Raw genomic sequence first — 71,709 nt, forward strand, 5'->3', positions numbered from 1 at the left:
TGTATACATCAAATTGTCCCTCAATAAACTGGTTAGGGAATAAAAAGAGGCAGGGAATGGTGGCTCACACCTGTAATCCCAGCACTTTGGGAGACTGAGGTGGTGGATCACCTGGGGCCAAGAGTTTGAGATCAGCCTGGCCAACATGTTGAAACCCTGTCTCTACTAAAAATACAAAATTAGCCGGGCATGGTGGTGTGTTGCCTGTAATCCCAGCTAATCAGGAGGCTGAGGCAAGAGAATTGCTTGAACCTGGGAGACGGAGGTTGCAGTGAGCTGAGATCATGGTATTGCACTCCAGCCTGGGCAAAAAGAGTGAAATGCTGTCACAAAAGAAAGAGAGAGGGAGAGAGGGAAGGAGGGAAGGAGAGAGGAAGACAGGAAAAAAGGAAGGAAGGGAGGGAGGGAGGGAAAAAAAGATGAACTCTTTGAATCCTTCTCCTCTCTAGGTTGCCTGTTTGCTGTTTGATGCTGTCTTTATCGTGGGCAAACCATATCACCTCATTCCATCCTTAAAGAAACTCCAGGAGGTGGCTATGTATCATCACCATTACACAGATGGGAAAACTGAGACTCTGTTGACCACAGAGATTGAGTTCAAGGCTGGGAATCATTTACTGTGTCTGCCTCATTATGGCCTTGAACTGACGAGGTAAAGGATTTGGGTGACGTTTACTCTGAGCTGATGAGCTTCTGGATCTCTTTGTGGTAACTACATCCCACCCCATCTAACTTAGGGCAGACACAATGCCTTTCCATCTCTGCAGATCGGATCAGAACATGTCTACACCGGCACATTTCCTGCCTCCCTCTTGACACCCTGAACAGGGGCTGAGCTTGAACGCAGGCCCTGGGATCGAGAATAGAATGCATGGAAGGCTACTACCTCTGGGTTCACAGGCAGGTGCAGGAGACAGATTCTCCAACACACAAGTTCAGCACAGCATGGGAAGTGCTATGATCGAGGGGACATGGCCACGAGTTGGGAGAGGTGGAGAGAAGCTTCCTGAGGAATTGATGTGCAAGCCGGATCCTGAGAAACAGAGGTTCACTGGCCAGATGGCCAGGCGCGGTGGCTCATGCTTGTAATCCCAGCACTTTGGATCACTTGTGGTGGCCTGATCACTTGAGATCAGGAGTTCGAGACCAGCCTGGCTAACATGGTGAAACCCTATCTCTACTAAGAGTACAAAAATTAGCTAGGCATGGTAGTGTGTGCCTGTAATCTCAACTACTTGGGTGGCTGAGGCAGGAAGATCGCTTGAACCCAGGAGATGGAGGTTGCAGTGAGCTGAGATCGTGCCACCGCACTCCAGCCTGAGTGACAGAGCGAGACTCCATCTTAAAAAAAAAAAAAAAGAGGGAGAAAGGGGATACCAGGAAGATGAAACAAAACAGGGCATCATCCTGGGCATTGTTTATGTGCTGGCCCCAAAGCTATTTGCCTTGGATCTTCTCATTTGGCAGTTATCCAGTCCTATAAAGCAAGCACCAGTTTATCCTCATTTGAAGCAACTTGGCAAGGGATGGGTAGCTCTTGGGTAAAGACTGGCAATTGGACCCGGGTCTGACCGGCTCGAGAGTGAGTGGCCTGACTTTTGTCTTGCACACTTCCACTGAGCAGTGATTCTCAACTGAGGGTGATTTGGCCCCCAAGGGACATGTGGCAATGTCTGGGTGTGTGTGTGTGTGTTTTTTTTTTCTTGGTTGTTCCAATGTGAGGAGGGGGCAGGGCATGGTGGCTCATGCCCGTAATCTCAGCACTTTGGGAGGCTGAGATGGGTGGATTACCTGAGGTCAGGAGTTCAAGACCAGCCTGGCCAACACGGCAAAACCCCATCTCTACTAAAAATACAAAAAATTAGCTGGGCATGGTGGTGCGTGCCTGTAATCCCAGCTACTCGGGAGGCTGAGGCAGGAGAATTGCCTGAACCCAGGAGGCAGAGGTTACGGTGAGCTGAGATCGGGCCATTGCCTATCTCCAGCCTGGGTAACAAGAGTGAAACTCCGTCTCAAAAAATAATAATAATAAAATAAAATAAATTCATGGGCATGATGGCACATGCCTGTAGTCCCAGTTACTTGGGAGACTGAGGCAGAAGGATTGCTTGAAACTGGGAGGGGGAGGTTGCAGTGAGCTGGGATAGAGCCATTGCACTCCAGCCTGGGCGACAGAGTGAGATTCCATCCCACCCCCCAAAATGGTGTGGGGAGAGGGATGCTACTGGCATTTACTGGGTGGAAACCAGAGATGCTGCAATGCACAGAGCACCCTCACCACTGCAAAGAAAGAGCCGGCACCAAATGTCAGCAGTGCGGAGGCTGAGAAGCTACGGTGGAGGGGATCCACTGAATGCTCTAGGCTGGGCACCTCGTGGGACCCCAGGAAGGGCGATACAGGAAATGAGCTATGGAGATAGGGCCATGCGAGGTCAAAGTGGGCCTTGGGCTGTAGCTTGGGGCCAGCCTGAAGACTTGAAGTGTTTTAAGTAGGGCAGATCTGTACCTTGGGACCATCGCTGTGGCGCTGTAGGAGAGGACGTCTCCGAGGAGGTCAGCACCACCCCTCAAGGGTCCAGGTGAGATTCTCGGGTGGACGCTGAGGGGAAAGAGCAGAGGGGAGGGAGAAGCAGCTCCCCTGAGCAGCCAATGGGTCGGAGTGGTGTGTCTCACTATGAAGGATGGTACATTAAATCCTCTAAATGAGAGTAGCGACCTGATTAGAGATGGAACTGACAGGCTCCCCTTGGGATGTGCACAGATTAGCACGGTTATTCAAGCAGCCTCAGTGAGCTACACAGGAAGCCAGGCAGCCTGAGGGACACCTGGCCTATGGGTGCCGATGTTCCTCGAGCCTCCCCTTAGTCTCCACGGAGTCCCCCACCCCTCACCCCCATCCCGTAGGCCCCCATTCATGTGTCCTGCTCTTCCCTGAATCCCTTCCACTTGGTCAATATCCTCCTGCTGAGGGAGGCTGAGTATGGGGCTGGGGAAGCTGACTCAGACCCAGCCCTTCCGCAGATGAAGGCTCCTCTCTGGTTCTATGCCCCAGCACTGAGCTGGGCTTTTCTCCCCTGCTGGCTGTGCGGGAGGGGTGCTTGCAGGAAGGGTTCTCTCAGGAACCAACTTCTGTGACAGCGTGTAGAATTTATTTGTGCTAGAGATCCAGATGAAGTTGTTGAGGCTGAGCTGAATCTTTTTGCCTAATTCTGAAGACAGGAGGCTCTGGAAATGGACCCCTGAGGATTCTCCAACCCATGTTAGCCCACCGGTGGACTCATTCCAGAAAGCTAAAGTGGGTGGGGTGCGGTGGCTCATGCCTGTAATCCTAGCACTTCAGGAGGCTGAGGCAGGAGGATCTCTTGAGGCTGGGAGTTCAAGACCAGCCTTGGCAACAGAGCAAGACCCTGTCTTTACCAAAATAATAATAGTAATAAGAAATAGCTGAGCATGGTGGTGTGTGTCTGTAGTGCCATCTAGTCAGGAGACTGAGGCAGGAGGATCACTTGAGTCCAGGACTTCAAGTTTACATGGAGCCATGATTGTGCCACCGCACCCTAGCCTGGGCCACAGAGCAAGACTCTGCCTCGGTTTAAAATAAAAACCTCTGAGCCGTCGGATGTGCTGTAAATACAGATGCCGCTTCATTCACTTACCCAATTCTCACCTCCTGCTGTGTGGCCTCATTCCTGACAGGCCACGGACCAATGCCAGTCCACGGCTGCAGCCTGGGGTCCCCGCTATAGATTTCTCAATTCTGGACTCTCACGCGAATGCATCATACCGTATGTGATCTTTCCTGACCAGTTTCTTTCATTTAACTAGTGCTTTTGAGGTTCATTCGCGTTGTAGCAAGTGTTAGTACTTCCTTCGTTTATCGCCAGATAATATTCCATGGTAAGGATATATCACATTCTGTCTATGCATTCATCTATTACCGGACATTTGGGCTTGCCCAGCTTTGGGCTTACCAGGAATGATGCTGCCACGAGCATTCGGGCACAAGTCTTCACGTGGACATATACTTTCATTTCTCTTGGACTATTGGCTGTTGTCATTGCTTTCTTTTATTCCTGGTCACATGTTATTTATTTTGGAATTTCAAATAACATTAGAACATAAAATGGTTAATGGTTACACACAGAGAAGGCACGAGTTTAACTGAGACTTAAGAAATACGGCTCAAGGCCGGGCGCGGTGGCTCAAGCCTGTAATCCCAGCACTTTGGGAGGCCAAGGCAGGTGGATCATGAGGTCAAGAGATCGAGACCATCCTGGTCAACATGGTGGAACCCCGTCTCTACTAAAAATACAAAAAATTAGCTGGTCATGGTGGCGTGTGCCTGTAATCCCAGCTACTCAGGAGGCTGAGGCAGGAGAATTGCCTGAACCCAGGAGGTGGAGGTTTCGGTGAGCCGAGATCACGCCATTGCACTCCAGCCTGGGTAACAAAAGTGAAACTCCGTCTCAAAAAAAAAAAAAAAAAAAAGAAATACGGCTCTTCACTTCATCTACTTGATTATAAAAAGAAAAAAAAAATAAATTCTGCCCTATGTGATAAAGTGTCTTGATAAAGTGGACAGGAACGCTCCCAAATGGCAATGATTGAGTCTGACATTTCTTTTGGATCTATAGCAATTGCTCAGCGAGTGCTGGCTGAGTGACCTGAATGCCTAAATCAATTCAGATTCTACAAACGTTTACTGAGCAGAGTCTTGGGTATGTTTATCCTGCAAGGCATAGAAGATTGTATGGTGCAAATATTCATCCCCATTTTACAGACGGGGAAACTGAGTGAGGAGCGAAGGCCACAAGGAGTACTAGAAAATTGAACCATGAGGAGTCATCAGTGCTAGAGGTGTAGCAATAGCAATGCATTTATTTTTTTTTTTTTAAGACTCAGTCTCACTCTTGTCCACCAGGCAGGAGTGCAATGGTGTGATCTCGGCTCACTGCAACCCTCACCTCCTGGCTTCAAGCAATTCTCCTGCCTCAGCCTCCCAAGTAGCTGGAATTACAGGCACCTGCCACCACGCCCGACAAATTTTTGTATTTTTAGTAGAGACAGGGTTTCACCACATTAGCCAGGGTGGTCTTGAATTCCTGACCTCAGTTGATCTGCCCACCTCAGCCTCCCAAAGTGCTGGGATTATAGGGTTGAGCCACTTTGCCCAGCCAAGCAATGCACTTTTTATTCCGTTGGCTTCCCCATGGGAATTGGAAGCTGAGGGGCTCTGCTTTAAGCGGGAAGATCTGGGTTGTCCCAGCAGATACGTGATCTGGTATTACTCATTTTACAAAAGGTTCTTTATTGCACAAAAGAACTGAACACCACGGTCCTTGCCGGGTTCCCGGGAGGGTGGTGCTTTTCAGTGCTGCGGGCGGCAGAGAGCATCACTTCACACGCCAGCTGGGCTTCTGGCGGAGCCGTAAGTCAAAGTTTTGTAAATTAGATCATATTTTAGGGAACAGATAAAAGAATAAGGCTCTGAATCTTCGAGAAGAATATGTCTGTGGCGATAATCAGAACCAGATTTATGATTCCTGTAAAGACAAAAATCGGAGATAAATGTCAACAACGCCAGGAGTCCCGTGATAATTAATTAAGAGCCTATTTGTGTAATAGGCACTATCCCAGCTTTCGGGATTTTTCTTCCCCTTAAATCTTGCACAAGCAGAAACAACGACAATGAAAATTGTGTTTGAGATCGGTGTTACTGATCGCCAGCTTCAGAGTTGGGGAAACTGAGGCTGGGGGATAAGTAACTTGCCCAAGGTCACAAGAACTAAGAGGTAGAGTTCAAATTCCAGTCAGACCCATACTTGTTTTTTCTGTTTTTTGTTTTTGTTTTGTTTTTTGTTTTTGGAAGCACGGCTTATTTCCAGGAGACAGTGCGTGGTCATGTCAACTCGGAGGTCAAACCGCTTGGCCGGAGCCCCAGCTTCATCCCTTACTCTCTGTGCATCTGTTTCCTGGGCTCTAAAACGAGCTGCAAAAGCCCTCCCCTAAAACGTGGCTGTGAAGTTCAATTTATTTAAAGCGCCTGGCACACAGCAAATGCTTAATAAACGCTAGCAATCACCATGCTGAACTGCTCCTTTAATGAAAGGATCCTTTCATTTAGTAAGTTAAACAAATTGAACCTGACAGCCGTATTTTAAGGTGGGGCTTTTGCAGCTCATCTTACAGCATTTATCAAGCACCTTCAGTTCACAGCGTAGCCCAAAGTGCCAACAGCGTTCTACACTCACATTATAGTCGGATCGTCCCTATCAAGTAGCCACTTACTCACTGTGGGACTTGAACACCTGCTTAACCTCTCTGAGCCGCAGTTTTGGTAAAAAGAGACAATAGCACTCACTCCCAAAAGGGTCATAGTGATGATTCAGTGAGCTACACAATGTAAAGTGACTTAAATTAGGAATCTCTCAATGGCAGTCCTTACTGTTACTATCATTACTATCATTATTTGAGATGGGAATCTCACTGTGTCATCCAGGCTGGAGTGCAGTTGTGCAATGATGGCTCACTGCAACCTTAGATTCCTGGGCTCAAACCATCCTCCCACCTCGGCCTCCCAGGTAGCTGGGACTATAGGCATGCACCATCAAACCCAGCTAATTTTTTATTTTTTTCTAGAGATAGGGTCTTGCTAGATTGCACAGGCTGGTCTTGAACTCCGGGACTCTAGTGATCCTCCCACTTTGGCCTCCCAAAGCTGAGATTACAGGGCTGAGCCATGGTGTCCAGCCAGCCCTTGTTACAATTATCTGCTACGAACTTTATACATGCCCTTTCCAGTGAATCTCACCACAGTTCCAGGTTTTAGCTTTAAGAGGAGGAGGCTTAGGTCAGAGAGGTCAATAACTCCCCAGGTGCCACTAGCGGTTAGGGGTGGAGCTGGGCTTTGTGCTCAGGCCCATCAGGCATTGAACATGCCCTGAAGTTATCTATAGAACAGCCATTCCTCTCCACCCCTACCCCCTGATTTTATTTGGGTGTATGCTGTCTCATGTGCAGAGAATGAGACTTATCCCTACTCCCAGAGGAATATATGTGAATGTGGGTGTTCTGGGAACAAGATTCCAAGAGGACAATAGATGTGCAAGAAATGTACTGAGGAGATGCCTGTGAAGGAGAAGAGGGAGAAGGCAGGAGTGGTCAGGGAAGATCTTCAGGGTGTGATGTGGGTCTGACACCTGGGAAAGGAGAGGGGGAGGGAAGGAGGACTGGGTTGGAAGAGGATCAGGCTGCAGCCCAGCTCTGAGAAAGTCTCAGCCAGGCTGATGGGGAGTTAGAGTCCCACACTAGGCAGAAGTGCCCAGCTCTAGGCACAGTGGCTCACACCTGTAATCCCAGTACTTTTGGGAGGCCAAGGACAGATCAAGGCACTTGAGGCCAGGAGTTAGCAACAAGCCTGGCCAACATGGTGAAACCCTGTCTCTACTGAAAATCCAAAAATTAGCCAGGCATGTTGGCTCATGCCTGTAGTCCCAGCTACTAGGGAGTCTGAGACAGGAGAATCGCTTGAACCCGGCTGGAGGCAGAGGTTGCATTGAGCTGAGATCGCACCACTGCACTCTAGCTTGAGGGACAGAGTGAGACTCTGATTCAAAAAGGAAAGAAAAAGAAGTGTCAGCTCTAGAACCCCCACTATGCAGTTCCTGTTTGGGAGCAGCCTGGGGAGAGCAGAGTCTCTGCATGAAGCAGATTCAATGGTGCAGCACCCGTAGGCTGTCTGGTAGCTACCCTCCTGACAGTGGGTTCTCTTGAAGGGAGATCTGAGTGGTGCAGCTCCATGGCCACCACCGGTCCATGTCATTAGGCCAAGCCAATCAAAGCAATTCCACTCCCCTTGGTAGCGCCCGGTTTGGGCAGAAGTAGATGATGAACCTGGACCAACGAGACATACAGGAAGTCTACTGAGGGGCTCGTGGGAAAGGTGTTTTTCTTCTACCTCTCACCTCTCAATGCAGCTGTATGAGGATGTAGTGTTCGGAGTTGTGGCAGCCACCAGAGACCATGAAGTGACAAGCATGAAGGCAAAAGCCAGAGTAGCCTTGGTGACATCAGTGTGTCCCTGAATTAACCACCGTGGAATATCCTCCCTCAAGAAACTTGTCACGTGAGATAACAGGTCTCTTATTGCTTATGTTACCCATTGCTATATAATGAATTACCCCCAAACTTAACAGCTTCCTAGCAACAAACATGTATATCTTACACAGTTTCCAAGAACCAGAAATCCAAGAGCAGCTTAGCTAGAAGTTGCTGGCTCAAGGTCTTTCATGAGGTTGCAGTCAAGATGCTGAGCAGGGCGGCAGGTATCTGAAGGCTTGACTGGGGCTGGCGGATCCTTTCCCAAGACGGTGAAGTCATGTGGCTGTTGGCTGGAGGCCTCAGTTCTTCACCATGTGGGCCTCTCCATAGGGCAGCTTGAATATCCTCACAACATAGCAGCTGGCTTTCTCCAGAATGAAAGTGATCCAAAAGAAAGAGAAAGGAAGAGGCCACATGCTCTATATGACTTAGTTTCTAAAATCACACACTGTCTCTTCTGTCTTATTCTGTTTGTTAGAAACAAGTCACAAAGCTCAAGAAAAGAGAAATTCAGCTCCACCATTTACAGGGAAGCATATTGGCCCAGCATGGTGGCTCACACCTGTAATCCCAGCACTTTAAGAGGTCACAGGGGGAGGATCACTTGGGCCTAGGAGTTTGAGACAAGTCTGGACAAACAGCGAGACCCTGTTTCTACAAAAAATACAAAAAATTAGCCAGGTGTGGTGGCAGGTGCCCATAGTTCCAGCTACGCACCTGTAGTTCTCAGTCTCACACTGAGGTAGGAGGATCACTTGAGCCCAAAAGTTCTAGACCAGTCTGGGCAACATAGTGAGACCCCGTCCCTACAAATACATGAAAAAAATTAATGGGGTGGTGTGCACCTGTAATCCCAGCTACTCAGGAGGCTGAGGTGGGAGGATCCCTTAAGCCTAGGAGTTCAAGGCAGCAGTGAGCTATGATTGCACTACTGCACTCCCAGCCTGGGCAACAGAGTGCGACTCTCTCAAAAAATAAAATAAAATAAAACAAAGGGAGCTGTATCAATGAAGTTTTGGATTTAAAACCACCATAGCTACTTTCAGCTATGCCCTCTCCATTTACAGAGATCCCCAAAGCCCATATTCTTTACATCACACACCACTGCCAGGATGGGCAGGGGAAATTGTGTGCTCAGGAGATTACAACAGACCCAATAATCCTCAGAAGACTTTCAACTGAGAAACCCTCCCGTTCCACAAGATTCTTGCAGAATAAGTACATATGCCTGTATAAACATGCCCTACCTAAAAAGAAACTTAGATGCAACCATTCATTAGGAAATACAAAAAATACACAACATGGGATAAAGAAGAATTTTTTTTTTTTTTTTGAGACAGAGTCTTGCTTTGTCGCCAGGCACCAGACTGGAGTGCAGTGGTGCGATCTTGGCTCGCTGCAACCTCCGCCTCCCAGGTTCAAGCAATTTTCCTACCTCTGCCTCCCAAGTAGCTGGGACTACAGGTGTGCGCCACCATGCCCAGCTAATTTTTGTATTTTTTTAGTAGATACGGGGTTTAACCATGTCGGCCAGGATGGTCTCGATCTTTTGACCTTGTGATCCGCCCGCCTCGGCCTTCAAAAGTGCTGGGATTACGGGCATGAGCCATCGTGCCTGGCCAAAATAAAGAATAATTTTAAAACTCCCTGGACCTAGCACTTGCTTAAGAAATAAAATAATGCCCATGTAATGGAAGTTCTAGATCTTCATATACCCCGATCATATTGTTCTTCTCACCCCCAGTGGGAACCATGACCCATATTTGGGTGTTTTTCATTCCCACAACTTTTTTTTTTTTTTTTTTTGAGACAGAGTCTCACTCTGTCACCCAGGCTGGAGGGCAGTGGTGTGATCCTGGCTTACTGCAACCACTGCCTCCTGTGTTCAAGCGATTCTCTTGCCTCAGCCTCCTGAGTAGCTGGGATTACAGGCCTGCCACCATGCCCAGTTAATTTTTTGTATTTTTTTTTAGTAGACATAGAGTTTCACCATGTTGGACAGACTGGTCTCAAACTCCTGACCTCAAGTGAGTCATCTCCCTTGGCCTGCCAAAATGATGGGCTTACAGGCATGAGCCACCGCACCTGGCCTGACTACTTCCTTTATTCTTTAACTGCATGGTATAGACCTGTGTATTATCTGGTATCATTTTGCATGTTTCTAAGCTTTGTGGAAATGGGGTCATACTGAATGCATCCTTCTGCTACTTGATTTTTTTTCTCTACACTGTGTATGTAAGCTTCAACCATGCAAGGAGATGGAAAAATAGGAATCTTGTACATTGTTGATAGGAAGGTAAAATGGTGCATCTGCTTCAGAAAACAGTCTGGCAGTTTCTTGACAAGTAACACAGAATTGCTGCAGGACCCATCCACTCCTAGGTATATACCTGAGAGAAATAAAACGTATGTCCACACAGCAGCCCACACATGAATGTTCCTAGCAATGTTGTTTATATTTTTTCTTTTCTTTAAATATCCTGCTGGATGCCAGAGTGTTATTTATAATAGTTAAAAAGTGGAAGCAATTCAAATGTCCATCAGTTGATAAGTGGATAAACAAAATGTGGCATATCCACACAGTGGAATATTATTTGGCTGGGAAAGGAAACAAAGTATTGCTACATCCTACAACATGAATGAGCCTTGGAATTGTGCTAAGTGAAAAAAGCCAGACACAAATGACCACATAGTATACAATTCCATTTATGTGAAATATCCAGAATAAGGCAAATCCATAGAGACAGAAAGTAGATTAGGGGTTGCCTGGGGCTGGGAGTAGGGAGGACTGGAGAGTGGCTGCTCAGTGAGCACAAGGTTTATTTTGGGGATGGTGATAATATTCTGGAATAGATTATGGCAATGGTTGCACAACTTTGTGAATATACTAAAAACCACTGCATTGTACACTTTCAGAAGAGTCGATTTTATGACATATACATTCTATCTCAATAACCACAGTTATTAAAGATTCAACCACAGTATTTGTCTGTTCTCACACTGCTAATACAGACATACCCAAGACTGGGTAATTTATAAAGAAAAAGAAGTTTAAGGGACTCACAGTTCCACGTGGCTGGGGAGGCCTCACTTTGCAAAAGGTGAAGGAAGAACAAAGGCACGTCTTACATGGCAGCAGGCAAGAGAACACGTGTAGGGGAACTCCCCTTTATAAAACTGTCAGATCCTATGAGGCTTAGTCACAACACAAGAACAGCACAGGAAAGACCCACCTCCATGATTCAATTACCTCCCACCAGGTCCATTCTATGACATGTGGGGATTATGGGAGCTACAATTCAAGGTGAAATTTGGTTGTGGCCACAGCCAAACCATATCAACTGTGTTAACACAGGCCTTATCATTCATTTTCACTACTGTATAGTAATCCCATAGCATGACCATTGTACATCAATCCATTCTCCCACTAATGGGCACTGGTGTTGTTTCTCACCTTGCTGCTATTCCAAGCAGTGCTGCTGTGAACATTCCCCTCATATCTCTTTGTGCACGCAGGAGGGTTTCTTGAAGATACGCAGGAAGAAGGGTGGTTGCTGGGTCTTAGCGTTTATGCATCTTCAACTTCATACTCCCACTCTCTAAAACTCCTTCCTTAGTCTAGGGAGAGAAGGAAAGGAAGTGAGCTCTGCCTCCACCCTTGGCCCCTTGCAAACCTCCCGAGGTCTCAGAAAATAGGGCAATTGAAATGGAAAACAAATAGCACAAATCAAATGGTGGGCTGTTTCCCCTGCCGCTGCCGTTCGGAGACCCGCTAGATGGGCAGCGGGGCCTCCCCCACCAGAAAATATTAACAGCATTTAATGAATATTCACAAGGATTCATTAAACATTTCCCTGTGTGGCTGAACAAAACAGTGTTCAAACCCCCAAGCCATTAACAAAAAAGGAAGAAGAAATATTACAGGGATGATATGCACAAGTAAAAATGCTACAAGCAAGAAATCACTTTTGTTTTTTTATTTTTTCAACTCAACTTCTTCACCTCCCTCATCTCACTGATGTTTAGAAGGGGCCCAGTGTCCTGAGTCTTTGTGAAGACTTACAATAGGATAGTCCTCATTACCATTACTATGGGTACCTTTTTCTACTTCATCTACACAGGAAGTTGTTCTCATCACAGCAATAATATTTATCTGTTTGTTTTTGAGAAACAGTCTCACTCTGTCACCCAGGCTGGAGTGCAGTGGCATGATCTCGGCTCACTGCAACCTCTGGCTGCCGGGTTCAGGCGATTTTCCTGCTTTAACTTTCTGAGTAGCTGGGACTACAGGCACGTGCCACCATACCGGTTAATTTTTTGTACTTTTAGTAGAGATAGGGTTTCGCCATGATGGCCAGGTGGGTCTCAAACTCCTGACCTCTTCACCCATCTCAGCCTCCCAAAGGGCTGGAATTACAAGTGTGAGCCACCATGCCCAGCCAATAATATTTAAATGAGACGTTAAAGTTGAAATGAGCTTCTTGGCTGGGAGTGGTGGCTCATATCTGTAATCCCAGCCCTGGGAGGTCAAGGTGGGCGGATCACTTGAGGTCAGGAGTTCAAGACCAGACTGGCCAACATGTGAAGAACCCATCTGACAAAAAATACAAAAATTAGCCAGGTGTGGTGGTGCATGCCTGTAGTCCCAGCTACTCTGGAGGCTGAGGCAGGAGAATCACTTGAACTCAAGAGGCGGAAGTTGCAGTGAACCAAAATCGCGCCACTGTACTCCAGCCTGAACGACAGAGTGAGACTCTTGTCTCAAAAAAAAATTTTTTTTAATAAAAAATAAATAAATTACATATGTGGCTTGCCTTATATTTAGGTGAATGGCACTCTATTCCATACTAAATGCTATGGATCCATAGTTCCTGCTTTCATGGGGCTTGCCGTCAAAAGAAGACAGCTATTAAGTAGGGAATCCGAAGATTCAATTGAAAAATGATGTTACAAGGCAGAGATCGGGGAGCTGTGAGTTTCACAGGGGACCTGGCCCTGATTGGCCTGTCTCCGAAGCAAGCTGGTGATTTGAGAGGGGAGGGAGTTACAAAGCCCAGCCTGGGAGCATCTGGCGGGAAGTGGGTGGCAGGGTCTCTGCACTGGGGAACATGGTGCCAGCTCTCGGGGTTGAGACTAGAGGAAGCGGATGCCCCAGGAATGCTGTCACTTTGATGTTTGATGTGCAGGCAGGGAGGCAGCGAGGCAGGGCTGGGCTGCCCTCAGCTGTCAGGTTGGCACTTGCTGCTCTGCCTACACAGTAGCTAGGCTCGGGAGGCCTCCAGGGATCTCTGGGCGTGGCCTTCTGTGGCTGTGCTGGAAATCACCTGGGCTCCCACAAAAGCTAAGCACCAAGTGGGAGGTGGGCCCTGGCTCTCACCTGGGGCCAACCTTGAGTTCCGGACCTCTGGGTTCCTGCCCAAGCACAGGCTGGAAGGTGCCTTTGACAACCATGCTAGGGCTGGGCCATGACAACTGGGACTGTCTGGGTCCCTGCTGCGGGCTGCTGTGATGCTCATGGTAGCCTCGAGTGATTTGACGTGGCCTCATAGCCACAGTTCTCCTTCCTTCCCCAAATCTTCCTTTAGTATGGTGACCCATATGCCTACTGTTCTTAAAACACACCAAGCTCGTAGCGGCCTCAGGATCTTTGCACTTGCCGTATCATCTCCCTAGAACACCTCCCTTCGGATATTGACAGAGTTGGCATCTTCTTGCCATGTGAGTCTCAGCTCGAGTCACCTCCACCCCTGACCACTTTCCTCAAGTTCTCCCCATGCCTTGAGTTTTCTAGTGACTCCCTGTCTCATTTCCCTGTGGATTTTTGTTCAGGTCATACTCTTCACTAAGTTTGTTTAAATAAACAAACATAAGGCTGGACTCAGTAGCTCACGCCTGTAATCCCAGCACTTTGGGAGACTGGGGCAGGCAGATCACTTGAGGCCAGGAGTTCGAGACTAGCCTGGCCAACATGATGAAACCCCGTCTCTACTAAAAATACAATAATTAGCCAGCCGTGGTGGCACATGCCTGTAGTCCCAGCTACTCCAGAGGCTGAGAAAGAAGAATCTCTTGAGCCTGGGCGACAGAGGTTGTAGTGCACTCCAGCCTAGGCAACAGAGCAAGACTCTGTCTCAAAAATAAATAAATATAGAGACGGGATTGCACCATGTTGCCCAGGCTGATCTCCAACTTTTGGCCTCAAGTGAACCTCCCTTCTTGGCCTCCTACAGTTCTGGGATTACAGGCATCAACCACCTGTAATCCCAGCACTGTGGGGTAATGAAATTATCTTGTTCATTCATTGTCTTATTTTGCTGTCTTTCTCCCCCACCAGAAAATAACCTCCCCCAAAACTGGGATTTGCCCAGTTTCTGGCTCCTGGCAGGTGCTCAAAAAAATAATTATTGAGCGAGTTCATTCATCTTCCGAAAACGCAGGTCTGCAAACAATTATGGAACCCTCAGGGGAATGTGGACAATTGTCTGTGATGAAATTCAAAGTTAAAAAAACAGTAGAAAAATGATAGCCTCTGATATGGTACATATAAAATATATATGAGCTGGGACAAAGAAGGAAATGGAAAATAGTGTGTTTGCTGGGAAGCATAGGAGTATGGGTGACTGCTATTTTTCAAACTTTTATTTAATATGGTTATGTTGTTTTTTAATAACAGTTTTATTGAGATATAATCCATCCGCTATAAATGTCTCCCCCTTTTAAAGCATACGATCCAGTGGTTTTTAATATATTCTCAATGTTGTGCATAGATCTAATTCCAGAACATTCTGTCACCTCCCCCAAAAAACTGTATACCCATTAGTGGAAATTCCCACTCCCCTACCTTCCTGTCCAGCACATCCGACCACTAATTACTTTCGGTCTCCGCGCCTTGCCTACTCTGGGCATTTCATGTGAATGAAATCACACAATATACGGTTTACCATGACTGGCTTCTTTCACTTACCCAAATGTTTCCAGGGATCATCCAGGCTGTAGTATGTCTCATACTTCATTTTTTTTTATGGCTGAATAACATTCCATTGTAGCATATCCAGTGTGGATATACCACATGTTATGTCTCTATTCATCTGTTGATGAACACTGAGTTATTTCAGTTATATTATTTTTACCATAACCCCGCCCCCCCCCAAAAAAAAAGTGAACTGGAAACTTCTCCCTCATTGCTGTACAAATACATTCTGGTCATTTCTCTGGCTCCCAAATCCTGGAGTCTTCCCAGTGCTTACAAGATACCATTCAGCCTTCTTTGCTTATATTGTTGGTCCCTGGCTATCTTTCCAGCAAATTCTTCAGTTGTTTTCTCTGAGCTCCTGTGTGCTCTGGTGACAGGCTAGCCACACCTCCTCAGCCACGTGCCCTTGCCAATGCCATATTCTTTTCTGCTTCCTGGAAAAAGTCATCTGCACACTGCAAAATTCAGGTCAGAGACCAGGTGTGGTGGCTCACACCTGTAATCCCAGCACTTTGGGAGGCTGAGGCTGGCAGATCACTTGAGGCCAGGAGTTCGAGATCAGCCTAGTCAACATGGTGAAACCTCGACTCTACTATAAATAAAACGTATTAGCTGGGCATGGTGGCACACGCCTGTAGTCCCAGCTGCTTGGGAGGCTGAGGCAGAAGAATTGCTTGAATCCAGGAGGCAGAGGTTGCAGTGAGCCAAGATTGCACCACTACATTCCACCTGGGTGACAGAGGGAGACTCTGTCTCAAAACAAAAAACAAAACAAAACAAAATTCAGCTCAGATGTTCCTTTCTTTGTGAAGACTTCCCTCCTTCTGGTCCTCTGTTGATCGCTCTCTTGGCTCCTAAAGGACGAATTATTGTGTTGATTCCCCTGCCTGTTTGCTGCTTCAGCCTGTGATAGGAGTACCCTTAGAGTGTCATTCATCTTTGTCTCCTTGGAAGGTAACGTAGTCCCTAGCACTGAGCAGGTACTCACGAAGTCAAATGATTGCATGTGTGAATGGAGCTGCTGCTTTGATAGATCCAGTAGGAACCCGACAGTACCACCTTTTGGCAAAAAAAAAATGACACTAAAATGTCAAGGTTAAAGCGTGGACTTCAGAGTCGGATAACATAGTTTGACTCCCAACTCTGCTGCTTGCCAGCTTGGGTGGCTGCTTGGAAATCATTCCCTCTTTAAAATGGACACAATGTCTCCCACCTGCTGGAGTCGTTGGAGGATTAAATGCAGGTACTCTTAGCATGGAGTATTAGGTTGGTGCAAAAGTAATTCCGGTTTTTGCCATTTAAAAGTAATAATTGGGCCAAAGGTAGTGTCTCACACCTGTAATCCCAACACTTTGGGAGACCGAGGTGGGTGGATCACGAGGCAGGAGTTCAAGACCAGCCTGGACAACATGGTGAGACCCCCATCTCTACTAAAAATACAAAAAAATTAGCTGGGCTTGGTAGTGCGTGTCCCCAGCTACTCAGGAGGCTGGGGCAGATAATTGCTTGAACCTGGAAAGCAGAGGGTGCAGTGAGCTGAGATCATGCCACTGCACTCCAGCCTGGGTGACAGAGCAAGACTCCATCTCAGAGGGGGAAAAAAAAAGAAAGTAATAATTGGGCCAGGCATGGTGGCTGATGCCTGTAATCCCAGCACTTTGGGAGGCCAAGGTGGGTGGATCACTTGAGGTCAGAAGTTTGAGACCAGCCTGGCCAACATGGTGAAACCCTATCTCTACTAAAAATGCAAACATTAGCCAGGCTTGCTATTGGGTGCCTGTCCTCCCAGCCATTTAGGAGACTGAGGCAGGAGGATTGCTTGAACCCAGGAAGCAGAGGTTGCAGTGAGCTGAGATTGCACCACTGCACTCCAGCCTAGGTGACAGAATGAGACCATGTCTCAAAAAAACAAAGTAATAACTGTTCAGTAAATGATTGTTCTTTTAAAAAATTATGGTGTATGCCAGGCAAGGTGGCACACAGCTATTGTCCCAGCTACTCAGGAGGCTGAGGCAGAAGGATAGCTTGAGCTCAAGACTTTGAGTCCAGCCTGGGGCGATAGAGCGAGACTGTCTCTTAAAAAATTAAAGGTATAAAACAGATGACATAAAATGTACATTTTAAGTATATAGTTCAAGTTGTTTTCCATACATTCAAATTGTGTCCATAAGTGTTTTTTATGAATACTGCTATTATTATGTCAGAGTCTAATTTTTTTCAAGATGGGGTCTCACTTTTTCATCCAGGCTGGAGTGCAATAGCATGATCATAGCTCACTGCATCCTCAAACTCCTGGGATCAAGTAATCCTCCTGTCTTGGCCTCCCAAGTAGCCAGGACTATAGGTGTGCATCACCATGCCCAGCTAATTTTATTTTTTGTAGTTTTTTGTAGAGATGGGGTCTTGCTATCTTGTCCAGGCTGGTCTTGAACTTCTTGCTTCAAATCGTCCTCCTACCTCAGCCTCCCAAAGTGCTGGGGTTACGGGCTCAAGCCACCATACCCAGCTAATTTAATTTTTTGTATTTTTTTTTTTTAGAGATGGGGTCTTGCTATATTGCCCAGGCTGGTCTTGAGCTCCTTGCTTTAGACCATCCTCTCACCTCACCCTCCCAAATTGCTGTGATTACAGGTGTGAGTCCCCACGTCTGGCCTGTGTCAGATGTCTTGATGGCGTGGATTTTGCTGGAGACAGGACATGCTATTGTGAACCAGTCATGGACTTGCCTAGGTCTCTGCTTTCTCTAGATCATTTCACCCTCTCAAGGATCTTGAGAGGTTTTCTCATTTCCATTTCTACTGGAGGCTCTGAGAGCTCTAACGATGTGCCCAAGGGCACCTGGCAACAAGTGGCAGAGCTGAGACCAGCCCCCAGACCAGTGGATCTGTCCACTACGTATCAACAGCCACTTGCTGAATTGTGATGACAGAAAGGACATAGCTAAAATGGGAAAAGAGGCAGCCCCATCCAAGGACAGGTGAATGACCCAGTGGCTCTGGCATCCTCAGCCCACACAGCAGCACAGGGCAGGGGCTGAAAGAGCCTTGTCGAGCTGCTGATGTCTTTATGTGGCCAGGACTGACTCCATGGTAGCAGGCCCAGCACGCATCACCCCTGCGACAGAGGATAAAGATCTCACTCAGCATACGAGATGCACTCAAGGAACTAAATGCAGACAATTGAAAAGCGCTGCACACCAGCACCAAAGCCGAAAGCCCGCAGAGTCGGCTGATTTAAGGTCTTCTGTATGGATGTGCTGATTCTGGAGAATCTTAGCTATTTGGGCTTTTTAATAGCATCTCTGGGCCTCCTTGTGAGGAACTGAAGTGCTGGAACTTCAGGAAGACCTGTCTCGTCAAGTCCGTGAGATTAGAGCGTCAAGACAGGATGAGTGTCTGATTTCCGCCAATCAAGTTTCATTTTGAAGATCTAATTATGATGGATTATGATGACTTTCTAATTCCTCACTGCCCCCCTGGGAAACTTTTTATTTTTTGAGATGGAGTCACTCACTGTGTCCCCCAGGCTGGAGTACGGTGGCATGATCTTGACTCACTGCAACCTCTGCAGTTCAAGCGATTGTTCTGGCTCAGCCTCCCCAGTCTCTGGGATTACCGGCATGCGCTACGACGCCTGGCTAATTTTTATAGTTTTGGTAGAGATAGGGTTTTGTCGTGTTGAGCTCCTGACCTTAAATGATCCACCTGCCTCGGCAACCCAAAATGCTGGGATTACAGGTGTGAGCCACTGCGCCTCCTGGGAAACTCTGAAAGGGGCCTCTCTTCCCTATTTCCTTGTCCACAGGAACAAATATTTGCCCTTGCAATTAGATCTCATCTACTGCCATCATTGCTATATTTTAGCAATTCATGAGAGCCTGACAAATGCCAGCTAACCAGCTAACTGCAGTACAACGGACCCCTTGAGTATGTGAGTGAATGTGACAAGTGGCTGGTGACATGCTCAAGTCACTCATTTGTGTCGCCAAGTTTAGCCATTTGACTGTGTGCTTCTAAGTTAAAGAGTGTCACCTCAGGTGATTCCAGGTCAAAGCGCCTTTGGAAGCAACCATGAAATTGGCTGATAAATGTAATAGTCATGGTCTACACAGGGCGTGGGATGCTGGAGACCTAAAGAGACCTGACCCACTGCCCTCCAGGTGCTTAGCCTTTGACCACACCAGGCTAGCAACATTCCAGTCTCTCATAAAAAGCATTTCAACAGGAAAGAGACTGGGCAAATAAATTGTGGTAGATGCATGGAACGCAGTGGCCTTCAGGCATTGAAAAGAAAGAATTACATTTCCTATGCTATTTCCCACCTGCACACTTCTCTTTTTTTTTTTTGAGATGGAGTCTCACTCTGGTGCCCAGGCTGCAGTGCAGTGGCGGGATCTCAGCTCGCTGCAGCCTCTGTCTGCCTCCTAGACTCAAGCGATTCTCCTGCCTCAGCCTCCTGAGTAGCTGGGGTTACAGGTATGCGCCACCATGCCCGGTTAATTTTTATGTTTTTAGTAGAGATGGGGTGTCACCATGTTGACCAGGCTGGTCTCGAACGCCTGACCTCAAGTGATCTGCCTGCCTCGACCTCCCAAAGTGCTGGGATTACAGGCATGAGCCACCATGCCCGACCCCATCTGTATGCTTTTGCATATGCTGTTCCCTCCATCTGAACACTTTTCCATCTGTCCCCATCCCCAAGAACAAGCATTTGTCATACAGTAGATGTTTAATAGATGAGCCAGCTCTCACAGCTTTTTCCTCCTTAAAGGTTCACAAAACGGGCCAGTTATCCTATGCCCCAGGGATGAGTTTGTGGTTTACAGAGTTAGTGGGGAGTAGGAAGGGAGATTGATCTGGGCATATTAGAAAGAAAAGGTCCACAGCATATAGTTAAGTGAAAAAGTAGGTTACAAGCAGTGTGTATCTTATGACCCACTTTTTGGTAAAAAGAAAATCCCATATTTACATGTTTGTTTGTGCATAAAATGTCTGGCAGGGTCCATGCCGCATTAACGCTGATTACCTCTGGGGAGGGTGGAGTCGAAGCGTGAAGAGAGAAACTTTTTGCTTTCTATTTTCTACTTTCTAAAGTGCTTTTTTCTTATTTTTAACAAGGGGTGTTGTATTAATTTTATAATTAAAAATCTAATAAAGATTTTTAAATGTGCTTGGGGGAATAGAATAACTATGCTTCCAAAATATTTGCAGTTGGGCTTTGTTGCAGATGTATCAAGCTGCGCTGTTACTTATCATGTTGGGTGTGTGTATTTTATTTTATTCTTTTATTATTTTAAGAGATGAGGGCTTGCTCTGTTGCCCAGGCTGGAATGCAGAGGAGGGATCCTAGCTCATTGCAGCCTTGAACTCCTGGGCTCAAGTGATCCTCCCGCCTCGGCCTGCTGATTAGCTGGGACTATAGGCATGCACCACCACGCCCGGCCATTTTAATCATACCTGGCCATTTTAACCTTGCCCAGCTGTTTTTTTTTTTTTAAATTTAGTGGCAGGGTCTGTGGTTTATTCTTTTGACCAGACGATGGGCTCCACAAGGGCAGGAACCGGGTCTAATGACATCACCAACAACACTAACCCCAACACTAACTCCACCATTGGCTGAGTGCTAAACATGCTGCATGCATCTCTGAGTATAATTTCACTAGCCTGTAAGTCTTCAGATACCCAGGAGGCTCTGGACAGCCATAAGGACACAATGTGAATTTTTTTTTTTTTTTTTTGAGGCAGAGTCTCGCTCTGTCTTCCAGGCTGGAGTGCAGTCGCATGATCTCGGCTCACTGCAACCTCCGCCTCTCAGGTTCAAGCAATTCCCTGCGTCAGCTTCCCGAGTAGCTGGGATGACAGGCACCCACTATCACATCCAGATAATTTTTGTATTTTTACTAGAGACATGGTTTCACCATCTTGGCCAGGCTTGTCTTGAACTCCTGACCTCATGATCCACCCACCTTGGCCTCCCAAAGTGCTGGGATTACAGGCATGAGCCACCATGCCCGGCAATATAAAAACTTTTCATTGAAAAATGCAACTAGCAATGCTCTGGAGAAACACAATTGCAACTCCCTCATTCAACCATGAAAGCTTTTCTCCACGAACAGGACCTTGACTTGTCCCACCTAAGGGAAGAAGACAATAGGATTGATGCAGAGGACAGGTTCCACCTCCCGTCCCATCCGGAACTCTGAAGGGCTGAGTTCAGAACACACTTGGTCATGTTTCCCAAAGTGTGTTCCATGGAACCACATGCCTGCCTGCACAGTGTTCTACGAGAGGGTTCCATGAATAATTATATTTGGAAAATGCTTTTTACTACTGATCCTCCTGGAGATTCACATCCCTGTGAACACACTAAATGCTCTGAAAATTCCTGCTGTAAGGAAGCAGCTTTAATTAACTTGGTCAATTGATCCCTGTCTTCCCCAGTTCATTTGCTCATAGAGCCTATGATCTCATAAACAATTCTGAACACGCTCCTGAAATATGCACTGGAAATGCTGCCCTAGAATGTTCTCAGCCAGCTGCCACCAAGAAATAGCTGATCCCATGTAGAGACAGATCAGGCTTGAAATGGTCAGTACTGGTATTCCAGGTTTCCTTCACACTGGTGTATCCCAAAGATGACAAACATTGGTTTGTAGCCTGGATGGAAGCAACACGTCCTGACTCCCAATTGCTGAGAGATCACGCTAATTCTTGGTGCTTCCTGAAAGAGATGATGGGATCACTGTTTAGTGCCATGTGCAAAGTGCCAAGAAAATAACGTGGGATATGGGGTCAGACATACCTGAGTTTGGGTACCAGTTCTATCATGGAGTCACTGTCTGACCTTGGGTAAGTCACTGTGCCTCTCTGAGCCTTAAAAATGGGGATTAAAGGCTGGGCTTGGTGGCTTAGGCCTATAATCCCAGCACTTTGAGGCCAAGGTGGGTGGATCACTTGAGGCCAAGAGTTCGAGACCAGCCCAGCCAACATGGTGAAACCTCATCTCTACTAAAAATACAAAAAATTAGCTGGGCGTGGAGGTGCAGCCTGTAGTCCCAGCTACTTGGGAGGCTGAGGCAGGTGAATCGCTTGAACCCAGGAGGCAGAGGTTGCAGTGAACTGAGACGGCACCACTGCACTCCAGCCTGGGCAACAGAGCACAACTCTGTTTCAAAAAATTTAAAAAAGGGGAGGATTAAAATGCATCCCTTGAAGAATTGTTTGATGAGTGGACATATTATATAGGGATGCTCGAAAGTTGCTACAGTATCCTTCCAAGTTATTCACTCCTACTGAGGTAGGAGGTGGAACTCGACTCCAGAGGTGGGGCTCAGAGACGGGACCAGATTGAGGACTAGCTAAAGCAGGGCCAGGCAAAAGCAGCTTTCTATCAGACGCGCCCGCCAGTGTGCCACGTCAATTTATCATTGCTATGGCAACACCTGCGAGTTACCGCCCCTTTTCATGGCAACGCCCCAATGATTACTACCCCTTCTCAAGAAGTTTCTGCATGAACCACCCCTTAATCTGCATGCGATTAAAAGTATGTATAAATACGACTGCAAAATGGCCCTGAGTTGCTGCTCTCTGTCTGTGGGGTACCCCTGCTCTGTAGGAGCGGTCACGGCGCTGTAACACAGCCTCATCAATAAAGCTGTTTTTCTTCTCCCTCTGGCTTGCCCTTGAATTCTTTCCTGGGCAAAGCCAAGAACTCAGGGGGCTAAGCTGCACTTTGGGGCTCGCCTGCCCGGCATCACTACTGCTGCTCTGCTCACTGTGGAAAGGTGGAGATCTCTCTTTGCTTCTCTCAGTTTCTATTCTCCCAAAGACTAGGAGTGCTCTTTGGCACAGGAAGTACGTGGTCTGTGGAGTTATAAGACTTCCAAGGACACTACAGGAAAAGGGGGCAGATATAAAATAAAATTCTTCTGATATCGCAAAAATCTGAATTGTAAAACATTGGGGAAAAATGCCATCACAAAACTTTTTGAATTGTTAACAATAAAACCAAGGCACCATCAGTCTATGAGAATCTTGTAAGTGCTCTTAAAAGTAGATAAGAAGAAGAAAAACAAAAATACAAAAAAACAGACGCCGGGCGTGGTGGCTCATGCCTGTAACCCTAGCACTTTGGGAGGCAGAGGCGAGAGGATGGCTTGAGACCAGAAGCTCGAGACCAGCCTGGGCAACATAGCGAAACCTCGTCTCTAATAAAAATAAATTAAAAATAGGACCAGGCATGGAGGCTCATTCCTATAACCCCAATGCTTTAGGAAGCTGAAGTTGGCAGATCTTTTGAGGTCACGAGTTCAAGACTAGCTTGGCTAACATGGTGAAACCCCCCATCTCTGCTAAAAATACAAAACTAGCTGGACGTGGTGGCATGTGCCTGTAGTCCCAGCTACTCGGGAAGCTGAAACAGGAGAATCGCTTGAACGCGGGAGGCGGAGGTTGCTGTAAGCCAAGATCATGCTACTGCACTCCAACCTGGGCAACAGAGTGAGACACCGTCTCAAAAAATAATAATAAAGAAAATAGGCTGGGTGTGGTGGCTCATGCCTGTAATCCTAGCACTTTGAGAGGCTGAGGCGGATGGATCACGGGGTCAGGAGTTCGAGACCAGCCTGGCCAAGATGGTGAAAACCCCGTCTCTACTAAAAATATAAAAATTAGCTAGGTGCAGTGGTGGGCGCCTGTAATCCCAGCTACTCGGGAGGCTGAGGCCGAAGAATCAATTGAACCCAGGAGGTGGAGGTCGCAGTGAGCTGAGATCGGGCCACTGCACTCTAGCCTGGGCGACAGAGCAAGACTCCATCTCAATAAATAAATAAATAACAAAAAATAATTTACAAAAAGACGTTCACGTGTCAGTGGCATAAACAGTTACAAGTATTACTGAGTCCTCCAGCCTTGGGTTGCAACGTAAGCACCACGGTGTGCTTGCTGAGTGACCTTTGAGAAACAACTAAACGTCTCTGTCCTTGAAGTTCGTCAGGTGTGAGATCGAAAGAGGAGTACCAAACTTCACAGGAGTCATGCTGTAAATCCCTGCAACCTGCCAGCTCAGGACCTGGCCCAGAGTCGGCACCCAATATTGGTGTTATCAATCCCATTATTACGCACTGGGTGTTCACTTCCTTTTGCCAATACTCTTTCCCCTCTCCTGTCCCCCTCTTGCCCCAGGCCACCTCCCCACGCTTTTTTTTTCTTTGCCATCAATAGGGAAAATCAAAACAAAACAAACCAAGCCAACGCCAAGCTCTGATTGCTCTCCGCGGCTCCAGCGTTTTCAAGGAGCGGGGTCAAGGTCAAAGGCCCCCTCCCCGGCTGCCCGGGACGGGGCTGTAGTGGGATGCTGGTTCCCAGACTGTGCCGGGGTTCTCCAGGGAGAAACGCAGGGGCGGGGCCGGGCACGGGCGGGGAGTCGCCGCTGGAGGGGTCCCCGCGCGCCCAGGCCTCCCGCAGGCGGGAAGCGGAGTCCCGGGGGCGGCTGCGCTGCTCGGCCCCAGCGGGCCCGCCGCGCCGCCGCGGCTCTGGCTGCCTGCTGCATGCCAATTAGGCCCTAATTTGATTTCTGTTCTATCTATGCGAACCCCATTAAAACCCAATTCCGCTTATTACCAACAGCTTTCTTGCAACGCGACGCCTCTCCCTCCCAGAACTGCTACTCAGGAGCGCTGAGAAGCGGGGCTCCGCAGGCTGGCGGGGACATCTTCCCGGTCCCCGCTGCCCCAGGACGCGCTGGGTCCCCGCCGACTCCTGCCCCGGGGCTCCCCGGGTCCGGACTGGGGCCCAAGGCCTGGGGCAGGCTCCAAGTCACCAGGCAGTTTCTTAGGAAGCAATGGAATCGTAGGAAACTGGAATGGAGGGTCGTTGGAAACTCAGAGGTCCCCAGGTCCCTCCTCTCCACCCCCTGAGGGAATTCCAGAGCCGCCTGGGCGATCATCAGTCCCGCATCCGCGCATGGGCTGTTCCCAGAGCGGGGAAGCTCCCTCCCTCCTTCCAGGAAGCTTGGCTGGGTTAGAGTGTCCGCCCTTCTGCTGTGTGGTTGTAAGTAAAACGCTCCACTTCTCTAAGCAGCCGTGTCCTCCTCTGTAAAACAGGACCTTTAGGGAAGATAACCTTGCCTCCTAGGGCTGTTGGCAGCATAAGACGCAAGGAAGCCCTGGAAGAGTGGCACAGGGTGAGTACCTGGTGAAAAGGTAGCTATGGGGCCTGATTCCTGACTCATCTCTGTAGTCTGAACAGTTTGGGAGGCTGAGGTGGGAGGATCGCTTGAGATCAGGAGTTCAAGACTCTATCTCTACCAAAAAATCAACCAGATGGGGTGGGGCGCACTTGTAGTCAGAGCTACTCGTGAGGCTGAGGCAGGATTACTTGAGCCTAGGAGTTAGAGGCTGCTGTGAGCTATGATTGAGTGCCAGAGCCAAGACTCTGTCTCCAAAAAACATAATAATAATGTTAAATGAAATAGCTGTGAGAAGTAATCCTGCAGAATCCAGACTAGAGTAAGATCAGAGAGATACTTGCCAAAGTGCAAATGTAAGGACAGATGAAAAATCTCCATAATCAAGATAAATAATGGCTGAGGCGGGTGGATCACGAGGTTAAGAGATCAAGACCATCCTGGTCAACAAGGTGAAACCCCGTCTCTACTAAAAATACAAAACTTAGCTGGGCATGGTAGCACATGCCTGTAGTCCCAGCTACTTGGGAGGCTGAGGCAGAAGAATTGCTTGAACCCAGGAGGCGGAGGTTGTGGTGAGCCGAGATCATGCCGTTGCACTCCAGTCTGGGTAACAACAGCGAAACTCCATCTCAAAAAAAAAAAAAGATAAATAATGGCAGGAAGCGACAGCTCACGCCTGTAATCCCAGCACTTTGGGACGCCGAGGCAGGAGTTTGAGACAGCCTGGGAAACATAGTGAGACCTCATCTCTACCAAAAAAAAAAAAAAAAAAGATAAATAATATTTTAATACAGTATTATTGTTAAGAACTGAAAATTACTGCCAACAAAATCAATGATGAACAAACTATGAAAAAATGAGACAGGGCTGAGATTAGAATGAGGCAGGCCAGGTGAAGCCTTTTGTATACAAGGTGAGATCCTGTCTTTCTTTAAAATGTTCATGTCTTGTTCATTTCGGATATTTTGCATTAACTTTTGACTTTTCAAATGTTGCATTAAATACTGCGTATCTTGATCACTGGGTTTTTGGTGCCCCTTTAACTTTATAGCAGCTTCACCCTGGTCCCTGCCCCGGGTTGCAGTCCTAAGAGAAACCTTCCAGAGCCTCAGTTTCTAATCTGCCAAATGGGGCTAAGCAAGGCTCCTTATGGGGATGTTTTGAGAATTAATAAGCAGGCAGCATAATTAACAGTGTCTGCTCAAGAATCAGGGCAAGTTCAAGCCCCATCTCTGCCACTTACTAGTGGGAGGAGTCACAACCTCTCTGTGCCTCGGTTTCCTCAGCCGGATGATGGGAGCACTGACTATGTTTAGTTCTCAGAGGTTACTGGGAACTTAATACAATGACACACGCAAAGCCCCTAGCATGTGCATGACACATAGAAAGACATCAATTCACGTTGCCGCCATTTTTATTTGCACCGATATCCTTAAACTTGACCATCCTTGGCATAGCACAGGCCCTCAATAACTAACATCATTTCTGCAAGGGGACTGGCACATAGTAGGTGCTCGGTTGACTGTAAGTGCTGCAAGAGCAGAGACTACTTCTTTTTCTTTTCTTTCTTTTTTCTTTTTTTTTAAGACAGAGTCTCTCTCTGTCGCTCGGGCTAGAATGCAGTGGCATGATCTAGGCTCACTGCAACCTCCACCTCCCGGGTTCAAGTGATTCTCGTGCCTCAGCCTGCTGAGTAGCGGGAATTACAGGCGCACACCACGACGCCCAGCTAGTTTTTGTATTTTTACTAGAGATGGGGTTCCACCACGTTGGCCAGGCTGGAGAGAATCCACTTCTGATCTGTTCCCCATCAAATGCCCTTAATAACCTGCACATAATAGCTTTGCAAAAATATTCAGAATGAATCAATGCGATTGTTAAATGATGCAACACAGGGCACTCTATCTTCAGCTTCAAGAATGATTAGGAAACCTTATTCTTTCAAGGACCCACCATCCTTCACCACCCTGTGTAATAAAAACAATGTCAATGACCCAGGGGTGCCTCCTCTTACCCCCTGTGGAAAGGGCTTGCTCTCTGGACCTCACTTCTGTAGCTTTGATTCTCAGAAAACCCATGGAATGACTCCGAAAGCTTTCATGTTTGGCCCCTTGGCCTTGCAGAGAAAGCTAAAGCAGGACGATAGAAACTCACTTCTACAGCACCTGCAGCCAATTTCCTGACATGCCCAAGGGCCCGAAGCCCTCCCTACAAAAATGCCCTTCATCCCAGTGAGAATTACAGACATGGCTTTGGGAAGTTTGCTAAGGCTGTCCCAGTGTTAGGCTTGGGCTGGCCACTTCATTAATGTACTTACCCGCCTGGCCCCTGCTGAAAGTTGACGGGTCACCTCTGGCTCGTCTGGAACTGGCCTTACGTGAACCTCAGGATCTGGCCATCCCTGCTTCCTTGCCTCCAGCCCCCACACCCTTGACTTTCAGCAGGGCATGCATACTCTGGGGTTCTCAGACTGTTGTTCTCAGGCTGTTGGCCTTTCTTTGAGATTTGGCAATTTGCAGAAGTGGTCCTGACCATTATGTGTGCTGGTCTGGATCCCCTGGATTTCTCCCTGGACCCTTTTCGGGCCGTCTGCAGGGACCAGTGATGTTTTTGAGGCTATGTTTAAGGCAGGAAGGAGTGATGTGGGTAGACGGGTCAACCCTCACTCACCTTTCTGTGCCTAAGGATTGCAATTTCAGTTAAGGTTATATAGCTGAAAGACACAGGTTCAAAGCCAGCTCCTCACACTCTTAGCTCTGAGGTCCAATCAGAGACGATCCTCAAAATATGTGCGTATTAGTCAGTTCTCATGCTGCTGATAAAGACATACCTGGGACTGGGCAATTTACAAAAGAAAGAGGTTTAATGGACTTGCAATTCCACATGGCTGGGGAGGCCTCATCATTCTGCCACAGCAGAAGGTGAAAGACACGTCTCACGTGGGTGGCGGCAGACAAGAGAAGATAATTTGTGCAGGGAAAATACTCTTTCTAAAACCATTAGATCAGCCAGGCACAGTGGCTCACGCCTGTAATCCCAGCACTTTGGGAAGCCAAGGCAGGTGGATCACGAGGTTGGGAGTTCAAGACCAGCCTGACCAACATGGAGAAACCCTGTCTCTATTAAAAATACAAAATTAGCCAGGTGTGGTGGTGCATGCCTGTAATCCCACCTACTCGGGAGGCTGAGGCAGTGGAATTGCTTGAACCCGGGAGGCAGAGGTTATGGTAAGCCGAGATTGTGCCATTACACTCCAGCCTGGGCAACAAGAGTGAAACTCCATTAAAAAAAAAAAAAAATCAGATCTCATGAGACTTCCTCACTATCACGAGAACAGCATGGAAAAGACCCACCCCCATGATTCAATTACCTCCCACCGGGTCTCTTCCACAACACGTGAGAATTGTGGGAGCTACAATTCAAGATGAGATCTGGGTGGGGACACAACCAAACCATATCAATGTGTCACTCAGTACAACAAGGCCATTTGACCAGTCAGAACGGTTCTTGGCTGCAGCACAGAAGCAGAATCCTGGGGGGCCCCTCCCTGCTGTACCAGGGCACCATTACCCTTTCAGTTGCTGAATGGTGCAGAGGTCCCTGGGGTCTTAGGAAGGGTGGCAGGATGGCACTGTTCAGGGAGGCAGCTATTTACCAAGTGCCACAGACAGATGGATTCTACCATTGGAACTGTGTCACTGGGTCAGTGCATCCTGGAGAACGTCAGCACTACCTCTAACCACCAGAGCTGACATTATTCCTCCCCAACCGGATCCTGAGCCTCGCAGGGTGGGGGCTGTGTAGTACCCCCTTCAGAGCCAAGCATGGGGCCCCCCAAAGAGCACACACACTGTATGTGTTTGTTGAAGACAGAGGGGTCCAGGAGTTTTTGTACTTGAATGAAAAAACCTGGGCTGATGACACTCAGTGTTGATGCTTGGAGCAAGTTGACGTCTGCCTCAGTCTAATTATCCTGCTGACTTGCCGGCTGCCTTTTTTTAAAAACAGCTGGAAGTTTGGGGTTTCAGGACTCTGCTGTATTTGTTTCAGTGTCTTCTGCAAGGAACTTGCCTGTATCATTCTGACAACATGAGAGAGTCTGCTCCAGTGGATTTTAACATGCACCACCTGGGTCATCTTGCAACCAACATTTTTCTTCATTCAAAAAATGACCCCAGGCCAGGCACGGTGGCTCACACCTGTAATCCCAGCACTTTGGGAGGCCAAGGAGGGTGGATCACTTGAGGTCAGGAGTTCTAGACCAGTCTGGCCAATGTGGTGAAACCCGGTCTCTACTAAAAATACAGAAGCTAGCCAGGCATCGTGGTGTGTGCCTGTAATCCCAGCTACTTGGGAGGCTGAGGCAGGAGAATCACTTGAACCTGGGAGGCGGAGGTTACAGTGAGTCAAGATTGCACCACTGCACTCCAGCCTGGGCAATGAAGTGAGACTCCACTGCAAAAAAGGAGAGAAAAAAAATGATCCCTTTACAGGGTGTATTCATTTTCCTTGGGCTGCCATGACAAATGAACACAAAGGAGGTGGCTTAAAACAACAGCCATTCATTCTATCATAGTTCTGGAGGCCAGAAGGGCAAAGTCAAGGTGTGAACTGGGTCATGCTCCCATGAAGGCTCTTGGTGAAGATCCTTCCTTGCCTCTTCCAGCTGCTGGTGCCCCCAAGATGTTCCTTGGCTTGTGGCTCCTTCGCTCCAATCTCTGACTGCATCTTCACGTAGGCGTGTCAAATCTCTCTTTTTCTCATAGACACTTGTCATTGGATTTAGGGATCCAGGATGATTTATATGGTTTGGCTCTGTGTCCCCACAAAAATCTCATCTTAAATTATAATCCCCTTAATTCCCACGTGTTGAGGGAGGGACTTGGTGGGAGGTGATTGGGTCATAGGGGTGGTTTCCCCATGCTCTTCTCGTGATAGTGAGTGATTTCTCATGAGATCTGATGGTTATACAAGTGTTTGACAGTTCCTCCTTCATGTACTCTCTCGCACCTGCCGCCATGTAAGACGTGCTGATTCCCCTTCCACCATGATTGTAAGTTTCCTGAGGCCTCCCCAGCCATGCAGAACTGTGAGTCAATTAAACCTCTTTTGGTTACCCAGTCTTGGGCAGTTCTTTATAGCAGCGTCACAATAGACTAATACAACGATCTCACCTCAGGATCCTTAATTATATTTCAAATACCCTATTTCCAAAAGAGGTCACATTCACAGGTGCTAGGTGTTAAGATGTGCACATAAATTGGTTGGGGGGTGGGCGGGGCATTTTGCCTGTCTTGTTCATCTGAATCCCATGCATAAGCACAGTGCTAGGCATATAAGAGGCACTCAATGAGTATTTGTTGCATGGATGAAGAATCTATAGACAGGGCTCTAATGGGGAGATTGGTTATCATTAGCACCCTGGTCTATGCCTGAGCCATCCACTTTTCAGTCCTAGCACACTGTGTTTAAATCCCAGCAAGGCTCAAGGATTGGGCACTAGAGGAGGCAGCGTGCTGACACAAGGAAGAATTCCAGATTTGGGTTCAGAAGACTTGCATACTACGTTTGGTTCTTGGCTGAATTGCTGAAACTGTCCAGTAGCAAAACATGAAACAGGGGTGTTAACTACTCCTCATAGGATTGCCATTCAAGTTAAATGATATAGCACCCTAGATGGCCCCAGATCCACACTAGCTACTCAGAAAATGCTGATTATGTTGCAATTATGTCATGATTTCATTTGACTCAGTTTATATTTACTTAGTTGTGTTTTTCTTTTTTCTTTTGAGACAGAGTCTCACTCTGTCACCCAGGCTGGGGGGCTGTGGCGCAATCTCAGCTCACTGCAACCTCTGCCTCCTGGGTTCAAGTGATTCCCCTGCCTCAGCCTCCCGAGTAGCTGGGATTACAAGCACCCACCACCACGCCTGGTTTGTTTTTTTTATTTTTTAGTAGAGACGGGGTTTTATCATCTTGGCCAGGCGGGTCTTGAACTGACGTCGTGATCCACCCACCTCAGCCTCCCAAAGTGCTGGGATTACAGGCATGAGCCATGTGCCCAGCCTGTTCTAAGTTTTCTATCTAGTACCTAGCTGATCATTGACGGATGTGATTCCAAAAGCTTGTGTAGGCTTTCCTGTGCATCACAAGGAAATGTACAGCATCCTATAAAAGTGGCTTGTAGAACAGGTTAAATAAATCATGGTATGTCTATATGCTGGAATATTATGCAGCCCAGATCAAAGGAAAGCTCCCTCTACACTCACCTGAAATGATCTCCAAAAGATATTAACAAACGGAAAGAACAAAGAGGCATAACAGCATGTAGAGGACACTACCATTTGTTAAACAAAAGGGGATATGCTTTTACATCACATGCTTTTATAGCATTAGATTCTTCTGGAAGCCTATCCAAGAGGCTAGGAATGGTGGTTTCTTCTAGTAAAGGGACTCAGGGAGCCTAGAGCCAGAGAGTGAAGGAGATGTATGGTCTTTTTAATTTAATTTTTTTTCACTGTACACTTTCTTGCAATGCTTGAATTTTTTCACATATATATGCATTACCTATTCAAATAAATATACACTGAATAGACATATATTAAAAAATTTTTTTGGCCAGGTGTGGTGGTTCACACGTGTAATCCAGCACTTTGGGAGGCTGAGGTGGGTGGATCACCTGAGGTCAGGAGTTCAAGCTCAGCCTGGTCAACACAGCAAAACTCCGTCTCTACTAAAAATACAAAAAAATAACTAAGCATGGGGGCAGGTGCCTGTAATCCCAGTTACTAGGGAGGCTGAGGCAGGAGAATCTCTTGAGCCCAGGAGGTCGAGGTTGCAGTAAGCCGAGATCACACCATTGCACTCCACTCTGGGCAACAAGAGCAAAAACTCCATCTCAAAAAAAAATTTTTTTTCATGGTCGTGGTTGCACATGTTCATGTATTTAACACCAAATTGTATACTTAAAATGGTAAAAGTGGCCTGGCATAGTGGTACACACCTATAGTCCCAGCTACTCGGGAGGCTGATTGCTTGAGCCCAGGAGTTCTGAGCTGTAGTGCCCTATGCCAACTGAGTGTACACGGTAAGTTCAGCATCCACGTGGTGACCACTTGGGGGTGGGGGACCACCAGGTTGCCTAAGGAGGGGGAAACTGACCGAAGCTGGAAACAAAGCAGGTCAGAACTCCCATGCTCATTAGTAGTTGGGATCTTGCCCCATGCAACCACTGCACTCCAGCCCGGTTAATGTAGCGAGACACTATCTCTTTAAGAAAAAAAAAAGGTGAGTTAAAGCGGTGAATTTTGTTAAGTAGGTTTACTAAATTAAACATGCAAAAACATTTTATGTGTACCTACTGTGTGCCAGGCACTGTGCTAGGCTCTGGGTATATAACAATAAGCAAAGACAGACACAGTCCCTGCTCCCATGACGCTTACGGTTTAGTGGGACAAACAGGAAAGAAATTGGCTTCCTAACACATCACATGATGAAAAGCCGAGGTTAGTGTGCTAACGGAAAGAGCATACAACAACAGATGGCACCTGTGCTGGGGTCCAGGCATGCTTACCTGAGGGAGTGATGCTTGAGCTTCACAGAAAGGATATGCAATTTACCTGCAAAAGGGCGGGAGATAGACTGGTGCCGTCAGAGGCAAGGGGCAGAGTCTAAAGAGAGAAAACTGGAGGAGTTGGTGGGGTTAGGTGGGCCAGGTATTGCAGGTGTGGGTGTGCTGGTAAATGTTTAACAACCAGTTCCCCAGGAAAAAGTAAAAAGGCTCAGATTAGTGTTTGCCAATTTCTGTAGTGTAAATACTCCCACTGTGGCCGATTCCAAATCACCGATGTGACGTCAAGCAGCTTGCAAAACTTCTGATACTTTGATAATCCACACTGACAAATGGATACATGTGGGCTCCAGCATACAGCTGCACCTGGCCACAGAGGAGAGTTGGGTCTTCCTGCTGAGAGCGAGGGGCAGCTACTAGTGAGTTTGGAGGGGATGAGGGAAGAGAAAGTCGTGTATGCCCTAAATGTCACGCTGGCTGCAGTTTAGAGAGCAGCTTGGAGGCAGTTAGGGTGGGGCAAAGGGAACACCTGGCTATGGTGCTCAGCTTGATCAAGGTGAGAGATCAAGGCTTAGGTCAAGGTAGTGACATGGAGATGAGAGAGGAGGATGGATTTGAGAGACCTAGGTGATAAAAAGCACCTGTAGGCAGGGCAAGGTGGGTCATGCCTGTAATCCTAGCACTATGGGAGGCCAAGGCAGGTGGATCACCTGAGGTCAGAAGTTCAAGACCAGCCTCCACTGGTGAAATCCCGTCTCCACTAAATACGAAATTCATTAGCCAGTTGTGATGGCACACACCTGTAATCCCAGCTACTCAGGAGGCTGAGTCAGGAGAATTGCTTGAACCTGGAGGCAGAGGTTCAGTGAGCCAAGATTGCACCATTGCACTCCAGCCTGGGTGCAGAGCGAGACTCCATCTCAAAAAGTAAAAAAATATAAATAAATACAAACAATAAATAAATAAATAAAAAGCACCTGTGTCGTGCAGGGATATTGGATATGGTTGAGAGTGAATTATGGGAGGGGCTGGTATCAAGAATGATAGCTTTTCTGTTCAGGAAGTAACTGCAGTTGACAAGCTATGACCACTGTCACTTCCCAGCAGTGCTCAGCAGTTTGGGAAAGGAACAGCTGGCTCTAGGAGGAGCTGGGTGGTGCCGAACAAGCTCACTTACTACACCCTGCATTAAATATGCAGAATGCACACAGGCACCCAGCAACCCACGTGGGGTCTTCATTTCTGCCTCCAGGGGAGTTGCCATGAAAATGTACAGCCTTGTGTTTTAAATTCCCTGGTCTGACGATGTCAGCATCCAGAACAACTGAAGGGATATTTGCATCTCCAGCCCCTCCCTCTCAAGTTCCTATGCAAATGCAGTCTGGTGTGGTAGGAAAAGTGTCAATTCCATGGCAGGAGACCCAGCAATGTCTTTTAGCCACCATGTAGCCTTCAAATCTCAGTTTCTTCATCTGAAAAATGGGAATGGTAATAATATATTATTATTAAGAATATTACCTGTGGGCCAGGCGTGGTGGCTCAGGTTTATAATCCCAGCACGTTGGGAGGCCAAGGTGGGTGGATCATTAGAGGCCACGAGTTCAAAACCAGCCTGGCCAACATGGTGAAACCCCGTCTCTACCAAAAATAAAAAAATTAGCTGGATGTGGTGGCACAGGCCTGTAATCCCAGCTACTTGGGAGGCTGAGGCATGAGAATGGCTTGAACCTGGGAGGCAGAGGCTGCATGAGCCAAGATCACACCACTGCGCTCTAGCCTTGGTGACAGAGCAAGATTCTGTCTCAGTAATAATAATAATAATAATAATATTACCTGTGGCTATAGACTGAGTGTTTGTGTCTCCCTAAAATTCATATGTTGAAGGCCTAATGTGATGGTATTCAGAGATGAGACCTTCTGCAGGTAATTAATCAGGTCATGAGGACAGAGCCCCCATGATAGGATTAGAGTCATTATGAGAACAAAAAGAGACTGTGGCTCACGCCTGTAATCCCATCACTTTGGGAAGCCAAAGCTGGTGGATCACTTGAGGATAGGAGTTCGAGACCAGCCCACCCAATGTGGTGAAACCTTGTCTGTACTAAAAATACAAAAATTAGCCAGGCATGGTGGTGGGCACCTACAATCCCAGCTACTCAGGAGGCAGAAAGTCACAAGTGAGAATTCCTTGAGCCTGGGAGCTGGAGGTTGCAGTGAGCCGAGATCATGCCATTGCATTCCAGCCTGGGTAACAGAAAGAGACCCTGACCCTGGCCTCAAAAAAAAAAAAGAACTCTCTCTCTCTCTCTCTCTCCAGAGTGAGGATACAACTCTGGAACTACAGCTGGAAGATGCCAGACATTCAGCAGGGAGTTCCTTCATCAGCAGCTGGCTAACTAGGGAATTGGAAGTCACAAAGTGCTCGTTTCTGATAGCTCCATGAAAATCCGCTCTGGGTCAGAAATCAATCTTTGGAGTTCTGAACATGCAGCTTTTCTCATGGGCCCTTTGGAGAACAATCAGTTACTCAGCCCTCAGGGCCTTTCTTGCTGGATGGCAGGCAGGCACTGAGGGCAAACCAACGTCTCTATAACACACGGAAGATCAGTACCATGTCTCCCTTCTCCAGAAAACGTGCGTCCACGCAGCTCTCATATGGAAGGTCCCCGGGAGCATGGGAGCCAGCTGGTCACATGAAGGAAACACAGAGTTGTACCTCCAGGCATCTAATTTGGAGCTGAGACCACTTTTGGCAGAGGACACCAGATCTTTATCCCAGTCTCGTTCTGTGGGACAGTTTGTGAGTTGCAGCATCGGCTGGTTCATGAGAGGCACCACTTCACATGCAATGTCCCCTTTTGCCTCTCCTCCCGTGCTACCGAAAACAGCTGGTTCAGTGGCCACTGCCATCTCCCCTTGTCCCTGAGCTTTGGAGATGGCTGTGTTTCCTCACTTCTCCTGCATATGCCAGGAGGGGCGGTGACGTGATGCACGGTGGACAGAGAGCCCGGATGCCCGGTTCTGCTACCAGCACAGCGTGGGAATCTGCACACCTCACATCATGTCAGTTTCCAAATGCTGCTGTAACCAATTTCTACAAAGTGGTAGCTTAAAAAAACAGACATGCATTCGCTCATATTTCTGGAGGCCAGAAGCCTGAAATCAATGTGAGGGTCCTAGGGGCAGATCCTTACTTGCCACTCCCAGTCCAGTGGTCCTAGGTGTCCTTGGCTTGTGGGCTCATCACTGCAGTCTCTGCATCTGTCTTCACGTTGCTTTCTCTGCATGTCTGATTTGCAAGGATATGAGTGATTGCATTATGGCCTACTTAGGGGGATCCCCTCATCTCAAGATAATTAATTTAATCATGTCTGCAAAGACCCTTGATCCAGATAATATTCACAGGTTCTTTTTTTATGAGAGCACACCAGCTCTGTCACCCGGGCTGGAGTGCAATGGTGCGATCTTGGCTCTATGCAGCTTCCACATCCCGAGTTCAAGCTGTTCTCTTGCCTCAGCCTCCCAAGTAGCTGGGATTACAGGTGCCTGCCACCATGCCTGGCTAATTTTTGTATTTTTTTTTTTTTTTTTTAAGTAAAGAGGGGTTTCACTATATTGGCCAGGCAGGTCTTGAACTCCTGACCTCAAGAGATCCACCCACCCTGGCCCCCTAAAATATTGGGATTACAGGCGTGAGCCACCATGCCCGGCCAACATTCATAGGTTCTAGGGATTTGATTGGGATGTCTTTGGGGTGGGGAGTGGATATTTTTCAGCCTTTCACACCCACTTCCCTTCTTCTGGCCTCTTCCAGAAAATGATGTGGCCCCTCTGAGCCCTGAGTTCCCCTTCAGCTTGGAAATTCTGCAGGTGATCCTCAGACAGCAGGCTGCACCGAGCCTGCATTCCAAGTTCATGACAGTGTTATGTCAATAGAGTATCTGCTATTTTTCAAAGCACTTTGCCATCTTTTATTTTGCTTTGTGCTCCTGATCACCTTTTGAGGCACACAGTGCAGTGAATAGTGAACCCATTTAACTGATGAAACAAACAAGACCCAGAAACTCCTAACTCACTTTCTCCTTGAGTTAGTCAGCTCATGGGAACCAGGGGCAGGCCAGGTGGTTCACCTGAGCACGCTTTTTTTTTCTCTGTCTCTCTCATCATACAGCCTGTTACCACCATGGGCTTTGCTCTGGAAAGCTAGGAAGGTGAGCAAGTCAAAGCTTGTTATGTAGATCCAAGCCCACCCTGAACCCTTGACTCATACCCCCTGGAGAGCGTTGCCCGGACTTTATCTGAACTCCCCGTGGTCCCAGGAGGCAGGTAAGATCCCAGGCTCTGGCTGCACACTGTTAGAGACCTTTTCTTCCCCGTGGGTAGCTTCCCAAGCAAGGGGGTTTTCCCAAACCTCAAGAGCTGCGGGGCTATTAGACATCAGCAGAATTAGAAAGATCTGCCTGGCCTCCAGGCCAAAGCAAGTTTCCAATTATTTCAGGACTGGAAATAGGGCAGGGGAGGTCTTTATTCCCGGTGCCACCTGCCTGTGACTTGCATATCTAGATGAAGGATTTCCCGTCCTAGCTAGGCCTCAGTTTCCCCAAAATAACATGGATTGGGTGGGGGGGGAGGATGGGTAGAATTTCCCCCTGCCCCCAGCCATTTTTAATCCAATTCAGAAATGAGGATGAAGAGATAATTACAGCCAAGTGTTTGGAGTTCTTGAGAAGAAAGATAAAACATCCACACAAAGTATTATTAACTTTATGACTTATGAAGAGGTGGGGGAACCACCTCTTCGGCTAGGTGAGGTGAGTGTACTGCGTTACAATCTCTGGAGGGTGTGGTGGGCATATGAGCAGGAAATGACCATTCTTTATTTATTGCTTTTAAGTGCCTGTAATGTGCTGGGTGCTATTCTGGATGTGTGTGTAACACAGACACATAAACCACCCAGGGTCGACCTTTCCTTGGGTGGGAGGAAGTTAAAAGCACTTGCATCTTCTTCTCCCTGAACACAGAAACATCTTCCTCCTTGGCCTATAACCGGCAACTGCCAGCAACCGCCAGCATTAGCCACGGCTCCTAGGGGTTACCTGCAGAAGCTTCTTAACTGGTTCAAGGCGCCTTATTACCTGGAAGGAGTAAGGCAATCGCCGGCTCACAGATTGTACACACCGATTTAGCTCATTCCATCCACTCTTGGCCATTGGTGCAGCAGGAAGGGCCTTGGGGTCCTCTAGTTTGGACTAGGGAGGACTTGGCCCTGGGCTGATGGATTGCCGCTCCGCAGGTTTATGGGAGCCAGGCGTCAGCATGGTGTGATGTGGAGAGGGAAGAGTCAGTGCCAATGCGGGCAGCCCCCTGGCACCAAGCAAAGCGGCTCACAGACTTCAGAGAGGAAACAAGACATCTACATGCAAATGTTGAACCAGATTTCAGAGCAAGAGAGCAACTTCAGGAGCCAAAGCTGTTCCAAATACCAGGTGTCTAATACCTTTTCAGCCTGGGTGGATCGTGGATCTCTTTGAGAAACTGAGGAGAGAGTCTTGGATTCTCTCCTCTGTCTCTCTCTCTCCCCCGCACCTGCCCCTTTCTCTTGCATCTCCTTCTCCGTGCAGACAAAAACAGTTTTGCTCTGTCGCACAGGCTGGAGGCCAGCGGTGTCATGTTGGCTTACAGCAGCCTTGAACGCCTAGGCTTAAGTGATTCTCCAGCCTCAGCCTCCCAAAGTGCTAGAATTACATGCGTGAGCCACCACACCTGGCCTGGATCCTCTGTTTTGAAAAAAAAAAATGCACTTGCATAGCAAACACATACTCCCCACATTTTTAAAATGCAATGTCAGGGTGTCTACTGATCCCTGAAGCCCATCTGAGGGCGGCAGTTAGGTATCCTTTGGAAGTGCTCAACGACCCTGGGAGGTGGGTGTGGCAGGGTCTCCTTTCACATGCCATAAAACAGAGACTGAGAGGGAGCACGTGACTTACTCAGGTCATGTATTATGGGCATCAGAGGCAGGCCAGGACCCCCGACTGCACAGCTCTAGGAAGCACCATTTCATCCAAGTCTATGTGGCATGCCAAGGAGTGTCATTGACAGAGCACACGTGAGACCACTGCCACCACCCTGGAGCTAGGCAGGGCAGCCACCCTAGTGGACCTGTGCCAGGGTCTTCTGATAACCATTTACATGCACATACACAAAAAGACCAACTGGTGACAGCGGTAAGGAGTCCTGGGGAGATCAGAGAGGGACGAAATCGCTGAAGACTTGGATTCCTGAGCTTCCAAGAATGGAAGAATTTCTAAATTTCTAAATTTCAAGAATTTCTAAATCGTTTATTCATTCCACAAGTTCATAGGTGCAGCACCTCCTATGTGAATTTCAGTTCCCCTTCCCCCCGGCTTAGAGTAAAATCCACACTCTTTTTTTGTTTGTTTGTTTTTTGAGAGGAAGTCTCACTCTGTCACCCAGGCTGGAGTGCAGTGGCAGCACCTTGGCTCACTACAACCTCTGCCTCCCGGGTTCAAGCGATTCTCCTGCCTCAGTCTCCCCAGTAGTTGGGATTACAGGTGCCCAGCTAATATTTAAATTTATACTGATTTAAACCAGAGGTTTCACCATGATGGCCAGGCTGGTCTCTAACTCCTGACCTCTGGTGATCTGCCTGCCTTGGCCTCCCAAAGTACTGGGCTTACAGGCATGAGCCACCGCACCCAGCCAAAATCCACACTCTTTACAGCAATCTCCATGGCTCAGCAGGGATCATGCCTTCCTGTCTCTCCTCCCTCTTGCCACTGCCTTTCTTGTTCATTACACTCGAGCAACCCTGACCTTCTGTCAGTTCCTAGTGCTTGCCAAGCTTTCCCCACCCCAGGGCCTTTGCACTTGCTGTTCCTCCTGCCTTGGAAGATTCTAGCTCTGGCTGTTCCCAGGCCTGGCTCCGTCTCATCCTTCAGCTCTCATCTTGAATATCACTTTCTCAGAGAGATCTTCTCTGACTTTATCTAAGAATATCCCTGCACTACTCTCTAGCCATCTGTTTCTTCTTAGCACGAATAACAATCTGTAACTGTTTTATGTCTTCATTTGCTTATGTATTTATTATCTATCTCTCCCTTGATCATAGAAAACACGGTGAAGGTGGCAGCTGTGGTGTCCTGTTCACCATTCTGTCCCCAGCCCCTAGCACATATTAAGGGTTCAATAGTTGCAGAATGATGACTGAAAGGGATGCTTGGAAGCAGAAGTATTCCTCGGCCGCCACTTTATCTTACTTAGTGCAGTAACGCAATCAACATTTGGCTCCTGCTGTGATGCTACCCCAAGCTTGGGCTGGTGAAAGCATGACTCTCCAAGATGAGCCATCCAAGAAACCACATGGAAAAGATAAAGGTCCCAGAACTTCAGCCTGGGGAAGCAAGAACAAATGTGGCATTCCTCACTTAAGAAAGAAGAGGCTGTGACGCTTAAAAAAAAAAAAACCTTGTCAACTGGATCCATCATCAAAGAGAACTGCCGCATGGACAGTTTTATGACGTAGTCTGAAGCACAGGAAATGGGCGGCACAGGAGCATCAGGGGACTTTTAGAAGTTGTATCGCTTTCTTAAGAAAACGCTGCTGGCTTCTGAAACTGCAGTTTAATTAAATTCTGTTGGCTGGATACCTTCAAAGGCTGTTCCAGGTCTTCACCAGCCCTCACAGACGCAGGCATCTTCCGAGCAAATGTGTGAGCGAGAGAGCGGTGAAGCAATCTCTGGCAAGATAAGGCAGGCATTCTCCAATCCCAGATCATCCCACCCTGGCATGCGGCAGGGCAGGTGGCCAAGGACCTGGGCGTCCAGACCTTCCTCCACCCACCCCGCCCGGTCTCCATGTGTGACAATGGAGGGCAGACAGTACTGTCTTCACAGAGGTGGTGCAGGGATCAGGGTCATCAGACAAGCCTGCAAAGGCACACACAGACCCACTTTGGTCAATTTCTCAGTCGTGAACTCCGAAGCAGGTTCTCCCAGGGTGACTCACCAACACCCCGGGGATGGAGTCTGCAGGTTTCTAGCTGGTCCCCCAGGGAAGGAAGGTTTCAGGGCCACATGAGCATTCTGGAAACTTGAGCTCTCCCAAACCAGTCTGCAACACAGAAGACCCTAGAAAGAATACCAAATGGGTCAGAGCTGCAGTCCAGACACCATGGGGCATTTTGATTATCTTGGTAAGATATAAACTCAAACGTAGACCCTGTCAGATGAAATGTCTCAGAAAAGGCCATTTTCTGTTCAATCTAACTTTTAATTTAAAAAATAGAAATAACAGAGCAGGCATGGGTCTTCACACCTGTAATCCCAGCACTTTGGGAGGCTGAGATGGGTGGATCACCTGAAGTCAGGAGTTTGAGACCACCCTGGCCAACATGGTGAAACCCCATCTCTACTAAAAATACAAAAAATTAGCCAGGCGTGGTGGCACACACCTGTATTCCCAGCTACTCGGGAGGCTGAGGCAGAAGAATTGCCTGAACCCAGGAGGTGGAGGTTGCCGTGAGCGGAGATCGCGCCATTGCACTCCAGCCTGGGCAACAGAGTGAGACTCTGTCTCAAAAATAAAAACAAAAATAAATAATAACAAGCAAATATCTCAACCCCATTTCCCCACTTCCCAAAGAAGCATGAAAATACCTCTGGTTTCCGAGAAAACAAAACCAAAGCCAAGTCCACCATCAGACTGAGCTGACCTTGACCTTGGCTGTGCACCTATGCAGAGCCCAGGACTATGCTAGGCGCATTCACGCCCTTGATCTCATTGATTTTGTTGACAATATTGAGAAACAGATTTTGTTAAGCCCATCTTCCAGATGAGGAAATCAAGCCACACCAGGGTAACTGTCACTCTCTCAAGATCACGTAGCTTGTAAGTGGTCAGAAGTATAAACTGCGATGAGATAAATTGAGATGCATTTGGCATTATTTTTTGGCAACATACTGCTATTGATCATTGGCAGTTTGGGTACCATGGATATAAGACTTTTTTTAAAAACGCAATCCTTGTCTTGAAAGAGCTCACTCTTCCTTTGACTTTTTTGGTTTGTTTGTTTTGTTTTTGTTGAGACAGAGTTTTGCTCTGTCCCCCAGGCTGGAGTGCAGTGGCATGATCCCAGCTCACTGCAGCCTCCACCTCCCAGGCTCAAACAATCCTCCCACCTCAGCTTCCCGAGTAGCTGGGACTACAGGCACGCACCTCCATGACTGCCTAATGTTTGTACTTTTTGTAGAGATGGAATCTTGCCACATTGCCCAGGCTGGTTTCAAACCTGGGCTCAAGCAATCCACTTGCCTCAACCTCCCACAGTGCTGGGATTATGGGTGTGATCTACCGCCCCCGACTGCTTTACATTTAAGATTGCATTTTACATATTGATGAATACATTTGTCTTTTTTCCTAATTTTGCTGCAAACTCTTCAAGAGTAGAGGCCTCACCTCAGAGTTTCCCAGGTACAGGCCATGAATCCCTTGGGCAGTTTGATGGAAATTTTTAGAACCGTGCCTGCCTTCCTTCCTTCCTTCCTTCCTTCCTTCCTTCCTTCCTTCCTTCCTTCCTTCCTTCCTGCCTTCCCTCCCTCTCTCCCTCCCTCCCTCCCTCCTTCCTTCTTTCTTTTCTTTTCTTTTTGTCTTGCTCTGTCTCCCAGGCTGGAGTGCAGTGGCACAATTTCAGCTCACTACAACCTCCACCTCCCAGGTTCAAGCGATTCTCCTGCCTCAGCCTCCCGGGTAGCTGGGATTACAGGTGTGTACCACCATGCCTAGCTAATTTTTGTATTTTTAGTAGAGACGGGGTTTCACCATATTGGCCAGGCTGTTCTTGAACTCCTAACCTCAAGTGATCCACCTGCCTCAGCCTGCCAAATTGTTAGGATTACAGACGTGAGCCACTGCATTCGGCCCATGCTTTCCAGAGTATCAAATGAAGCACAGATTTGCCAAGGAAATCACTTAGATTGTAATACTGATATTGAAATATTAAAAACCAAGCTTGTGAAATAGCAACAGGTAAGCTTATTTATTGTCCTCTAAGTAGCAAGATCTAACTGCTGGTCTATCTACTACTGTAACTTCCAAGGAGCGAGGAACATCAACAATATTTTCATACACCTGCAGCAACTGTTGATGACACAAATGCGTCTGTGATTTGCATGGGTGCCAGTTACAGGTACTGCTGATACCACAGCAATTTGTCACTTACATTCCTAATAGAAGAAAATGCTGCCATTTGGTTAGAAGTTGGTGCAAATAAAGACGTCATTTTTCCCTGGGCTAACTTTATGGACCCCTGAATTCTATCTGTGCACTCTCAAAGGGTCCGAGGACTTCATGTTAGGGCTCCTATTTGTCAAGTGGCATTTCCCTACAGTGTGCTCTTTCTGCCAGTGCCACGGGCTGCTGAACGTCTCAGTAACCGGGCGGGGAAGGATGCGCCTTGGGTCTTAACTTTTTCCATGATTGAGTGAATGACTGCTCAATTTTTCCATGTCATCGGGGAGGTTACAGGTACATGTTACATGTCAGATCCCTGGTGGCATTTGGGGATCAAGCCGTAAATGAAGGCTGGAAGGCAGAGTGGTCAAGGGCATATCCACAGAGCGTGCCTAGAATAGATGTACTCTGTGTGTATGAGTGTGTGTGTGCGTGCGCGCTCCATGTGTGTGCTCTGTTGCGTGTCTACAAAGCAGATGTCTACACACCTGCCCTTAGGTGACCTCACCAGAGTCCATGAACTGGCGCTGCTGGGATCAGCTAAGACGGAAATGGATGACATTTGACCTGTCTCAAAATACTGCCTTACTGGGTGCCCGTGCTCCCCCATGGGCATCCAATCTATCTTTCAACATCTAGCTCACCATCTTACAGGAAGCCTCACTCGACCACCCTCTGAACTCCTGGATCAAGGCTGGAAAATAGGTCTTAGCTCAGGTTCCTTGTTTTGTGTCTGCCTCACTCCAGCCTCTGCTTCCATCTTTACACAGCTGTCTTCCCTTTGCGTCTGTGTCCTCACATGACCTTATCGTGTGTGTGTGTGTGTGTGTGTGTGTGCGCGCGCGCGCGCGTGCGGGAGTATTCAAATCTTCCTCTCCAGCCTGGCGTGGTGGCTCATGACTGTAATCCCAGCACTTTGGGAGGCCCATGCAGGTGGATCTCCTGAGGTCAGGAGTTCAAGATCAGCCTGGCCAACATGGTGAAAACCCATCTCTACTAAAAAATATAAAATGTTAGCCGGGCTTGGTGGCATGTATCTGTAATCTCAGCTACTCGGGTGGCTAAGGCAGGAGAATCACTTGAACCAGGGAGGCGGAGGTTGCAGGCTGTGATCTCAGTACAGCTGAGATCACACCACTGTACTCCTGTCTGGTTCTCATTCAGAAGCCCCTGGCTCTTTAGCTGTGTGTCCTTGGGCAGGTTAGGAACGGGTCAGGCCTCAGCTCTGTCGCCTGTGCAATGGGGTTGAAGGCCCTGCTCCTGAGTTTGCTGTGAGGACTCAGCGACATAAGAGATGGAACATGCAGATACAACGTTGGCACATGATGAGCACTCAATGTAAAGCAACTATTTGACACCACCCCTTACTTCATTGTTTTATCTAGTACCTCTCTCTAAAGCTCACGGAGTGCAACAGACAGCATTTGAGTTAGACCTTTCCAGATCCCTGCTGCTTTGTTCTGACTTGGAATCAGCTCACAGCTGGCAGCGTCCCCTCATGAGAACTCTCAGGAAGTTTCTCTCTTCCCCCCCCACCCCAGGGCCCAGCCCAAGTGATGCCCCAGGGATCTGGGGGAGGGCACCGTTAGCCAGTAGTGTGGCGGGTTTTTCTCTTTTCTTTCTTCCTTCTCTTTCGTTCTTTTCGTCTCTTTCCTTCCCTTCCTTCCTCCCCGTCTTCCTCCCTCCCTCCTTCCCTCTCTCTTTTCTCTTTCTTTTCTTTTTCTTTCTTTCTCTTCCTTCCTCCCCCTTCCTCCCTTCCTCTTTCCCTCCCTCCCTCCCCCTTCCTTCCCTCCTTCCTTTTTTCTCTTTCTTTCTTCCTTGTTTCTTTCTTTCTTTCCTTCTTTCTCTCTCTCTTTCCTTCCTTCCTCCCCTTCCTCCCTCCTTCCCTTCCTTCTCTCCTTCTTTCCTTTTTCTTTCTTTCCACCCGTCTCTCTCTCCTTTCTCCCTTTCTTTTCCTTCCTTCCCTCCCTCCCTTTATCTTTCTTTTTCTTTCCTTCTGTCCTCTCCCCACCTCCCTTCTTTCCTTCCTTCCTTTCTTCCTTCTTTCCTTCCTTCTTTTTCTTTTCTTCCTTCCTTTCACCTTCTGTTTTTAATTGTCCGCCTAAGCCAAGTTGCCGGGTGAATCATTAAGGGAGCGAATTCCAAGTGCATGAGTGTCTCTCTGTGTTTCCCAGGACGCGTTTGGGCCAAGACAAACCCCTGTGATGCCAACAGCAGTTGCTTGAACAGTGGAGCTCAGAGCTGGCTTCCCATCGTGGCTTGCAGGGGCTCTGTTTGAACTTTCTCCTCTCTCTTTCCACCCAGTGATTAAAGGAGCCACATGTAACTTTCTCCTTAGTCCTCTTTCTCCTTCCTTCCTTCCCACTGCACACCCTGGGAAAGGCTCTGTGAAGTCCCATAGTGTTTCTTTAGGAGACCGGGCGGCCTCTTGATTTATGTTCACTTGGCAACACAAACTTGAAATGGCCTGAGAACACTTAATAACTGGAAAGGGGAGATGGAGAGGAGGCCTCTGGGTGTCTGATTCCATGTAGCTCATGCCTGGCCCTTCCCCCATAGACCAGAGCCACGAACCTTGGAGCCCGTGGGCAAAAGGAAAAGCAAGTGAGGTGGCTGGAGTTGGAAAAAGTCCAAAATTGTTCAGAGAAACCAGCATCATCTGTCCTTTCTGGGAGCCTGACAACTTTTTATTTTTTTCTCCTTCTCTGCCTTTTCTCTAGGGAATCGCCTATCCATTTTGCATTTAATGCATAACCCATGGAGAAAAAGCAGAGGTTTTAATCCCCAATCTGGCCCATGCTAGGGTCTCAATAAATGTTAGATGAATTAAATACACTTTTATAAAAGAAGTTGGGGCTGGGCGTGGTGGCTTATGCCTGTAATCCCAGCACTTTGGAAGGCCAAGGCGGCAGATCACTTGAGGTCAGGAGTTCAAGACCAGCCTGGGCAACATGGTGAAACCCCTGTCTCTAGTAAAAATATTAAAATTAGCCGGGTGTGGTGGTGCACACCTGTAATCCCAGCTACCTGGGAGGCTGAGGTGGGAGGATAGTTTGAACCCAGGAGGCAGAGGTTACAGTGAGCCAAGATCACACCACTGCACGCCAACATGGGTAATAGAGCAAGACTCTGTCTAAATAAATAAAATAAATAAATAAGTTGGAAGTTAACTCTTTGTTTGGTTCTGTGAAGTGTCTTGCCCGGGACTGCAGAACCTGGGTTCATATCTCTCTGAAAGCATGGCTTACATCGCATATAAACAATGTGTCTGTTTCTCAAATTACACCTTGAGCTATTTGAGGGCAGGAACTAGTTTTCCCTCCTTGCCGCTTTCTTTCCACAAATATTTATTGGGCACCTACTGTGTGCCATCATTATCTCCCTTCCACTCCACCTTAACTCTTAGCACGTCTGTCTTTGAATGTTCAGTGTTCAGTGTTACAGGAATAAATCGATGAATGGAAAAATCGAGTTTTGGGTGAGACTCCAGGAAGTGGACCAGGGTCTGAGGTTCTCCTGAAAGGCTTAGATGTGGTTAACAGCTTAGAATTGGGGCCAGGTGCAGAGACTCAGGACTGTAATCCCAGTGCTTGGGGAGGTTCAGACAGGAGGATTGTTTGCAGCCAGGAGTTTCAGACAAACCTGGGCAACAGAGTGAGACTCCGTCTCTACAAAATTATAAAAATAAAATAAAATAAATTAGCCAGGCACGTTTATTTGTATCTGTAGTCCTCGCTACTTGGGAGGCTGAGGTGGGAGGACGCCACAGCCCAGGAATTCAAGGCTGCAGTGAGCTGTGATTGTGCCACTGCACTCCAGCCTGGGTGACAAAGCAAGATCCTGTCTCTGAAAAAAAAAAAAAAAAAAAAAAAAAAATTCTTAGAATTGGGGTGCAAGGCAGCAGAGAGACAAGCTGGTCTGGGGTAGGAATAAAGACCGATGGTGATCAGTATCAACTTGGCTGCCATCTTGCCTTATCACTGGAACGATGTAACTCTTTGAACTGCTTGTTCTATCCCTAAAACAAGAGCAACCTCAAGATTTCTTGCAGATTTAGAGTACTAGGATTCTCCAGAAACATTTACTCCCCAAACCAATAAAGTCAGATCCTTCCATGAAAGAACTATGACACCACTGGATTTACGCCCCTCTCACTCTCTTCCTGGACTGTCTCTTCTTGGTCTACCTTGGAACTGGATGTGTCTTTTCTTGTTCAAGAATCTATAGTGGCTCCCAATTGCCTGTCATATCTAATGTGCCTTCCTCTCCTTGGCTTTCAAAAAATACAGTCTATGCACAGCCCATAAATTTCCCTCACATGGTTCCAGCACGCAGCAGTGGAAATCCTCCAGTCCAGCGTGGCTGTTTCCTCTCTGCCCCGACTTCCCTTCAGATCTTTACATGTGGTTCCCTCATGGAGTGCCCCTTCCTGTTCCTTTTATGCTATCTAAATCTTCCTGATGTCACAAAGCTGCCAGTTGGAGTCAAATTTAAGTTGGTTTTGAATAGAACATCCAAAAACAAGGACTTACTCCAGAAAAAAAAATTTAGTCATATTTCCAGACTCAAAGACAATCTCTGTGACCCTCTTGGTTAATTTCCTTCCAGTCTTTTTTCTTTGGAGATCTGAGCAGGTTTTTAAAAGTTGAACTACACAACTTACATAGCCATCACCTTTTGTCGGTTGAACATGGAGGTTGCTTTTAATCTTTCACCATAATCTACTTGTCCTGACGAATATCCTGAAACTAAATCTTGTTATATGTCTTTAATTATTTCCTTGGGCTAAATTCCTAACAGGTGAATCATCAGGATTAAAGGCTTTTCAATGCTGGGGGTGTAGGGTTGGAGGAAGAGGAACCACATTGCGATCTAAGTCCTCCTGTGAGTCCATGGGGTACACTGAGTGAGAAAGTGACGACCTCCGTCTTTTACTTTGGGAACTGGCTGGTGGAGTGGGTGTCCTAGCACCCTTGCATCCCTGCTTATCACTTTTCTGCCCAACATCAGGTTTCTAAGACTTCTAGAAGGTTCTTCAAAGGCAATAGGTAATGGAAAATAAACAGCCAGCATAGATTTAGTCCATGGCAACATTTGTGATGCAGGGGCTGAGGATTCTGGAGCTGGGTCTCTGCTGAGTGTGTCCCCTCCATTACCCCCACCCTCAAACTTCCCCCACCCTGCACTCCTGGGTTGATGGACTGTGGCACTTGGACAGACATGTGTGATTGACTGTGGTATAAAGAAAATATGTATGACATAATGTTTTTTAGCTTTTTCCAGAGATATTTATATCACACAAATGACATGTTGGTTTCTTTTTTTTTTCCTTCTCAGCCACTAAGAATGAATAAATCAATTGCTTTAATCAGGCTAATGGAGAGTGCATGGGCTAAAAAGATAGGTGGCGGGGCTTCTCATTGGAGCCTGTGGCTTCCTTAGCAGGGAGGCCCTGTCAAAGTCACATCATAGCTCCGGGCCTCTGTTTCCCTGTCTTTGGGATGGGCACCTGACCGCTCATGACTTTGCAGGATAAAGATGGTCAGAAGCATTTGGAGTTCACTCCTTGGAATAAAAGTAGCTGCATGAAGTTTTAATCCTCTATCTTCAGCCCTTTGGAGCCATGTGTAGGTGCAGGGCTGTAAACACAGAAAACTCACCACTATGTTCTAGTTTATAAGGTTTTTGCCTCACACAGTCCCACAAACCTGACCTTAAGAACGACTCAAAATGTAGGGGAAATGCAGTTTGTTGTGGTTGTAGTTATTACATAAAAATTAATGGCTTGGCAAACACAGGGATCATCCTGTCATGCTGAGGTCATGTTTACACCAAGCAAATATATTTCAAGGTTCCTGGTGTTTCAGCAGCATTGCAAGGCAGCATCAACACAATTCCCATGAAAGACGAGCCAGGTTCACCCTGGCTCTGGAGGGAGACACTAGTGAGTATTAATTCTGCAACTAGAATGCCGTCCGTTTCCAAATTCCTTAAGGCTAAAGCGATTTTTTTTTTTTTTAAACGGAGTTTTTGCTCCCAGGCTGGAGTGCAGTGCAGTGGCGTGATCTCGGCTCACTGCCTCCTGGGTTCAAGTGATCCTCCTGCCTCAGCCTCCTGAGTAGCTGGGATTACAGGTGCCTGCCACCATACCTGGCTAATTTTTGTATTTTGAGTAGAGATGAGGTTTCACCATGTTGGCCAGGCTGGTCTTGAACTCTTGACTTCAGGTGATCCACCCACCCACCTCAGCCTTCCAAAGTGCTAGGATTACAGGCGTGAGCTACTGCACCTGGCCCAAAGCAGGTTTTTTAGTTCCTAACTTATTGAGGCCTGCTAGTGCCACTGATCAGTGAAAAAAAGGAAAAGGACAATTCATAAGGTCATGGGATCCACACTTGGATCTCATTCATTGCTTATGCATTAATTCACCAAATATTTATTGAAGTGGGCCAGGGCCTGAGAGTCTCCTGAAGACTTACACGTCGTTAACATCTTAGAACTGGGACCGGGTGTAGTGGCTCAGGCCTGTAACCCCAGTGCTTTGGAGGTTGAGGTAGGAGGATTGCTTGAGGTTAGAAGTACCAGACCAGTTTGGGCAACATAGTGAGACTCTATCTCTACAAAAAATAAAAATAAATTAGCTGGGTATGGTTGTGTGTTCCTGTAGTTCCAGCTACTTGGGAGGCTCAGGCAGGAGGATGCCATTGGCCCTTGAGGTCAAGGCTGCAGTAGCTATAATTGTGCCACTGCTCTTCCTAAAGTCTCTACCAGGGACTGTGCTAAGTGCTGGGGACACAGTGGGTGGCAGAGGCAGGATGGTCCCTTCCTAGGGGAAGGCTGTAGTCAGGTCAAGAAGGTGGACATTAATCAGTAATTGCAAAAGGAAATTTAAAATTACAACCAAATTGGGAGCTGTGAAAGGAAGGCCGCGGGACAGACCATTGTCAGAGGGGGATCTGATATAGCCTTGAAGTACAAGTGGGCAGAACCCAGCAGGAGGATGGGAAGGAGGAAGGCACTACATATGCCAAGGTCCGTGATAGGACAGGGGCAATTTGGGGACATGAAAGTCCAGCATAGTAAGAAGGAAGGGGAGAGAAATACAAGATAGAGCTACCCTATGGCCACATCACCCTGAACACACCCCATCTAGTCTAAAAGGTGGAGGTAGGTGCACCCACTGGGATGGCAAACTTTTTTTTTTTGAGACAGGGAAGTCTCATTTTATTGCCAGGCTGGAGTGCAATGGCACGATCTCGGCTCACTGCAACCTCCACCTCCCGGGTTCAAGCAATTCTCCTGTATCAGCCTCCCCAGTAGCTGGGATCACAGGTATGTGCCACCACACCTAGCTAATTTTTTGTATTTTAGTAGAGATGGGGTTTCATCGTGTTGCCCAGGCTGGTCTTGAACTCCTGAGCCCCGGCAATCTGCCCGCCTCAGCCTCCCAAAGTGCTAGGATTACAGACATGAGCCACTGTGCCAGGCCACATTTTTCTTTTTTTGATGGAGTGTTGCTTTGTCACCCAGGCTGGAGTGCAGTGATGTGATCTCAGCTCACTGCAACCTCCGCCTCCCGGTTGAAACAATTCTCCTGCCTCAGCCTCCCAAGTAGCTGGGATTACAAGTGTGTGCCACCATGCCCGGCTAATTTTTGTATTTTTAGTAGAGACGGGGTTTCGCCATGTTGGCCAGGCTAGTCTTCAACTCCTGACATCAGGTGATCCACCTGTTTCTGCCTCCCAAAGTGTTGGGATTACAGGCATGAGCCACTGTGCCAGGTGCAAACATTGTTTTAAACGGAAAATAACAAGTGTTGGTTGGCAAGGATGTGCAAAATTGGAGCCCTCGTGCTGCTGGTGGGAATGTAAAATGGGACAGTCACTGCAGAAAACAATGTGGAGGTTTCTTGACAAGCTAAACACAGAGTTACCACATGACCTAGCAGTTCTGCTCCCAAGTATGCACCCTAAACAATTGAAAACAAAGGTTCAGGCCGGCCTCAGTGGCTCATGCCTGTAATCCCAGCACTTTGGGCCAAGGCAGGGAAATCAATCGAGGTGAGGAGTTTGAGACCAGCCCGGCCAGCATGGCGAAACCCTGTCTCTACAAAAAATACAAAAATTCGCCAGGTATGATGATGCACTCCTGTAATCCCAGCAACTAGGGAGGCTGAGGCAGGAGAATTGCTTGAACACGGGAGGCGGAGGTTGCAGTGAGCAGAGATCGTACCACTGAATTTCAGCCTGGTGAACAGAGGGAGATTCTGTTTCCAAAAAAAATAAATAAATAAATGAAAACAAATGTTCAAATGAAAACTTACCCACAAATGTTCATAGAGTTCATAGAGCACTGTTCGCAATAGCCAAAAGGTGGGAACAACCCAGATGACCACCAGCCAGTGGATGGATCAACAAAATGCGGTCCATTCAGGCAATGGAACAGCACTGAGCCATAAAAAGAAAAGAAGCACTGACTGGCGCTACAGCATGGCTGAGCCTTGAACACAGGATGCTGAGTGGGAGAAGCCAGACACAAAAGTCACACATTGTAGGATTCCACTTACATGAAATATCTAGAATAGGCGATCTATGGAGACAAAGAGCAGATTGGCGGTTGTCAGGGGCCATGCAGAAGGCAGAATGGGAAGCGACTGCTCATGGGTACTGAGTTTCTGTTTGGGGTGATGGGAAACTTCTGGACCTGGCCAAGCACAGTGGCTCATGCCTGTAATCCGAGAACTCTTGAGAGGCCAAGGTGGGTGGATCACCTGAGGTCAGGAGTTCAAGACCAGCCTGGGCAACATGGTGAAACACTGTCTCTACTAAAATTAGCCAGGCATGATGGCAGACACCTGTAATCCCACCAGGAGGCTGAGGCAGGAAAATCACTTGAACCTGGGAGACGGAGGTGGCAGTGAGCTGAGATTGTGTCACTGCGGCCTGGATGACAGAGCCAGACTCTATCTCAATAAAAGAAAGAAAAAAAAAAGATGGCAGTGGCTTACACCTGTAAATCTCAGCAATTGGGGAAGCTGAGCCAAGAGGATGGCTTGAGGCCAGGAGTTCAAGACTAGTCTGGGCAATATAATGAGATTTGATTTCTACAAAAATAAAAATTAGCTGGGTATGGGGGCAAGCACCTGTGGGCCCAGCTACTCAAGAGACTAAGGCAGAAGGATTGCTTGTGTCCGGGAATTCGAGCCTGCAGTGAGCTATGATCACACCATTCACTCCAGTCTGGGTGACAGAAGGAAACCATGTCTTTAAAAAAAAAAGTGCTAGAGAGAGAGTTGATGCAGGATATGGATGGACTGTCATCGGTGATTATGGCTGCTGGTGGGAAGTAGATGGGAGTGAGAACAACATTAAGAGGAAGGCCAGTGATGAGGTGAGGACGGTGGTTCAGGAGGGAGATGCAGGCGGCCTGAATCGGGGGGCACACCGTGGGAGTGGAGAGAAGTGGGGAGATGTGAGCCACGTGTGTCAGGCAAAACCAAGAGGGCTTAGTGAGGGTCTGGATGCACAATCATTCAGTATAGACTCAACCCTGCCCCTCCTACTCAGTACCTGTGTGCACTTATGGATGGGAGGGGAGTGTTGGAGGGAAAAAGTACAGGTTCTCGTGGGGATGCTGAAGAACATGTCAGAAGACCCCTGACTTCAAATTGACTTTTTGTTGCCAGATCTCGAGAGAGTAACTTCGTTTCTTTGTGCCTCAGTTTCTTCCCCTGTAAAATCAAGACCCCGACATGCACTTCATAGGTCGCTGTGTGATGAGGACAACAGCACCCGCCCTAGCTACCTCCCAGGATTCTTGGGAGACCCAAAAGAGCTGTTAATCCTTCAAGGACAACACAGATCACGTTGCTAGGCTGATGTCATTGCTTTTAGAAAGCAGGTCCCTTGAACAGATTCTCCCAAAGCAGTGACTTTAGGAGCATCTCGAAGGCGACAGATTCCAGTTGTTAAGGCTAAGATGAAATAGCAGAAGATGCTGGGAAGCCGCGTGCGAGGAGTAGCAAAGTAGCCCCTAAGGCTCTTTCTTCTGTGCTCGCCCCGCCCCCTCCCGAGTGGGTCCCGCCCCGGCTAGGCCCCACCCCGGCCCCGCCCCCGATGTTGGCGCAGGCCACGCCCCCTCAGCGTCCAGCCTTCTGGGTCCGAGGCTCCCACCTGCGCTCAGCGCTTGGTATCGGGGAGGGAATGGGAGGATGCTTGCGGGGTAGGGAGGCGGGGGTTGGAAATTGGCAGAGTGAGAACTGGGGAAAGTAGTCTGAGACGCAGCCCTGCCTGTCCCCCTTCTTCATTCACCCTCTTGTTGAGGGCCTTGGCTTTTGCATAATGTAAGTACTTATTTAATGCGTGTGCTGGCTCGAGAGCTCTGCATTTGTCTTTCTGCCCTTCATATGCCAGTGTACCTCCGCCTTGTGTCTGTCTAGGTGGGAGCTCCTGGAGAGGAGGGTGCTTCCCAGCAGCTCCTGTTCGACCCCCAGCCCCGGGCCAAGGGCACAGAGAGAGAGTGAGACAGAGAGGCTGGGGCTGGAGTGGGGGTGGGGAGGTGGGAGCTGGGGCGGGGCGGGGGGAGCGCGGGGGAGGAATGAGAGCACCATATGACAGGCTTGTGGAACCACATCTGATGCCAACTTGGATGCTGTCCTTTTTCTCCAATAAAGGAACTTTTCACTTGTTTTTCAGACACCCTTTAAAAAAAATGTATTTAAAGAGGCTGGTTCCTATCCATCCGACTGGAGGCATCTCAGTACAAGAGCAAAGCTAAGTCCTGCACATACACCTCCCCTCCTCCTCCTCTTCCTTCCCCTCCCCCCCTCCTCCTCCTCCCCAGCCCCCCAGGTTTTCCCGAATGTATCTACTCCGGTTACAACTAGACGCGGCCCCTCCCCCACCTGCCTTCCCCCTTCCTCCCCTCGATCGTGGAGGGAGTGTTCTCTGTGCCTTCCCAGGTCCCCGTGGGGGACCTTCTATGTTGGAGTGGGGGGAGGGGGGGAGGGTCATATAACGAAGGCCAGAAAGAACAAATTAGATAATCAAAAGAATTATAGTAATTGCTTTCACTTTCCCCAGCCAGCTCAGCGGATTCCCTCCCCCTCCCCTCCCCTGGTTTTTCTGTCTGTCGGGAATACTCGGTCTTTCCGACCCCCTCCCCTCCCCCAGGTTCCTCCTCTCCTCTCTCCTTGCTCGCGCGTTCCCTCTCTTCCTCCGTTTTCTGGTGTGCTGGAACGTTCAGCGGAATATGATGAATGATCACCTGTCACAGCTTGTTTATTATAATGCAGGCAATCAATTACACATCCCCAACGCTGGCCGGCCCGCAGGAAATTTATATGCTCAGCACAAACCAATGTGAAAATGGAATCTCATTTGCCAAATGTCTTTCTCCCCGTACAGCACTATGATTACAGTCTGTGTTTGTTTCAACTGTCGTGTACAACTGACAGTGCCATCATTTACTGCCTGGCTCAGGTCACGTTACTCTAAGGCTTTATTTATTGTGTTACGAAGGCCAGCACAGGAAAAGGACAAGGGTGTCTGTCAGGGATGCCACCGTGTTAAAAAGTGGGTGTGTAAGGGCTGCATTCCCGGGCAGCCGCTGCCACCTCAGCCCCTGGGCCCTACCTCCGAAGCCTCTCCTAGCATCCAGCTACCCAGACTCCAAGTCCCCAGTAGGGAGCCAGCTCTAGGTACCTGGAGCTCCACAGGTCCTGGAATCAGAGTGCATCAGAGCTCAAATGCTGGTTCTGCTACTGCCTAATTGTATGCAGCAGGGACTCAATCTCTTCATCTGGGAAATGGGAGTTTTAATAGCCCTTGGTAGGAATATTGGGATCTCTGGGATGTCAGAAGTGTTGATGAATGCTAGTTCCCTGGACTTCGGAAATTGGTCTCGTTGGAAGAGATGTGAATTGGAATTCGCACCCTATATTAAAATCTCCCCAAATCTTCACCTCTGGGACACGGCTGTCTGAAGACTGTTTTGTTTCCCTTCCTGGTGGAATTTTGCACTTTTATGTCCTCTGTACCAGCAGGTAATGTGACTTTGAAAAAATAAAATGGCCACCTTGCTCCGCTGTTCTCTTTGTGAAAGAAAAAAAAAAAAGGCATGGCAATCTTGGCCTTTTTTAGCTGTGTGACCTCAGGCCGGTGAGTCCCTCCTTTCCAAGCTTCGGATTCCTCCCCTGAGAAGTAAAGGAAGTAACTCCTAAACTGCCTCCCAGGCTTACCGTCAGGGGCCAAGGTGTCCACAGATAATATATTTTTTAAAATGCCAAGTAAACCGTGAAGTGAGGCTGTCACTGCTGAGTGGCATCCTTTTTCAGGAGTTCTGGTTGGTCCCCAGAATTCTGCTACACAAATGTTGACCCAAATTTGTACCCCCACAACACTTTGTGTCAATGGGAGCTCAGGAACTGAGGGGCAGACAGATGCTTTTATGTGAATTAGGTTGTCTTTTATCGTACTGTAGATTTCTATTTTTTTGAGATGGAGTCTTGCTCTGTTGCAAGACTGGGAGTCCAGTGGTGTGATCTTGGCTCACTGCAACCTCCACCTCCCGGGTTCAAGCGATTCTCCTGCCTCAGCCTCCTGAGTAGCTGGGATTACAGGCATGCACCACCACGCTTGTCTAATTTTTGAATTTTTGGTAGAGACAGGGTTTCATCATGTTGGCCAGGCTGGTCTCAAACTCCTGACCTCAAGCGATCCACCCACCTCAGCCTCCCACAGTGCTGGGATTACGAGTATGAGTCACCGTACCTGGCCTGGATTGTATATTTCTTTATTATTTGACACATGTATTTGTTTAATGGCCCTCTGCTCAGTCAGTATGGAAGCTCCAAAAGGGAAGATACCAGATTGATTTTGGTCACCGCCTCCCCAGACCTAGACTTCCTTGGCACATCATAAGTGCTCAGAAAATATTTGTGGATTTAATGGATGAATGAATGAATGACTACATGGCCAAACTCTGTAGTAGGGCAGACTCTGTTGTACAATGGGTGGGCCCTAGTGAATGGATATTTAAAAGACATCTTACTATTCCTCATCCCCACAGGGTCAGGCTGTGCCATATGCAACCAGCCTTGCCTGGGGTCATTCGTTCTACACGTACTCAGATTGTGTGAAGCGGTGATAGGCCACCCGCGTACCTGCCTGGCGACTCCTATTCACCCCAGATCAACATCCCCGGAATAAACTCCCAGTCGCTCTGGCATCCCATGGTGGCTTGTAATCTCTGCTTCTCTCTAGACCATCGGCTCTTAGGCACAGGCAGCTGTGCCCTTTTCATATTTGGGTCCCCAAAACGTGCAGGGCAATGCCTATTTCAAAACAAGTGTTTTCAATCAGTCAATCAATTCTCAGCTGACATGGATCATCTTTTCTCATCACTGATGTATGGACTGTAACTTAGAATTCCATTAAAGCACCTGGAATCAAGAAAAAAGTGATTCAAGTTTATATATATTTTGTGAGGCAGAGTCTCATTCTGTCACCCAGCTGGAGTGCAGTTGTGTGATCTCAACTCACTGCAACCTCTGCCTCTAGGGTTCAAGTGATTCTCACTCATGCCTCAGCCTCCCCAAGTAGCTGGGACTACAGGCTTGCACCACCACACCCAGGCTAATTTTTGTATTTTTAGTAGGGACGGAGTTTTACCGTGTTGGCTAGGCTGGTCTTGAACTCCTGGCCTCAAGTGATCCGCCTGCCTCAGCCTCCCAAACTGCTGGGTTTACAAGCATTTGATCACTGCACCCGACCAAGTTCATATTCTAAAAGCGAAACATTAATGCTGCATTGTGTATTTTTTGGTCAAGTGCTTCAGACGTGTGGAAGGGATTTCTTTGTATAAATGGAATTATTCGTCACTGTGACGATAATAATAACTAGGGTGACAGCACAGAGCTGTGCCTCCCCAGCAAGCAGGGCTGGGTATTCCCTCTGCTGACTTGCTTCACTAGTTGACTAACAGACCTTATTCCCGGGCCGAGCTGATGATATCCTGCCAACGCTGACTTCCCAACATGGAGGGGACGCAAGAGCGAGCGCCATGGGATCCTGGGGGAAAAGCAGCCTGTGTTTGTGGCTGCGTTGACAGTTGAGGCTCCGAGAGGGACTGGCAAACAATGGGAAATGAAACATTTGAGTGGTTGCAAAAAATTCCGTGGGAAATCCCCCCTGGTGGTATTTATGTGCGACGGCTGTGTCAAGGAGAGCTCAGGGCTTTCGATTTCTAGGGTTCCCGAGCAGACCACAGTGGCATTCCAAGAAGGCAATCCCCGGGATCAGCTCTCTTGGCCACAAAAGGCCAGTTCGTTTGTCCAGGGAAAACTGGCCCCATGCATGAAGTTGGCCATGGCCATGAGCTGCAAGGGCTTGTTTGGGGCATGACTCACATTTATAGGGTCGGGGCCTCTGAACCTTCTTCTCCTAAGACAGATCTATCTCAATTGTCCCTCTAGTTTTCCCTGGCCTCAAGAACCTGGGGGCTTATAGGGGCTGAGGGGCTTCCCTCGGGCTCAGCCCCCATCTGCAGAACTGTGGGAACCTCAGCTGCCATCAGACCCCTCCCCATTTTCTGGTCAGCATGTGGCCTCCTCCTGTTTTCTCCATTCCCATTGGTAATGGACATTGATGTAACTTTTATTCCCCCTCCACTCTCATTTAGAAACGAAAGTGAACTGATATTAACCAATCCTTGTTTTGCCTTCTTTAAAACTAACAAATATGCAAAATACTTACACTATTGATAATATCTTATTGCTGCTATGATGTACGTGTTTATATGTACAGATCTGCTTAAAGGTAAGGTTTATATAGATTTTTAGAGAGACTCAGTAAATGAGAAAATGGAAACTGAAAGAGGTGAAATAAACTGCCCATGTGTATTAGTCACGAGGTTTCAGTTGGAAAGCGACAAAATCCTGACTTAGATGAACTTAAACCAGATGGAAATGTATGTTGGATTATTTCAGAAGAAAAGACTGGATAAGCTTCAGGCATGGCTGGATCCAGGCCCTCGATTAAGTCTTTAGGAATTTCCCTCTCTCTAGCTTTTTGGCTTTGCTTTTCCCTGTACTGGTTTCATGTTTAGATTGGCTCACTCTACCTGTTTTATATCTTTCCAGAGTCAAATCCAGGCTTTTTCCTGGTTGCCTCCATAAGAATCCCAGGGTTAGGTTTAGTGTGCTGTGATAGATTCAGCTGCCCATTGCTGGACCAGTGACTCTGGCAACAGGGATGGACTAATCTAAGTACCCAGGTTCCAATCACTGCTGAAGCCCAGCCAGACCACCTGGACAGAGAGTAAGAGTGAGTGGTTCCCCCAAAGAGAACAGGGATGCTCTTACTGGAAGGAGGAATTGACAGGAAGACCTGATGTCCTAAGCTCCAGGTCACACTGTCACTAACGGGCAGGCAGACCTGTATAGCAGCTCTCCTCTGCATCTTCACCCTGCTGGAGACTACCACCAGGACCACCTCCCTCCTTCATGCTCTCTCCTGCCCTGGGTCTCCAGCTTCATCCCTGTTACAGGAATTTAGTCAAGTCGGTAGTTTTGGAAATGTGCTGGAGGGAGGAATCCAGTGGAGGAGAGCAGGTGGCTGAATGACCTGTGGCTGTGGGATTCCCCACCTCTATTTCAACCACCCAGCAGTTCTTGTATCTCCTTGTAGATTCAGTTTCCTTGTACACGTTTATTTAAACAAAGGACACCCCAGATTTTTTTAACTTGCAATCAGCAGTTTTTCTGGAATCTATGTCCACTTACCCTAAATGAAGGAACAATAGTACAGAAAGAGGCAGGAAATGGACAAGGCGTCAAATGAGTGCCAAGTGCATTTGAGAAACCACACCTCCTGATGTCCATCTCTTGCCCTTTGCAGTCACAACCCTACAAATAGGGTCAAGATCGGTGGCTTCTGATTTATTGGCCGAGGATGCAGACCTTAACATGCAAGAGGAGCAGCTTCCCAGAGAAGAGAAGGAAGAGGATACCTTTGTGCAGTTTTTTTTTTTTCTAGTTTCTGGGTTCCCTGCCCCCAGGGCAGGCAGCCTATGGGACTCCCTGTAGGTAGGATCCTGCCAGAATGGAGAAAAACAGCCCAATTCCTGATACTCCCTCCTGGTCCTGGGAGTTTACATCACCATTCCAGGAGAACTTACATGAGCAAGCCATGTGCTTCTGTTCAGGAGGATGTTTACAAACCACTGTTCTGTCCTCCAACTGTCTGGAAAGCTGGTATCTCTGCACCAGGGCCTGCCATGTATTTCAAACACAGCTTTCTGTTGCACTGATCAGTGCTAATCCTCATAGCTAACCTTTCTGAGCACTTCCAGTGTTCCCGGAACTGTGTGCTAAGTGCTTGATATGTATCGTTTCATTGAATCTTCCCAACAACCCCATACCATAGGTACTAGGATTATTTTCATTTTACAGCTGCAAAAAAACCAAAGGTGCAGAAAGTTGAATGAATTTGTCTCAGGTCTATCAGCCGGGTTCAAACCCAGGTGATCCGAGTCAAAATAATGAGCTAGATGCTACGGTACGTTGCTACGCTAGATGCACCAGGAAAACTTTGGATGAGGAAGATGTAGGTTGCTGGCAGCACCTATGCACAGACAGACAGAAAGTCCTCTGCTTCTTTCAGGCCCTTCCTTCCACTGCCCGGGGGCTTCCAGCTGAGTCTGCATTTTTCTTTGACTTGCCCCTCTTCCCTGGCATCTGCAGCAAACACACACAGGGGATTACGGGGAGAAAACTATCATATTACCAAGTGGACATAGCTCCTAAGGTACGTTGGGTAAGGAAAGGCACACGGTCTCATTAAACTACCTTGCAGCTGCTTATTGAATTAGTGTGATTCTTAACATCTTCAACTTGGATCTTCTCCAGGCCAGCCAGCTGGTGCATTCAGTACGACTCAGCTCGCCTTAACTCAATTAACTAAGCCAGGCTGAGCCGGGCTGAGCTGAACTCAACAAGTTTTTCTTAAGCACCAAGCTGGCTGCAGGGGGAAAAAAACCACCACAACAAAGGAGAGCAAGACACTGACTTGGCTCTTAGAGAGTTGCCTTGCACACTTAAGGGATAATATAGTGCCGTATTTTCTAGGTATCACTTGCGTGGCTTTTGCTATACCTGCAATCCCTCTGCTATTATTTACTTCATACTTTTCTTTAAATGAAAAAGAAATTCACTTCCTCTTTCAAACTTGATTTTTAAATTATTTAGGTGAAATTGGCATACCATAAAATTAACCATTTTAAAGTGAATTCTTAGATCATGATGCTCATCTGAAGAAAAAAAGTCAAAATAAAGTGAATTCAGTGGCATTTAGTGCTTTATAATATTGTGCGACCATCACCTTTATCTCATTCCAAGACGTTTTCATTATGTCAAAACTTCATAACCTTTTCGCAGTCACACCCCATTCCCTCCTCCCCTACAGCCCCTGGTAACCATAATCTGCTTTCCGTTTCTATGGATTTGTCTGTTCCGGATGTTTCATGTAAGTGGAATCCTACAATATCCTTGTGGTTCTGGCTTATTTTACTTAGCATAATGTCTTTAAGGTACATCATGTTGTAGCATGAATCAGTGCTTCATTCCTTTTCATGGCTGAATAATATTCCATTGTTGAAATGGAAGATTCAACAAATTGGGAATGGAACATTCAATAAATTGGGTTAACACAATTTGTTTACCCTCCCACCCATTCATTGATGGACATTTGAGCATTTCCATCATTTGGCTATTGCAATAAGTGCTGTTAAGTAAGTTTATTTTATTTTATTTTTAGTTTGGTTTTTGAGATGGAGTCTTGGTCTGTCTCCCAGGCTGGAGTGCAGTGTCATGATCTCAGCTCACTGCAACCTCCGCCTCCTGGATTCAAGCAATCCTCCTACCACAGCCTCCCAAGTAGCTGGGATTACAAGTGTGTGCCACCACGCCTGACTAATTTTTGTATTTTTAGTAGAGACAGAGTTTCTCCATGTTGGCCAGGCTGGTCTTGAACTCCTGACCTCAAGTGACCACCCGCCTCAGCCTCCTAAAGTACTGGGATTACAGGCGTGAGCCACTGCGCCTGGCCCAAATAAGTTTATTTTAAAAGGAAATTCTACATCACTACAGTACATGGGAACCAATATTTTTATAATACACAATAAAATACGTACTTAAGTATTAGAAGGAAAAATTTCACCTTTTTGTAGGGCGTAAAAATCTTGTAAACTATCATATGCAATCATAAAATGGCTGGGCTCAGGGAGTGGTTGGACTTGAGTCTGAATCCTGACTTTGCCATCTGTGTGACTCTGGGCAAGTATCCTGTGGTCCCTGAACCTCAGTTTCTTCGTTTGTAAAATGGTAAGACTTATTACTCCTTCCTCCTGTAGTGGTTGTAAATATTAAGCAAACGATCATATTACCAAGTGGAGACTCCTAAGGTGCCAACCAAACACAGGTGCGTCGGGTAAGGAAAGGCACACGGTGGCTCCCACCTGTGATCCCAGCACTTTGGGAGGCCAAGGTGGGAGGATGGCTTGAGGCCAGGAATTCAAGACCAGCCCGGGCAACATAGCAAGACCTCATCTCTACAAAAAGTTTGAAAGGTTAGCTGGGCATGGTGGCGTACACCTGTAGTACCAGCTACTCAGGAGGCTAAAGTGGGAGGATCACTTGAACCCAGGAATTTGAGGCTGCAGTGAGCTATGATCGCACCACTTCACTCCAGCCTGGGCTGAATAGGGCAAGACCCCATCTCTAAAAAATAATATTTTAAACAAATAAATAAAACCATGAGTAAGGTGTTTAGAACCATGCCAGGCACAGAGCAAGCCCTTCGATGCATGAAAGCTGGTTGGTAAAACCACAGGTTATACATCCTCTAGCAGTCGTTAACTAGCCACTAAACTAGTAAATATTTGCTGTGTGCTAGAAACTGGGCAAAGCATCCTCCAGGTGTTAAGTCATCATCTCAGTGTTCTAACAGGCAAATATTATTACCCCCATTTCATAGATTGGAGAACGGGGGCAAAGAGAGGTGGAGCCAGTAGTCGAAAGTTCATAAAAGTTCAGGTTGGGCATGGTAGCTCATGTCTGTAATCCCAGCACTTTGGGAGGCCAAGGTGGGTGGATCACCTGAGGCCAGGAGTTTGAGATCAGTCTGGCCAATATAGTGAGACCCTGTCTCTACTAAAAATGCAAAAATTAACCCTCTGTGGTGGCACGTGCCTGTAGTCCCAGCTCTTCGGGAGGCCGAGGCAGGAGAACCTGGGAGGCAGAGGTTGCAGTGAGCTGAGATCATGCCATTGCACTCCCGCCTGGGCGACAGAGTGAGACTCCATCTAAAAAAAAAAAAGTTGATAAACATTTATACAGTGCAGGACTTGAACTCCAGGAAAGTTAAATGAGAATATGAGAAATAACTAAGAATCCCCTCGAATATAAGGTGGCCCTGGGACAGAGGTAATTCATTGCAAAATGACTTTCTGAGCCCCTGAGGTCCAGCCTGGGCAGCGGCAGCCTGCGGTAAACCTGGCCTAGTGGCTCTGTCCTTCTTGGATTCCTTCCAGCAGTGTCTCTTTATCAAGTTGCTCCTTCTCAGGTCTGCCAAGACAAGGCTCCCTGAGAGACTGCTCTCAGCCTTCACATCATCACCCACAGACAAATCCAGTGTCCCTACACCCTCACCTGTGCTCTGCATTCTCTCTCTCTTGACATGCTGCGTCTGAGCCCTTGAGACGGCCACACAGCCTCTTACTAATTATCCACCCCTGATGCAAAAATTAGCACATCTCAGGTTCACATGTTACCTTCCGTTATACCTTCATCGATAGGGATGCAGTGTGCATAATTCAGTTTCAGTCAGCATGGGGAATCCTGTCTCACCCATGGGCAACATAGCATGGGAGCTGTATTAGTCTTCTAGGGCTGTTGTAACTGATCACACAAGCTTTGGGGGTTAAAACAACAGAAATTTATTTTCCCATGGTTCTGGAGACTGGAAGTCTGAAATCAAGGTGCAGACAGGGCCAGGCTCCCTGTGAAGGTTCTAGGGGAGGATCCCTCTTTGCCTTTCCCAGCTTCTGGTGGCTCCTAGAATTTTTTTTTTTTTTTTTTTGAGACAGAGTCTCACTCTGTCAACAAGGCTGAAGTGCAATGGCGCAATCTTGTCACTACAACTTCCGCCTCCCAGAGTCAAGGGATTCTCCTGACTTAGCCTCTCGAGTAGCTGGGACTACAGGCGTGGGCCAGTATGCCCAGCTAATTTTTGTATTTTTAGTGGAATGGGGTTTTGGCATGTTGGCCAGGCTGGTCTTGAAATCCTGAACTCAAGTGATGTGTCCGCCTTGACCTCTCAAAAGTGCTGGGATTACAGGCGTAAGCCACTGCGCCCGGGGGCTCCTAGAATTCTTTGGTTTGTGGCTATATCCCTCACTCTCTGCTCTGTCTTGACGTGGCCTCTCTCATGCATTTTCGTGTGTCCTTTTCTGTCCCTCGTAAGGACATTTGCCAGTGGATTTAAAGCCTGTCCTCATTCAGGATTATCTAATCTTAAAACTGGCCAAATTACATCGACAAAAACCCTATTCCTAATAAGATGACATTCTGAGGTTCTGAGTGGATATGAATTTTAGGGGACCCTCTTCAACCCCCTAGGCGGGGCTTCACATAGAAGAGGTGCCTAGTATTCTCCGTAACTGGCGTATTGTATATTTCAACACCCTGAGCACAAGTATCAAAGCGTTTAATTTTTCTCTCAAGACAGTTGTCAACCACATTCTTGCCCATCTCATTTTCCCAATCCTTTGTGGCATCATGGACAGATCCTAGCTTTCTGGCCATTTCCCAATCTTGAAAAGGCCAGGTCAGCTCATTCATTCATTCATTCATTCATTCATTCATTTATTTATTTATTTATTTAGAGACAGAGTCTGGCTCTGTCGCCCAGGCTGGAGTGCTACGGCCAGATCTCAGCTCACTGCAGTCTGTGCCTCTGGGTTCAAGTGGTTCTCCTGCCTCAGCCACCTGAGGTAGCTGGGACTATAAGCGCCCACCACCATGCCTGGCTAATTTTTGTATTTTTAGTCAAGTGGTTTTGCCATGTTGGCCAGGCTGGTCTCGAACTCCTAGCCTCAAGTGATTGATCTACTCACCTCAGCCTCCCAAAGTGCTGGGATTACAGGCATGAGCCACTGTGCCTGGCTGCCAGTTCACTTTAAAATAGCCACCTGGTTCCCCGTCTCCCAGCTCAGGTTGGAGGCACAGTCTGAGGAAGCTGGAGAGGACCCGGCCACCTTTTGCCTCCTTCTCCCGCGTCTCTGGCTTCTGAAGTACACCAAAGAGGAGGATTTCATCAGCAAACAAGTTTGGCCAATGCTGCATTGAAACAAGTTACCCAGATATCTCTACTTTAGGGTCAGTTGTTGTGTGAGTGTCCATCCACGAACAGGTGGTTTCCAGACTGCTTCAGCCCAGGACACTGTTTTTCCACGGAACATCCTACCTCCCCAGCGTTCCCCAGAGCACACTTTGTGAAACACCACACAGCAAAAAGTCCTGCCAAATAGAAAGTATATCCACAACTATTACGTTTGCATAGCAATAGAAGATGAGTTTTTCAGTAAACACAGCGACTGTGGAACCGTTTTGTAATTTATTCAGAAAATTGGCTCCGAGATCGCTGTGGACAAGACCCAACTTGGCGGGGAGATTGCAGTCCCTCAATAGAGCCGTGCGGACAGTGAAGCTGGCCGAAGTTGATTCTGAGAAAGGATCAGAGACTGAAATTGCTCTGATTTTCCTAAACCCAGCTTCTGTAGTCAGGAGGAGGTGACTGTCCTATTCAAAGGCAGGTGCTTTCAGGAGAAATTTGCATGACAGTGTGGTCCTGTAAGTTGTGCAATTCTGTTACGCAAATTCAATGATAGGGACTCATTGAATGATGATAATAAAACAATAATATAATAATAAGAGAAATAATATAATAGGGGCTGGAAGCGGTGGCTCACACCTGTAATCCCAGCACTTTGGGAGGCCAAGGCAGGTGGATCACAAGGTCAGGAGACTGAGACCATCCTGGCCAACATGGTGAAACCCAGTCTCTACTAAAAATACAAAAAAATTAGCTGGGTATAGAGTGACTTTTATTTGAAGGAAGAAAACACCCTATTTGGGGATTCACTTATAATCTGCAAGACTGTTTTTTTAAAAAAAAGGAAAAAAAAAAAAGAGAAAAATGAGAACCCTAAGGGCCTGGGGAGGAAAGGAGAAGGGCAGTGGGTTCACGTCAGGCTGGGGTCAGCCCACATAGGGGAAGCGGAGCAGCAGCCCTTCATGGGGCTCCAGTTTCAGGCGTTCCAGCTCAAGCGGGGAGCCCTCCTCAAGGCCTGGCTGGGTGCTGAGCAGGAGGTCAGCCTTGGCTGGCAGGCTGGCGCTGGCAGGCAGGTTGGAGGCCTGCAGCCCAGCCGAGAGACCCACGTCCCCAAAGTTAAGCACTACCAGGAAACGCTCATTCTGGTCCCAGTGGTGGATATAGGAGAAGAATCCAGGCCCAGAGCTGAGTGCATGGAAGTCCCCATGCAATAGAGCGCGCTCCTTACTCCGCTGGTCACTCAGCCGCTGGAACAAGGAAAGGAGGGAGCCAGGATCTTCACTCTGGCCCTTCACAGTCGTGTTGGCACTTCCAGCCGCTGAGATGTAGGGGAAGCTGGACTCATCCCACAACATGACTGGAGCTTCCACAGGCTGTCCAGGAACGGCAGCCGCCTCCAGGCCAATCTCATCCCCGTAGCTGAAAACAGGGTCCCTGGCAGGGTGATTACATGACCATGTCATTGAGGCTCCCCTGTAGTCTCAAAACTGAATTGAATCCAATTTTGTCCATATAGTCAAGGCGAATATTTTCTGAAAGCCAGGACTAACTTGATAATAATCAACGTGCTAAGATGTGAGGAAAGGCGGCTGGGCATGGTAGCTCAAGCCTGTAATCCTAGCACTTTGGGAGGCTGACGAGGGCGGCGAGGGCAGATTGCTTGAGGTCAGGAGTTCAAGACCAGCTTGGCCAACATGGTGAAACCCAGTCTCTACTAAAAATACAAAAATTAGCAGGGCATGATGGTGGGTGCCTGTAATCCCAGCTACTCGGGAAGCTGAGGCAAGAGAATTGCTTGAACCCAGGAGTGAGCCAAGATGGTGCCACTGCACTGTAGCCTGGGTGATAGAGCAAGACTCACTCTCAAAAAATAAAAAAGATGTGAGGAAAGTCAACCAAGCTCACTCCAGGCCCCATTCCCAAACTCCCCCAAACATACACAAGAAAGCCTAGAGAAAAGAATTTTGATCTGATTGTGTTATCGGAATGGGGTGACTAGTCATTGCTTAGCAGTCTAGCAAGGATAGGTTTATCCATGTAGCTAACAGGCTGCCAAAGACCAGAAGGGATTTGGAAAGCAGTCGGGGAATATAGATCTGTACTCCGTCTCTCCAACTTTGTCCTCCTGCATAACAACTCTCACTGCCCACGGAATGATGCCCAAACTCCAGGCTTTTTGTATGTGACTCCAGCCCTCATGAGCTGAGACCACCCCCAACCCTAAGGCAGGGTCTGTTCTCATTCATCTACCATTCTGCGCAGCCCTGAGCACAGATTTTGGCAGATAAGCCAAAGCTCAATGGATGAAGGTCAAATGAGTGAAAAAGGAACCCACATAAAACTCAGGTACCGTGTGCTCCAGTCTCAGCACCGCATTATATCAAAAAAAAATTTTTTTTTTTTTTTTTTTTTTTTGGCCCATTGCAGTGGCTCATGTAATCCCAGCGCTTTGGGAGGCCGAGGTAGGCAGATCACTTGAGGTCAGGAGTTCAAGAACCAGCCTGGCTAACAAGGTAAAACCTCATTTCTACTAAAAATACAAAAATTAGCCAGGTGTGATGGTGCGCACCTGTAATCTCAGCTACTAGGGAGGCTGAGGCAGGGGAATTGCTTGAACCTAGGAGGCAGAGGTTGCAGTGAGCCGAGATTGTGCTACTGCACTCCAGCCTGGGAGACGGAGCAAGACTCCATCTCAAAGAAAATAAAAAATTTAACAGGAGAGTAAATGAAATCTTTACCACATTTCTCCGGGAACACCAAAAAAAAAAAAAAGTCCAATTTATATAAAGTAAAGCAAAACTTTTGAATGTTTAGATCTCACCTCCATGGCAGTTGGCTCCCAAATCTCTATTAAATTCCTCCAAACTCTCCTTCAGATCTCACTTCTCTCATCCCCTTCCTTTCTCCCCTTCCAAATATAACTTCCACTCTTTCCTGGGAGTGCAGGGAGGCTGGTTAAGCACATGGGCTTCGGGGCACATCTTGCTGAGTTTAAATTTAGTCCTCTCACTGTCTAACTTCGGCAGGTACTTGGCTCGTGGTAAGCACTCAATAAATGTGATCTTACTGTTATTAGTATTCTTCAAATTCTGTTGGCTTCTCCAATGTTTTTGTTTTCACTTAGCCCACTTTTCCACTGATGCAACAAGGAATGTGTATTCATTTCCCAGGAGTGCCGTAAGAAATTATCACAAACTTGGGGGCTTGAAACCATAGAAATCAGTTTCCCCACAGTTCTGGAGGCCGGAATTTCAAAATCAAGGTGGTGGCAGGGCCACGTTTCGTGGAGTTCATTTCCTCTCCCCCTCCAGCCTCTGGTGGCTTTTAGCGTTCCTAGGGTTGTGGCTACAACACTTCAATCCCAGCCTCTGGTCTCCATGTGGCCTTCCCCCGTGCATCTCTTTTCTGTGTCTCTTCCAAAGACACTTGTCGATAGATTTAAGGCCTGCCCAGTTAATCCGGGATGATCTCATTTCGAGAACCTTGACTTAATCACATCTGCAAAGACCCTTTTCCAAATCAGTTCATATTCACAGAATCTGGGGAAGGGTGGGTGGACATGGATATATTTGGGGGGGGTTACATTTATCCCACTGCAAAATGAAACTGAGTCCTTCTCCTTGTGGATGGTGGATGGGGAGAGGGTTGCACACGCCTGTAATTCTTTTTTTTCCCCTTTTCTCCTTGTCATGCTGAATATATCAAGTCAGCAGCCAGCATCAGGTACCTGGGAATGAGGAAGGAAAGACAGGCAGATGGCAGAGGGGCCTGTCAACTTCTCCTTTTCACTGACACTCACGCCACTCTTTCATTTGCAACCACGGAATACCTCACTGCAAGAACTGCCGCATCCCAGGTGGTCTGACCATGTCTCCAAGCTAAGCAGCGGATTTCAGCCACAGGGTCTGACTCCCAGGCAGACACATCCTGTCCAAGGCTTGGAGGCAGAGCATCCATTCTCCCACCTGGCGCGGTCAGCTGCATGTGGCCAGAAGGGGCCGGTTCAGGTTAGTTAGTTATTGATATCTTGTGTTAAGATTCCTGCCTTGGCTGCACTGAAGGGATCTGGGAGGCAGTGACTTCACTCGACTCAAATTGCAATTAGCCAGTCTCTTGGCTCAGGCATTCATCTACCCAGAACTATTTTTGGTGTGTGTTCATAGACAGCACATACCAAAGTATTTGGTATTTGAGATGCAAGTGCTAAGGATGATTAAAGTTAGTTGCTAATGAGCATGCCTAGAATAGATATACTCTGTGTGTGTGCGTGTGTGTGTGCGTGCGCGCTCCATGTGTGTGCTCTGTTGCGTGTCTACAAAGCAGATGTCTACACACCTGCCCTTAGGTGACCTCACCAAAGTCCATGAACTGGAGCTGCTGGGATCAGCTAAGACGGAAATGGATGACAGTTGACCTGTCTCAAAATACTGCCTTACTGGGTGCCCATGCTCCCCCATGGGCATCCAATCTATCTTTCAACATCTAGCTCACCATCTTACAGGAAGCCTCACTCGACCACCCTCCGAACTCCTAGATCAAGGCTGGAAAATAGGTCTTAGCTCAGGTTCCTTGTTTTGTGTCTGCCTCACTCCAGCCTCTGCTTCCATCTTTACACAGCTGTCTTCCCTCTGCATCTGTGTCCTCACGTGACCTTATCCTCTGTGTGTGTGTGTGTGTGTGTGTGTGTGTGTGTGTGTCTGTATTCAAATCTCCCTCTGTGGCTGGGCAAGGTGGCTCATGCCTGTAATCCCAGCACTTTGGGAGGCTGAGGCAGGTGGATCACCTGAGGTCAGGAGTTCGAGATCAGCCTGGCCAACATGGTAAAGCCATATCTCTGCTAAAAATACAAAAACTTAGCTGGGCATCGCAGTGAGCACCCGTAATCCCAGCTACTCAGGAGGCTGAGGCAGGAGAATTGCTTGAACCCCGGGGGTTAGAGGTCACAATGAGCCAAGATCGCACCACTACACTGCAGCCTGGGCCACAAGAGCAAAACTCCATCTCAAAATTAATAATAAGAATAATAACAATAATAAAATTTTAAAAGTCTATCTCTCCTTATGAGAACACCAGGCATTGGATTAAGGTCCACCCTCATGACCTCATCTTAACTTGACTACATTTGAAATTTCACATACATAGTACCAGGGGTTAGGATTTCAATGTATCTTTCAATGGCATGGGGGATGGGGGTAGTGGGGAGGACACTATTCGACTCATAATAGATGCCGTAAATAATTAGGGATATCTAGCATTGGTGAGGGAAGGGAAAAGGCCTTACCGTGTTTAATTTTTGTATCATTTAAGTGGAAACGAACACCGGCTGCCATGACAATTGGTTCTGTACCTGTCTATCTATCTAGCCATCCATCCAGCTATCTATCTAACTATCTATCTATCTATCATCTATCTATTTATCTACCTACCTACCTACCTAATCATCTAATCTATCTACCTACCTACCTACCTACCTACCTGCCTGCCTGCCTACCTATCTATCTATTCTCTATCCTCTATGTATAATCTATCATCCATATCTATTTATTTACCTTCTTAAGTAGATTGAAAGTTCCACGAGGGCCGGGATTATCATTTACAGCCCTTGTATTTCTCCACTGGCTAACCCGGGATCTAGATGGATGTAGGAGGCATTCAATAAATACTTGTTCAGTCACTAATTTTTATTGTTTGGACTCTGAAATTAAATCAGGAAGAGGTCTCTGACACACAATCCTCTAGGGACTTCCGAGGATAGAGTTGGCTCGTTCACGACTTGCCCACCTGCACTCTGTCTTCCCGGCTCCCCTCACGTTCAACACAGCTCGTCTACCAAAGCTTATGTGTGTACGGGGGTGTCTTCCGCTAATAGGACAGCCTGGTAATTGTTCAGTGAGATTATAACGTCAGGCTCATCCATCAAGCTCTCCTCTAAGTAGTTTGGTTTTCCTAATGGAAAGCAGTGTCCTAAACAAGAAGGGAAGCGTCCTAATGTGGGGTTTTATGTAGGGTGGTTTCTAGCTGTGAGCTGTGGACCTGAAATGATAGTTAAATCGATGGAGAGGCACTAAGCTATAGCCTGTGAATCTGGGCACCTGTAAAACCCAATGATTAACAGCCCTAAGTGGATGTGTTGCACGCTGGCTCTCCCAGCTTTGATTGGGACTCTCTCTCTCTCCAGACAGGAACAGCCCAAGAAAAATGGAAATATGATGGCTAGCTGATTGTTTCGCAGTCTGCATGACAGACCACCCCCCCTTAACAAGACTCTAGGTCAAGTGCTCTTCTCTGCCCTGTGGATCTATTGGGGAGAAATTAGCTCTTGGTGGTATTTCCAATTACGGAAAAAAGCGATTCCTCCCTGGTCTGGCTATCACATGTTTGGCAGTGGACCAACAGACACGAAGCCTGTCTTCTGCTCTTGTCTCTTTCTCCATCTTGCTGCGTGACCTTGGGAGGTGGCCTAACCTCTCAACTTCTTTGCTGCCTCATCTGTCATGATCCACCTTTACTACTTCATAACCATGTTCTAGGATAAATGGGAGAAGCCTCTACATCATCTTTTAGGCTGCCAGAAAGACTGGAATCAGCTAAATGCAAGTGGAGGCATTTCCTTTGTTTTTGCTGCCTGTCTTACTAATGTGTGGGAATTTTTCTTTTTAAATAATGGCAAAAATGAATGGATTTATGCAATTACTTTTGTTTTTATTTTATTATTATTTTTTCCCTCTGGGGGGGCTTGAGGCACTCTATACATTATTCTACTGTATAATTGTTCATCTCTTCTGTGGAGTGGCTATTGGTATGCTACTTTCTTAGCAAACTAAGAAGGGAGGCTGGTCTTAAAGTGAGCCACACTGATGGGCTAGAACTAATTCCTACTCCTAACTCAAGTTTAATGTCTGTCTTCCCTACCAGCGAAGAGTTCCATGAAGGCACAGACCTATTTATCTTGTTCTGTTCCGGCACCGAGCAGCTACTCAGTAAGAACTTACAAAATGAGTGGATGGATGGATGGATAGTTGGACAGATGGATGGTTGGATGGATAGATGGATAGATAATGGATAGATAGGTGGGTGGATAATGGATGGATATGATAGAGGGATGGCTGGTTGGATAAATAGATGGATGGATGATGGGTGGATGAACAGATGGATGGGTGGATCTATGGACAGATGAATGAATGGATGGATAGAAGGATGAAAGATGGATGGATGATAATGGAAGGATGCCTGGATG

The 71,709-nt window shown here is 47.5% G+C and overlaps 3 long non-coding RNA genes across 3 annotated transcripts; 2 read left to right on the plus strand and 1 right to left on the minus strand.

The window, feature by feature from the left end:
* Positions 1 to 19,782: 19,782 nt before the first annotated feature.
* Positions 19,783 to 25,033, minus strand: LOC103795429 (uncharacterized). The gene is made up of 2 exons (XR_622994.5): positions 24,694 to 25,033; positions 19,783 to 21,793 (listed from the first exon to the last, which is right to left on the minus strand). It is a non-coding gene; the product is annotated as an uncharacterized LOC103795429 (long non-coding RNA).
* Positions 25,034 to 25,094: 61 nt separating this feature from the next.
* Positions 25,095 to 43,146, plus strand: LOC144577793 (uncharacterized). Its single transcript, XR_013522407.1, has 2 exons — positions 25,095 to 25,255; positions 35,149 to 43,146. It is a non-coding gene; the product is annotated as an uncharacterized LOC144577793 (long non-coding RNA).
* A 10,087-nt stretch (positions 43,147 to 53,233) lies between these two features.
* Positions 53,234 to 55,163, plus strand: LOC100397423 (uncharacterized). The gene is made up of 3 exons (XR_088937.4): positions 53,234 to 53,425; positions 53,522 to 53,601; positions 53,778 to 55,163. It is a non-coding gene; the product is annotated as an uncharacterized LOC100397423 (long non-coding RNA).
* Positions 55,164 to 71,709: the final 16,546 nt, after the last annotated feature.

The sequence above is a fragment of the Callithrix jacchus genome, chromosome 9, assembly GCF_049354715.1.
Source record: "Callithrix jacchus isolate 240 chromosome 9, calJac240_pri, whole genome shotgun sequence".
Lineage (NCBI taxonomy): Eukaryota > Metazoa > Chordata > Mammalia > Primates > Cebidae > Callithrix > Callithrix jacchus.